Raw genomic sequence first — 60948 nt, forward strand, 5'->3', positions numbered from 1 at the left:
CCCCGCCTTGCCTGCTCCCCCCAAAGCGCCCATGTGTCCTCTGCTGTCAAGAGTCAAAAAAAAACCTCACCTCGCTCACCGGCTCTTGCCGAAGACAGTGTCTCTTGCACCTCCACCCGGAACTGCAGTTCTGGATGGAGGGTGCAAGGGCAGCTGTCTTGGGGGAGAGCTGGCGAGCGAGGCATGCTGCTGGCCCTTTTCCCCGAGCAGCCGCTGTGCGATGCCTGAGAGCAGAGCTCACTCCTGGTCCATCCTCGAAGAGCACCTCCAAGCCGCCAACATCAGCTGCCGCCGCCTCTTCCAGGCAAGCGGCTCTCTGGCTCTCTTTCTCTCTCGGCACCCCAAGCACCAGCCTGGCCAGTGGCCGTCTCAGCGCCCAGTGGTGCTTCCTCCTCCGCCGCCTCTTCGTCCTGCTTCAGCCGCCTTGGCTCTAGAGGATGCCTGGGCTCGCCTCGCAAAGTTTGATCCCCTGTCGTGGTAGGGGTAGCTGCTGCTGCTGAGTGCGCCCTTTTTTTGAGGGGGGCCCTCAGAGGAAGGTTGCCGGACTTCCGTGTGTGTGTGTGTGTGTGTGTGTGTGTATCCATGCGTGCACCTGTGGGGGGCCCAACCTGTTCTGTTTAATTTAGCAGGTACCGATGGGGGCTTTTCTCCTTTGGCAAGGTGATTCAGTTTGGTTTTTTTTTAATTATGTCATGCCCTCCTTTCCCCCACTAGGCAGTCGCTGGCGCTCCCTCCCTTCTCCGCTTCTTCGTCCTGCTGCTGTTGGTGGTGGTAGTGAAGAAGGAGCCAGAGGGGGTCATGGCTGGTGATGAGGGCTCACGTGCCCCTCCTCCTCCTCGGAGCCCCAACCGGGCTAAGGAAACTCTTGGGCAGCTTCCTCGGGCTCTTGCTCCGCTTGGTGGAAAATCTGATGTGGCGCACCCTCACCCAGACTCTGCCTCCAGCGGCCCCCACATAAATTGAGTTTGAGACCCCTGCCGTAAGAAGTTTCGTGAAGCTTAAAAGCTCCAGTGATCTAGCACAGCTTACTCCTCCTGCCATTCCCCAGAGGATAAACACAGAGGAGGGAAATATCTGTTGTAGACGATAAACATATCTCAGGATTTTAAAAAATTCTCGTATGTTTCCAGTTTTCAGATGTTTGTGCCATAATTTACAGCACCATCCATGCACAAGGGGGACAGATCCTTATGGCTGAGGGAAAGCTCACGTTTTGCAGCAGTACTACAAAGTGTTTAGTGGGGAGGAACCTTAAAGGGGGAGATGGCCCCATACATTCCAAAGAGAGGTGAGCGTACTCAGGAAGTACAGAAGGTTGAGTAAATGTCAGGGGAAGGAAAAACGGGATAGATTGCCTGTCTTGTACACGGCAAAATTTAATTGCAGTCTTCCTTGTATCAGTTTAACACTTGCAGCTTCCTCGAAATGAATGCCAGGAAATTTAAGACACACCAAGCTTATTTGCCAAGCTCATGGGCCGTATAATAAAAGGGGTGCACTTAGCATTCCCTCTCTTGTTGGCTGTTCTTTGTAAATCTCCTGCAGGCCATTTTTCTATCTCCACCCTCCATCTCAGAACCCAATAAAGGAGAAAAGCACGCTTCTAAAGTCTGCTGCTGTTTGTTCAGTGTGTGTGAGAGAGCAATCCTTTCCATGATACCTTGGCCTTTTTCCTTACCAACCCGACTTAATCTGAAGGCACCGGCCAAGGAATCTATTTTGCAGCTCCTACCTGGGTGACTTCAGTTCACAAGCATCTCAAGTTCATCTGAGAGCAAGGGTGGCGGTTCTTTGGCTTCCAAGCCCAAGTTATTTAGGGCAGAAAACAGTTCCTTCCCTAGGAACGAGGCAAGGATGGTATTCGTCAGTTTAAAACTTCATACTCCACCCATACTTAGAGATGAGATTAACTCCAAACAGCTGCTGTGTTCTGAACTCTCAAAAGGGACATGAGATCTTTAGTCCGCCTTTCCTAATTCTGTTTCCCTTTTGACTGCCGTTACCAGAAACTGTTGGCATTATTGGTCTGTCAGTATTGACCAATTATATAATTGTTTATAGTGAAGTTTTATGACTGCGGTTGTTCAGTGCCATCGGTTTGAATATACAGTTTTCAAACATTCCATGGTGTTTTCTGTTTCGTTAGCCCTCCCGGGTTCCTTTTGAAAATAAGATATAAATCTTTTCGAAAGATACAAATAAACTTCTGCGATGTTTTGTTGATACCCGATGGCTTTAGAGGTCATAAAAAAATTATAATATAGGATGGAACTGCCCATAAGAACTTGATGCACAGCCTTGAAGATGATGTATCATCAAAAGCTTGTTATTTGTTTGCTTTTGTTTCTGTTGTGTTCTTAATGTTCGATTGAAGGCATCACCTACTCCTGCATGAATATACGTAATGTTGTTTGAGAAGAAGTTGCCGTGTTAGTCGGTGCTATCATAACAGGCCGAAACCAAAAGAAAAATACAAAATAATGAAGACAAAAATCATTGTGGCGTATTAAAGACTAGCTGCTATATTTTAATGTGGGTTTTCATGGACAAGTCTGCTTCGTCAAACATCAGAGTGAGACTACAGGGCAAATATTTATACATGAATTGTTTCCTGGGCACAAGTTGTTGATAGCGTGGCATTTTCAAGACCTCCATTCCTCTCCCAGGAAGCACTGTTTTGTTAAAGAAAAAATGACAGTGATTGGCGGCCAGATTAATCCCAAGCAGGGAACAACGCAGTAATGAGTACAGTGGACCCTCGACTAACAGACGGCTTGACTTACAGACTTTTCGAGTTACAGACTTCTCTGACCGCAAAATTTAGATTCGACTTGCAGCCAGAGAATCAACTTACAGACCAGAAAAAAACCAAAATGGAACAAAAATAGAATAAAAACTGCCAGTTATGGGATTAATCGGTTTTCAATGCATTGTAGGTCAATGGAGATTCGACCTACAGACTTTTCGACTTGCAGCCACCGTTCCAATATGGATTAATTCTGTAAGTAGAGGGTCCACTGTATCTCTAATCACCAATGGGGCTTGTGAGGTGGATGTAGTTAGTTAGGAAGGAAATACAGCTGGGAGATACAGCAAATACAATATAGGATGTAGTAGCACTGTTAACTTCACCACAGAGAATATGAACTAGATCTCTTTTAAGCCAGCTGTGTATATTATTTGTGAAGTTCAGTACTTTGTAGAGAACACGGCTGTGTCTAGGAATGTTTCCAAATAATACTGAGAAAGAGAGATTGCTTTAAAAGCTACAAATTGAAAGGTAGGGTTTGCAGTCCCCCAAATCTGATAGTTTTCTGTACTCCTACGCAGCAGTCGAAACCAGACCAAAATGTGAGGACAAGATACTTTTATTTCAACTGGTAGGATGTAGTAAGCATCCTTGTTCATCAACAGAGAAGTACAATGACAAATGTATAAATATTTTTAGCACTCTGACAGGGTTCCTTCATGTAAATAAAACCAAGGATATTCCATTAAAAAAAATAAGCAAAAGCAGATTAAATACTACGCTTAGAAACGAATTAATTTGTGAGACATAGTTAACCACGAGATACGAAGTTCCTTCACAACAAAGGTCACTGGTAAGATCGGCCTCTAAGGTTTAAGCAGTGCACCTAACAGTAAATATGTGAGGATTCACAATAGCAGAACTTTACATATAGAAGGAAGATGTCCGTATGAATCAACATAGACCCATGCACACATTTAGATTGTTTTAAACAGGAACCTGGCATTTTTATATCATGCAAATGTTATATAAATGTGCCTGATAATAGCCGATGAGCATATCTACATTATGGACCAATATTGACTTCTACTGTTTCTGTTCTAAAGAATCCTGGAAAAGACAGCCTGTAATGAATGCAGAGAGTTCGCTTAGGAGGTGATTGTATGTTCACACACGCTCTCCTGCAAAATTACAGCTCCCACAGTTCAAACACTGATGCAGTAACTGTTAAACCACCAGTATGCATACATTATGCAGCGATAGCCTTAAATTAGAACAAGAAGAAGTGGCTGTAATAAGGCTAAAGTAGGTGCAGGTCTAATGACATTTTTTGAAGAAGAAAAAAAACCTTTTGGGTGATTCATATTGCTTGGCCTTCAGATTCAAAATTATTTCAGAACGACCTCCAGATTAATTTAATGAAAGAATCCATGCCTTTTGCTATATATTTATTTCAATCAAGAACAGAGAAGGGGGTACACTGTACGTGTAAATACGTACACCATGTTCTGCATAATAGACTTTCACGCTGTCTTGTGAAGTTTTGGTGGTTAGTAGAACCTTATTCTGACAATGCTGAAGAAGAGAAAAGGAAACTGATGAAGCCATGTCTAGTATGAACAGAGTAAGTTGATTTAGACCACTTTTGCCGTTGCCTGGATTTCCATGTCTCTCACCCAACTGCAAATGGGAAATGGAGCCACGGCCAGTACAGCTGTTATCAACATTGTGCAGGGCAGATGCACTCCTAGAAAGAGTTTGGCTGGTGGCAATTGGAAGCCCAGCCACATCTGTTGTGGCCGAAGATTGGGAATCACTTATTTATATGGCCTGCAGTTGGGGCACACGGGAATAATTTAGCTGTGCAGAACTTCCTTAGGTCAAATGCACACATGCAGTCTATTCATCGGTCTTGCTGTTTGCATTCCTGGCCCACGTCTCCAGATGTTCTTGGGCTAAAACTCCCAGAAGCTCTCACCACTAGTTGTTCTGGCCAGGACTTCTGGGAGTTGTAGCCCGAGAACATCGGGGGACCAAAGGTTGAGAAGGACTATCTTCAGCTGATAGAATGCTGACAGTCCCTGGTTTGGTTCTCCAACTGAATCTCTAAGACCTGGAAGAGCCCTCATTGTCCAGAATGGAAAGGATGGCATAGAATGGTCTAATACATTGAACTCTGCCTTAGATCACCTATAAAACAGAGTGATAATACTGGGCCACAGATGGTCCATGGATCAGAGTTGTTGTAAAGCCAAGAGCATTTTCCCCTTGATGCTATTTTTAAAACAGCACAGCACAAGGCTCCCAGCAGTTGAAAGTTTTTAATTGGTGCCTATGGTTTCTACTGATCTAATCATAGCAGTCAATGCATAATTCTGTTTCCATTGGGCATGACTGTGAATTTTATGAAGACTGCTTTTTGTGGGCAGGAATCATGCAGGGCAACAGAAAGGGTTTGTTTGTGGTAGAGGGCATTTTGTGTGTGTGTGTTAACTCCGCAAACTGTTTTGTTGTTTGGACACGGTAGCACTGATCATGCAAAACACTTTCATCCGAAGAGCCTCAAAGGATTTCCCCATTTTCAGGAGGGATAACCTTATGTTGCAGAAAATTTTGCTGGCTCCTACTTCCAATGCACCTCAACAATTAGAATTTCCTCTTTTTTTTGGTGAGCCTGTCCCCCTGTCCCACCAAACAGTATTTGCAAATGTTTAAATGGGTCTAACTGGAGTCTCTACCTTAGAGACTCCCTCCCCCTCATCCTGTACTAGGAAGGGACAATGCGCTTGCTTTTATTTTAATGCAAACTGACGTAATTTTGTGTTTTTTGTCCACTGCCATAAACCTATACAGTCACATTTCTTTGAAATTCACAGTGGAATGCAACAATCCAAAGGCGTCAGCAAGTGGGCAGAAAAAATGGATTTGTTAGTAAAAATAATGTTGAAAAGTACATTGTGTTAGGTAATGGCCCTACAAAACCAGTGTCTTAGGCCAAAAAAGGGGCATACAGTATATTCGTTAAATAACCACAAAAATCTGTATGTGTTTCCATGGAAAATAAATTTTTTGAAAAGTCCTCAAAGTTCAGGCTGAGCCAAACTCATGACAGGAAAATGGCAAACCAAAGTAATCCATACAGATAGCTTTGTTGATCCTTAGTCTGCAAATCATCTTTACATTAGAAGCAATATCAAACTGCTACGAAACAAAACTTTATCCCTTCTGGAACATGCAAGCACTGCCTCCATGGCTCTTTGAAGTATCTGGCGAGTTGCTCTTTTCTAAGTCTCTCTACACATTTCTCCATTTATGCTCCTCTGACCATGAGCTGCACACAGGTGTACCAGGTTCTCTGAGATGGGAACCACAATACCACTCTAATCACAACCCCTTTGGGAAATGACAAGATGATCACGCCTGGCTTGTGCTTGAAAGGGAACCCGCCAGGGAATCTCTGGGTAGGGCTAAGGAAAGAATCCTTTCTGGAACCCAGGACAGCCTCTGAGTTACCAATACTGGGGTAGGTGCACGGATGAAAGGCAGCACCCTAAATCCCCTTCTCCGAGCAATGGGAAATAAACACTCAAGAGCACCCGTCTGTTCAAGATAGTGCCCTCTCCATTTGTTGAATTACAAATGCCAACACTCCAGATTAGAGGTGGGCACAAACCGGTTCGTCCCAGTTCGTAAAGACGGTAGCACAGGTGCTACTGTCCCCCTTTCCCCCTTCTTCCTCTGGCTCAATCAGCCATTCACCAGGTCCAGCGTGGTCGCTTCCTGCACCTCCTCAACTGATCGTCCAGTCTTGGCAGCAGCTCAGGCTTCTCTGCCCCGCCCTCTCAGTTGATCTCCCAATCAGAAAAAAGGGGTGGGGCAGAGAGGTCGGTGCTCTTGCTGCTGACTGGGAGAATAGCTAAGGAAATGGGAAAAAAACCAAGCAAGCTGGGCCTTATTGGCTGAGGAGGTGGGGAAGAGTAGCCACAACACCTGGGCTACCACCTAGACGAATCAAGATGAGCTGGGATGAACTGGTTCATGCCCATCTCTATTCCAGAATACTGCCCAGGTCAACAGGAGGCGATGGAAACTGAAATTCAAGATACCTGGAAGATATTATGTCATGAGAGGCTGTTCTCTAGATCCCTGCAGTGCGACTGGCAGAGCACCACAGGAAAGAAAGCTAGCCCCTAAAAGCAGCTTCCTCACAGGTTTTCTTCATAGACACATTTTTGACAACTATTCTGTAATAATTACTATGCTTCAAGAAAATGAGGACTGTACGCCCATCACTTACATCTTGGGGGGGGGGCTACTCTGTACCTGTGTGTGGTATGTGTGTAGATAGATTTCATGACAATTGGAAACAGCAGCTTTATTATACATTTGACCTTTGCAATATGTGTCTACATATATATATACATTTCTCCCATATAATTCATTAGTACCGTTTCTTTGGGTCTTTGTACGAGTCCGGGGGAAAAGCCATTGCACTCAAGGTAGATTGGTCAGCTACATATTTACACAAGTGCTGTACAATTATACTTCATTTAACAGAATACCTTCCATGGCAGCCAGGCTTCTTAGGAATACATTGCCTGCTTTTGAAATCCAACAGAGGGCCTGAAAAAGCCGACTGTCTGAACATCACGAGGAAATCCAGGTCAAAGTACTAGCAGGAGTGTCTTTGTGACATTGTGATATTCGATATGTCCTTCATCTCAAGCTGTTCAGATCAAACTCTTACTGGGTGTAGCGATAGTATCCCCCAGTTACTTTTTGAGCAGTCCAAGCTTCCGCAGGGCCTCCCTCCGAGCTTCTTCTGTTGACCCTCGGCCGGAGAACTGTACCGTTATCCCCTGGGGCCTCAGTCCAGAAGGCCTGGGCAATGAACCCGCTCTCCTCCTCATATCCAGGCTGAAGTCTGGCTGTCGGTGTTCATAAAAGTTCTTGGGGCCACTCTGCTGAGCGGTCTTACCGTCCACAACGTCAGTGCCCTGTTTGAATGTCACCGTTTTGCTCCCACTAGGGAAGGGACTGGATTCTCTTTTCAAAATTTCGTGGATGTTGCGGTAACCATTCGAGACAACCAGCCCGCCTTCTGAGGTCTCATCTTTTGAAGTGGGCCTATTTAGGGGATGGGCTGGTTGGGCTTGGCCAAGGGTCTCTTCCACTAGGCCAAGTCTACTCAAGGCTTCATGCCTTGCCTGTTCAGAGGGAAGATCTCGTAACGACGAGCTCCTGTTATGACTCAACAGTTGGTGCTTCTGAAGTCTCTCTTCCAGCTCGCTTATGAGAAAGGGCGAACCGTTGACATTGGCCAACACACGAGCCTTGCGCTCTTGGATGCTGACCGCGGCCTGAGAGATTGTTTTGCTGAACTCCTTCTCGCCAATATTCGTAATGCTGATGTTGCTCGGAAACCTTTGGGGTTTAGGAGCAGTCAGGGGCGGTACAGATGGCTTGAAGGCAGTCAAACACTCACCGTTGCGCAGTGGTGAAGAAGCAGGCGATCCGCTTCTTCTGTCAGTGGACTTATTTTCCTTTGGCGAACCCAGAGAGAAGGAGCTCCCCTCGGCCTGCTTCTCAGATATTTTCTGAGCGATAACAAGCGGAGTGGGGACAGAGCGGAGCAGTTTGGGATGCTGCACTGGGGATGGAGCAGAAAATGCCTCGTAGATCGGCAACGGTGGGGCTGATGGTTGCACAGACTGAGGGGCGGGAGCATCAGAATGGATGCCTTCATCAGGTGGCTCAATATCTTCCTGTTTGAGTTTATCCAATTTCCAGGCCTCCTCTAGTGGTAGAATTGAGAGAGGGAGAGAGAGAGAGAGAGAGGGAGGGAGGGAGGGAGGGAGGGAGGGAGGAAATCTCAGATTATTAACATTGCTCCCTGGACTGGAGTACTTGCAAATTTTCAAAGGCTTCCTTAAATTTACAAAATGAGTCTAGATTTTTTTTCTCTCTCTCTCTCCTCTAATAGCTGCAACACAACTGACCGTATGACCCCCCCCCCCATGTGAAGGGACTTCACTGATGCAGGTGCCACAACTGATAAGGACTTAACCCAATCAATGATGTGGGGGGGGAGGCCTCCTCTGTATATCTTGCCACTCAGGGAGGTTCAAATTAATGAAGATGCTTCCCATATGGTGCAACCATGCGGGCTTGCCTCAACTGCTCACCTGCATCCAGCTACCCACATCTGGCTGGTCACACTGCCAACCAGATACTGGCCAACACCTGAGCTTTCTGCTTGTGGGGGTTGCCTGCCGCCTGAGAGTTTGTGTAGCTGAAGTCACTTTCATCAGTGCTAGTAATTAATACAGTAGGACCACAGTATCCGCGGGGGGATTGATTCCAAGCCTCCCCCTTGGATACTGAAGACCACTGAAGAATTGAACACTATACATTGCATGGTCTCTTGCTGCCTCTAGCAGACAACTGTGGTAAATATACCCTAGAAATACCTATAAACACATATTTCTGAGGGGTTTTTTATTTAGAATTTTCAGGCAGCAGATAAATGAATCAGCAGATACTGATACCACAGATGTGGGGGTGTCCTACTATATTGATATTGGATCATATATTTCATCACTCCTATAATGTGGTCTGTAGGCATGGTTTTTTTTAAATTCATGGACTGCAGTTCTAGGAGGTGCAAGGAACTACAGGTATGGTAGTCTCTGCAGTTCACAGGTGCTGCATGCTCTCCATGCATGCATGCATGCATGCTTGGTGGTTAGGAATTCCATTATTTCCCCATTTTGTTTATCAAGTCCAGACTGACCTGACTCTGAATATAATAAACCAACATTTACCTGCTGTTCTGCTGGGAGCACTCTCTTGAACGGCGTTCTTTGGTGATGGTTGGACCAAGTCTATGATGTCTTCAGACTCTGAGAGGCTGGACATGTTTTCTTCCATTGACTTCGGAGAATAACAGTGGATGCCACTGTCATAGAGAGCTTGTTCCTCTAGGTCTTCTTCCAAAGAATCAATGGTTTCTTCAAAGAAGAGGAGGACATCTTTCTCCTCATGAGTCAGATATTTCAGTGTCTCATCCTCCTCCTAAGACAGAAGAACAACTCAAAGTAAGGATTTAAAATTATCAAGAAGGACAGACTTTTGGGACACTGGTTGAGTTCAAAGTCTAGTGAACTCTCAAATGCATCGAAATAAACAGACCAATTTCCAGAAGACTTGGTTTCTTCATACAGGAAAGAACTAATTTCATTCTCAAATAAATAAGATTATCTCTGGGCCAGCCCCTTAACAAAGAGACTTGGAGCTAAAAAATCAATATATCTATTTATGTCAACATGTATACTGCCCCATACGGCAAAGCACTCTCTGGGCAGTTGCTTGCATAAGCATACTTACCAGATACAAACAACAGAAATTAATAAATGAAGAAAACTACAGAACCAACTCACGTCCAGATAAACAACAATGCAAAACAATATTGGACATAACTGGTAACTAGTACTAATAAAATTAGCTTTAAACAATTCCATTTTAACTAACATCTTAAAAACAGAGAGGGAAGGCACCTGTCAAGCCTCTGATAGAGATTTATTCCAGAGATGTGGGCCCACAATGGATAAAGCTTGTCAGTTAGGAATTAGATACCATTTGGCCTCTTTACACAATATGCTAACCTTTTCCAAAAAGGGACATGGTGGCGTTGTGGGTTAAACCACAGAAGCCTTTGTGTGCTGCAAGGACGGAAGGCCAGCCGTCGTAAGATCGAATCCACACGATGGAGTGAGCGCACATTGCTTGTCCCAGCTCCTGACAAGCTAGCAGTTCTAAAGCATGTAAAAATGCGAGTAGATAAATAGGTACCACCACGGTGGGAAGGTAACGGCGTTCCGTGTCTAGTCACGCTGGCCACGTGATCACGGAAACTGTCTACGGACAAATGCTGGCTCTATGGCTTGGAAATGGGGATGAGCACCAGCCCCTAGAGTCGGACACGACTGGACTAAATGTCAAGGGGAACCTTTACCTTTAACCATTTCCAACACTCAGGCTGAGTAACATGTCCTATGGAGCCAGACATCACAATTCACCCAGGAGAGGAAGGTCTGTGGTACAGTGAGCATTATACTGGCACTAGGGAGATACATATTCATGTTCCCACAGAGCTATGAAACTCACTGGGTGTGCTTGGACCCGCCATTTTCTGTCAACCTGATTTACTTCACAGAATTGTCATGGCGAGAACTTAATGAGCCATGTTCACTGCCTCAAGATCCCTTGAGAAAGGGTGTTAGATCAGGCATCCTTCAGTCTCGAGAGACTATGGGAATATGCTCTGAACAGAGGTCTTGGAACAGCGTCTGGTGTGGCTGAGAAGGCCAATTCAAGAGTGACCATCCCTTCCACACTGAAGACAAATACAATCTGTCCCCTGTCCAGCTCCCTGATTTGTCTGCTTTCAGGACTGCCTCTTTGCCTCGGCCTGATTTCGACGCTTTATGAGAAAAGGTGTGCTACAAGTGTAAATAATAAATAAACAAGCAGACTTGAAGAAGTCTTTAGAAAGAAAACTCAAAAGGGAGCAGGCCACCAAGCAGAAGCTCAACGAGGCTTAGGAATCCATAGCAGCTACAGAAGGCTTGTTAGTCTTGCAGGCAGGGGAGAGAATGATATTAAGTGGAGGGATTGTAAAAATGAACACTGTATATTGCAACACATATTTAAAGATCCGACTTTTTAAAAAGATCCTAGCCCTCATTATGTCTTCTAAATTCTACACGTCAGATGCAACATTCCTGAATCTGCTTCAACAAAATTCTAGTAATATAAAAGGAGAAATTCTCTATCACCATCAAATTTTATAATTCTTTTACCAGCTCCCCATTCTGCTTAATTCTCATCTTCCTAAGTCACAAAGAGTTAAGCCACTTTTGCTTCTTCCTTGCACCAAAGCGCAGCTTGCTTTTGTAACATCCTATAAACATACAGTATTAGCTTGTTTGCTTAGGGTTTGTGCCAGTTTTCTGTTGCACTCAAGATCGAAGCCAATTCTGAAAGCATTTACAACTGGTGCAGAGTTCCAAGCCAGGGCTGTCATCTACAGAGAGACAATTTATCGCCAACGTTGTTCAACAAAACATAAGAATATAAGGTCTTTGTGTCTAGGGTGAGGCTCTGAGACGTCTCTGTATCAACAGCAACAACACAACTGCACTGTTAAGAAGCTGAAGGAACTTGTGAGGATTTCTGTCTCCCCATGTCTGCGTGCTCTTGACTCCTCTATTCTCACCCATCATGCAACACAAATGAAGGAAGAAGTAGCTTTTGAAGAGATCCAAGCTTGTTTGTTTGCTTGCTTGCTTATCATCTATCTATCTATCTATCTATCTATCTATCTATCTATCTATCTATCTATCTATCTATCTATCTATCTATCTATCTATCTATCTATCTATCTATCTATCTATCTATCTCCTACTTTTCTCCTCAAAAGGACCCAGTTTAGAAAAGTTACTTGGGGACCACAAATTGCAGAACCCCTCCCTTTGAAAATTTGGAATTTGTGGTACAAAAGGCCAACTTTTTGACTGAAGTATCATTGAAAGCTCACTTTATTTAATTTTATTTTTCTTAATGGTCCAATGAAGGTATCACCTGTTCCTACATTTATATTGTTTTGAGGATCGTGCAGCCTGATCCTGATTTTTCCCCCAACTATATAGGAAATGATAGTGAAATTATTTGTGTTACGGAAATTGGGAGATTTCGTAATAATTCCCTCCTGTTCCACGGTTCATGTTGTGAAAGATGTTATCTCTGCAGCCGAAACACCAACCTTGTGCGCATGATAAGAAGTTGTTAGTAAACTTACTGTTTAGAGAAAGAAGTACAGAACATATTTTGGGAAAGTGAACTTAAGGGTTGGAAGAACTTAAGGGGTGGGCTGGAAGAAGCACCGTGTAATGACTGAACATGCCCAGTGGTCATGGAATACAGACAGGGACCGATCACACTGTAAGGCAAATGCCTACTTCCTCCTTTTGCAATGTTATCCCTCCAGGAAGACAGATCTTTCAGTCCTGCAGTGCCTGGCACACCAGATATAAAATGTGCTACTTACCACCTAACTAGTTACAAAACAGAAGCAGGATAATTTACCACATACAAACTGAAGAGAGGTTTGGTTACAGACACAATCTATAGCTCAGTAGTTTGAATATTTGGCTGCAGAATCAGAGGCTATGAGTTCGATTTCCTACTGTGCCTCCTTGATGGGAACTGGATTCAATGATCTGGCTCTACAGTTCTACGATGATGATGAAACTCAGGAAAATATTAGTGCTCAAAATCAAGTTTCAACTGAAACAAGAACCTCTCTCTCAGACATCGTCCTGTCCTGGATGAGTGGAGATGACCAGTCTAGAACCCAAAAGTACAACTTCTGTCTACAGCTTAGAAGTTCCCAATTCAAGGCAACGTCATCTGGATCCAGTACTTTCTGACTCCCGCGATCACCTTGTGAACATCACGACTGATTTTTTTTTTTTTTTTTTGGCTCAACTTTGGAAGATACCCTTCTTCATGGATTGCTGCCTTGTCGTGGCGAAGGGGCTTGAGTAACTCAGAGAAACTATGGGCTATGCCGTGCAGGGACACCCAAGACGGACAGGACATAGTGGAGAGTTCCGACTAAACGCAATCCACCTGGAGTAGGAAATGGCAAGCCACTCCAGTATCTTTGCCAAGAACGCCCCATGATCAGAAACAAAAGGCTAAAAGATATGACGCTGGAAGATGGGCCCCTCAGGTCGGAAGGCGTCCAACATGCTACTGAGGAAGAGCGGAGGACAAGTACAAGTAGCTCCAGAGCTAATGAAGTGGTTGGGCCAAAGCCGAAAGGACGCTCAGCTGTGGACGTGCCTGGAAGTGAAAGGAAAATCCAATGCTGCAAAGAAAAATACTGCATAGGAACCTGGAATGTAAGATCTATGAACATTGGGAAGCTGGAGGTGGTCAAACAGGAGATGGCAAGAATAAACATCGACATCCTGGGCATCAGTGAACTAAAATGGACAGGAATGGGCGAATTCAGCTCAGATGATTATCATATCTACTATTGTGGGCAAGAATCCCGTAGAAGGAATGGAGTAGCCCTCATAGTCAACAAAAGAGTGGGAAAAGCTGTAATGGGATACAATCTCAAAAATGATAGAATGATGTCAATACGAATCCAAGGCAGACCATTCAACATCACAATAATCCAAGTTTATGCACCAACCAGCATTGCTGAGGAGACTGAAATTGAACAATTCTATGAAGATTTACAACACCTTCTAGAACTGACACCAAAGAAAGATGTTCTTCTCATTCTAGGGGACTGGAATGCAAAAGTAGGGAGCCAAGAGATAAAAGGAACAACAGGGAAGTTTGGCCTTGGAGTTCAGAACGAAGCAGGACAAAGGCTAATAGAGTTTTGTCAAGAGAATAAGCTGGTCATCACAAACACTCTTTTCCAACAACACAAGAGGCGACTCTATACATGGAAATCACCAGATGGGCAATATCGAAATCAGATTGATTATATTCTCTGCAGCCAAAGATGGAGAAGCTCTATACAGTCAGCAAAAACAAGACCTGGAGCTGACTGCGGTTCTGATCATCAGCTTCTCATAGCAAAATTCAAGCTTAGACTGAAGAGATTAGGAAAAACCACTGGGCCACTCAGGTATAATCTAAACCAAATCCCTTATGAATACACAGTGGAAGTAAAGAACAGATTTAAGGAACTAGATTTGGTGGACAGAGTGCCTGAAGAACTTTGGATAGAGGCTCGTAACATTGTCCAGGAGGCAGCAACGAAAACCATCCCAAAGAAAAGGAAATGCAAGAAAGCAAAGTGGCTGTCCAACGAGGCCTTAGAAATAGCAGAGAGGAGAAGGGAAGCAAAATGCAAGGGAGATAGGGAAAGTTACAGAAACTTGAATTCAGACTTCCAAAGAATAGCAAGGAGAGACAAGAGGGCCTTCTTAAATGAACAATGCAAAGAAATAGAGGAAGATAACAGAAAAGGAAAGACCAGAGATCTGTTCAGGAAAATTGGACATATTAGAGGAACATTTTGCGCAAAGATGAACATGATAAAAGACAAAAATGGGAGGGACCTAACAGAAGCAGAAGACGTCAAGAAGAGGTGGCAAGAATACACAGAGGAATTATATCAGAAAGATTTGGATATCCCGGACAACCCAGACAATGTAGTTGCTGACCTTGAGCCAGACATCCTGGAGAGCGAAGTCAAGTGGGCCTTAGAAAGCCTGGCTAACAACAAGGCCAGTGGAGGTGATGGCATTCCAGTTGAACTATTTAAAATCTTGAAAGATGATGCTGTTAAGGTGCTACATTCAATATGCCAGCAAGTTTGGAAAACTCAACAGTGGCCAGAGGATTGGAAAAGATCAGTCTACATCCCAATCCCAAAGAAGGGCAGTGCCAAAGAATGCTCCAACTACCGTACAATTGCACTCATTTCGCACGCTAGCAAGGTTATGCTCAAAATCCTACAAGGTAGGCTTCAGCAGTATGTGGACCGAGAACTCCCAGAAGTACAAGCTGGATTCCGAAGAGGCAGAGGAACTCGAGACCAAATTGCTAACTTGCGCTGGATTATTGAGAAAGCCAGAGAGTTCCAGAAAAATATCTACTTCTGCTTCATTGACTATGCGAAAGCCTTTGACTGTGTGGACCACAGCAAACTATGGCAAGTTCTTAAAGAAATGGGAGTGCCTGACCACTTTATCTGTCTCCTGAGAAACCTATATGTGGGACAGGAAGCAACAGTTAGAACTGGTCATGGAACAACTGAGTGGTTCAAAATTGGGAAAGGAGTACGGCAAGGCTGTATATTGTCCCCCGGCTTATTTAACTTATATGCAGAATACATCATGCGGAAGGCTGGACTGGAAGAAACCCAAGCCGGAATTAAGATTGCCGGAAGAAATATCAACAACCTCCGATATGCAGATGATACCACTCTGATGGCAGAAAGTGAGGAGGAATTAAAGAACCTTGTAATGAGAGTGAAAGAGGAGAGTGCAAAAAACGGTCTGAAACTCAACATCAAAAAAACTAAGATCATGGCCACTGGTCCCATCACCTCCTGGGAAATAGAAGGGGAAGATATGGAGGCAGTGTCAAATTTTATCTTCCTGGGCTCCATGATCACTGCAGATGGAGACAGCAGCCCTGAAATTAAAAGGCGCCTTCTTCTTGGGAGGAAAGCGATGACAAATCTTGACAGCATCTTGAAAAGCAGAGACATCACCTTGCCAACAAAAGTCCGAATAGTCAAAGCTATGGTTTTTCCTGTCGTGATGTATGGAAGTGAGAGCTGGACCATAAAGAAAGCAGACCGCCGAAGAATTGATGCCTTTGAATTGTGGTGCTGGAGGAGGCTCTTGAGAATCCCCTGGACTGCAAGGAGAACAAACCTATCAGTTCTAAAGGAAATCAACCCTGAATGCTCACTTGAAGGACAGATCCTGAAGCTGAGGCTCCAGTACTTTGGCCATCTCATGAGAAGAAAAGAGTCCTTGGAAAAAACCTTGATGTTAGGAAGGTGTGATGGCAAGAGGAGAAGGGGACGACCGAGGATGAGATGGCTGGACAGTGTCTGCGAAGCAACCAACATGAACCTGACACAACTCCGGGAGGCAGTAGAAGACAGGAGGGCCTGGCGTGCTCTGGTCCATGGGGTCACGAAGAGTCGGACACGACTAAACGACTAAACACACACACATTGGAAGATACCCCTTGAAAGGCTGGTCCAGGATACAAACCACATGGCCCTTTGACACCAGCTCAGCAGTACTGCACACGAAATAAAACATCCATCCTCTGACTGTGAATGGACTAAAATAGGCTTTCCTGGGTGGTTAAACTAAATTTTATTCCCAGCTCTCTGACAGAGGCCTGCCAGGTGATAGTATTGTCTTTCTCCTGCCCCCTGATTTTTCTCCCCCCCCCGTCTTTCTCCTGCCCCCCGGTCTTTCTCCTGTCCCCCCGGTCTTTCTCTTGCCCCCTGGTTTTTCTTCTGCCCCCTGTTCTTTCTTCTGCCCCCCTGGTCTTTCTCCTGTCCCCCCAGCCTTTCTCCTGTCCCCCCCCGGTCTTTATCCTGCCCCCCCCCGGTCAAACCCACAGCTTCAAATGAATTTCCACCCAACCAGCCACAAGCTCTTTGTATGCTGCTCACGGATGCTTCCCCAGCATGTACTACAACAACCATGCCAATAAACTTTTGAAACTGCTTGAGGAAGATGGGATATGTTACCATCAAAAGCTGGCAATCTAGTTGATCTTTCTAGTGGTCTAATAAAGGGACTGCCTGCTTCTGCATATATATTGTTTTGTTTGGAGACCGCATGGTCTATTTTTGATTGCTTGATCACAGTCATGACGGATAGAGGACACTGAATCCATGGACTAAACCCCATGTTAAGGTAAAGGTAAAGGTAAAGACCAACCCCATGTTGGTCTACCCTAAAACAGAGCCGTGACAATCAATGGGAGTTCAGTTAGCCATGCCTCCTTTTATTTTTCAACGCGTCTAATTCCAGGTAGGGCTATAACTGGGTTTAGCCCCATCTTTTTCCACTACAAGCCACACATATTCTCCATCATGCTACCGACTTTGTAGCCCATCTGAATGCAAAGAGAGATACTCTCCTTATTGTACTTTTCAGTTTCCATTTCTGTAAGCCTGGTGGCGTTGAGATGCCACCGTGCAAGTCTTGTAAACAGCCGCTCCGGTTTTAATTTTTAGAGCCCTCACTTTAGGGATTGCTTCTTGACCTTCACCACCTCCTTCTTTACCTTTCAAGGATGACATCATTTCCAGTGGGGCTAGTTTTCTTCCTAAAAAAATCCCCTCAAAATCTGAACGGTTCTTCCTGCTGCACCCGTAAACCTCAATTTGCATTCTTGCAGGGGTTTCAGAGCCTTGCGCCTCAACCATTAATGGCTTCTGTCGTGATTCCCCCAAAATGAGATCGCTGGAACAGTTCTCCTGAGACCCTCTTTGGTGTGTCGGATTGGTTGCCAACCACCAGGGATAAATGGTTGATATCTCCTCAGCGACTGCTAACAACCGGGGATGCTTTCTTAAAGGGCAATCTACCAACACAGTGAAGTCTAAAAATAAATATCCTTCCTTATAAATGCACTAGGGGAAAAAAGATAGTTGTTCTCAACAAAAATCAGAGCCTAGCTGGAGGAGCGTTAGGGGTGATGGAGGATTTCAAACAATTATTTTTGGAAGTTGTGCAGCCTTCCTTAAGGGCCTCCTTGATTGTAATATATTATATATATTAATTTAAAAACAGAAGAGTCAGCCTTTGTGGCCTTGGCAAACCTGGTAAATTATTCCTGAGTACTTGTGTGTTCTGTGCTGTCAAGTCAGAACTCACTTATAATGACCTTCCTAGGGTTTTTTTCAAGGTAAGTGAGATATTTACGGAGTGTTTTCTCCCCCATTTCCACTCTCCCCTTGAGTTTCCATGGCTGCGTGGGGATTTGAACCCTGATCTCCAAAATCCTAGTCTATCACTTTATTCACTACACCACCCTAGTACTTACAACCTAGGAAACCTTGGTGGTGGAACTGATTGAATAGCACATGATTAATAACAAATACTAACAGCAATTACAGTGGACCCTCGACTTACAGATGGCTCGACTTACTGACTTTTCGAGTTACAGACTTCTCTGGCTGCAAAATTTAGATTCGACTTGCAGCCAGAGAATCGACTTACAGACCAGAAAAAAAAACAAAATGGAATAAAAATAGAATAAAAACCACTGGTTATGGGATTAATCCGTTTTCAGTGCATTGTAGGTCAATGGAGATTCGACTTACAGACTTTTCGACTTGCAGCCACCATTCCAATACGGATTAATTCCTTAAGTAGAGGGTCCACTGTATCCTCATCCTCATTCACACATCCAGCTAATAAAATTAAACCTTAACAGCTTTAAGATTCTGCTTCTTGTTATGTGCCATCAGCTCCTTCCTGAGCCCCCTGGGGTCTCTGAAGTATGTATGATATTCACCTAATGGTACCCTTATCTCCCTCAGTGATTAAACCCAGGTCTCCTGAATCCTAGTGTGACACTTTATCTCCTACACCACACTGGGTCTCAAGATTGCACTCCAGGATTCAAATGTATGGCCTTCTTACTCAGCAACATTAAATGTAGGCTTAAAACGTGTTAAGTGGAAAGAGACAATGTTTTCATGACAGGTCTATGCAGTGACAGATAAACCTGGTAGGAATCCTGCAGTCTCGAGAGTCTATGGTAACGTGCTCTGTATGGAGGACTTGGAACAGCGTCTAGTGTGGCTGAGAAGGCCAATTCGAGAGTGGCAATCCCTTCCACACTGAAGACAAATACAATCTGTCCCCTGTCCAGCTCCCTGATTTGGCTGGTTTCGGGACTGCCTCTTGGCCTCGGCCTGCTGGACAAGGGTCTCTTCAAATTGGGAGAGGCCACGCTGCACCGCCTGCCTCCAATGACAGATACAACATCTCTACTAAAGGTACCATCAGGGATGGGGGATCAATAGCTGTCCAGATGGCACAGCCATTAAACAGAGTTATTGCGAGGTGTAGACTGTCATCACTGACAGGACTAGAGGTTCCTCACCATTGTTGCTGGTTGCCGCTTCCAACCGACAGCAACTCTCTTAAGATACTGCTCTCCAAATGATCTTGTCTTCAACAGCCCTGCTCAGGTCTTGCAAACTCAAGGCCTCATTGTTAAAAGAATACTATTATTTTGGGAGAAGGGCAGCTTTTCCCACACCCCACAGGCAGTACACATCAAGAGCAATTTGCCACTGGACACCTTAATGCTGAGTGAAAGAATTTACGCTAGTACATATGTTAATTGTTTCAGCTTGCCAAGTGAGATGTACAATTATATTGTTTCCACCTACTTGATTACCTCAACACACACATACACAGGCTGATATATAAAGCCATCACGGCTTACCAAGAAACACAATCTGGAAGTGACGAGTAGTTAATTATAGGATTACAAAACCAGAAGAACCACCTTTCCACACTTCAGCCACAGCCAGGGTTGTATCATATATATATCACCTGTTTCAGACAAATGGTTCAGAAGTAGCCACTTTTGTGCCTGGCACAACTACAGTAAATTGGGACAGCTGGGACTTTTACTTCTATGTTTAAAAGCAATTTTAAAGAAAGTAAGAAAACCAGGAACATAAGGAAACACTTGCCCTGAATAAACACAGAAATGAGATGGAAGATCAGCTCTAGAGATAGGCACAAACTACCCGTTTGGCGGTCTATGCCAATTCGTTTTTCATCCGAACAGGTGTTTGCCGCTTTGCAGCCTTGCCGTCTCAGGCAGGCACCCACTCAAGAGGCAGTGCACAGAGGAGGCAGGGTAGAGTAGCGTGCTGGAGGAGGCAGGGCTGGGAAGTGCCAAACACCTGCTTCGCTTAAAAAAAAACACAACAGCACGAACTGCCAGGCTGGCGGTTCATGCCCATCTCTATTCAGCCCTTAAATTTTAAGGGAGACATGCAACATTTGTCTACTGCTCTTCCTGCGTTTACGTTTAGTAGAATATCTAAAGTAGGCTCATACCAGTCACCTGCTCACTGAGAAGCCATATTCCAGCTTTCCACATCTGAGGAACCCAATTTGCATCAATGCAAATTAGGCAGCTTTGTTTGCATAATATGTAAATTTTCATATTATGCATGTTAATGGGGATTTCTTAATATTGAACAGATAAAGTGCACTACTTAGTACACTGTTTTCTACCAATATGGTGCCATTTATTTAGTAATTACTGAACTAAACATCTTCAGGAAAGCTTTCCCTCAGTGCCTGCCTGCCTGAGTTGTTGTGGTTTAGTCGTTAGGTCGTGTCCGACTCTTCGTGACACCATGGACCAGAGCACGCCAGGCCCCCCTGTCTTCCACTGCCACCCGGAGTTGGGTCAAATTCACGCTGGTCGCTTCGGTGACACTGTCCAACCATCTCGTCCTCTGTCGTCCCCTTCTCCTCTTGCCTTCACTCTTTCCCAACATCAGGGTCTTTTCCAGGGAGTCTTCTCTTCTCATGAGATGGCCAAAGTATTGGAGCTTCAGCTTCAGGATCTGTCCTTTCAGAGCTTCTTCTACTGACAACCAAATACCTTGTTATCTTGGTTGGTGTTGAACAACTAACTGGCTGATCAGATATGGCAGGATTTTTTTTCAATGCCTTGGTGCTGCCCCTTTCTAAAACTGTGTTTTAAAAATGTTTTGTGACTTAGCAGTGTTTTAATATTATCATGATTTAATTGTGTTTTGTTTAAATGACTTCCTGCATATTTTATTTGAACCTACCTGTTTTAGTCATATTTGTTTTAATCCTGCCAAAAAGCTACCTTGATCCCAATTCTTGAGGAAGGGCAGGATATAATAATAATCAACCTGTGCTGTTGAGTCCATTCTGACTTAGGACAACCCTTTTTAGTGATTTCCAGGTAGAGAATACTCAGAAGTGCATTACCATTCTCTTCCTCCAGGGGTGCCCTGGGACTATGTAGCTAGCCCAAGGCCACTCAGGCTGGCTTTACTCCCAACCTTTGGCTCTGCAGCCAGAGACCTGAACCACTGAGCTATCCGGCCAGCTCCTGGCAGGATATATTTAAAATAAATAAATAAAGCAACAAGCAACAGCAGCAGGGTAGCCAGCAAGGAGGGAGGTGGAAACTGAAGGCACAAGACACATACTGTACCTGACAATTTAGTTATGAACGAAGTGGGCCCCAGGACAGAAGAATGCGACAACTCTGCTGGTTTTTTTGCCCACCTTATGTTGTACCTCCAGCTCAGAACTTTACTCATCTCGGCTCTTCAATTCTCGCAAGGGAGTTATGTATATGTGTGTGCCTCATGTAAATGAATGTGGTCATTTGAGAAACACCAAATGCTTACAGTAATTAGGGATTACACACCTCCTTATAAAGGAGGGCGGAAACAGGAGCAGACCTGTTTGCATAGCCCAAAGCAACGGCCTCATCATCCTTGCAATTTCGGATAAGGTATCTTTGGAATGGCTACCTTAGCCAGCAAATAAACACACAGTCAAAAGGCAGTCTCGGATATTCCTCCACCCACTGTTGTGTGATGAAGGCGGACAGCACCACGTTTCTGGAGAAATCTGTCTGCCAAACTCACAAAATGTGATTAACTCCCTCATCCCATTCTGATGCCGAAATGAACCCACAAAGATGGACTTCATGGGCACCCAGACGGCCTTTTTTCCTTCACCGATGCAGGAGGGCACTTCCCGGTATTCTGCCTCCCGCACAGTCCCCGCTTCGCTTTACCCAAATTCCATATTATTCATTAAATTTTGTTTCATTTTATTATTTGTACCCGGCTTTCCCCCTCCCCCGAAGACCCAAGCCTGCTTATCGTATCAAAACACTCAATTTATAAGGCTAGATATTACAAGACATCATTGTATAAAAAGAACAAAACAATGTCGTATTAAAACTAGGATATAAAAAGAGTACATTTATATGACCAGAGCATAGACAGAGTTCTGACTCCAGTCCTCTGAAGATGCCGGCCACAGAGACTGGCGAAACATTAGGAAGAACAACCTTCAGAACACGGCCAAAGAGCCTGAAAAAAAACCCCACAACAACCATTAGATCCCGGCCGTGAAAGCCTTTGAGAATACAGTGTATTTACTGTATTTACTGTATTTATTTATTTGATTGATTGATTGATTGATTGATTGATTGATTGATTGATTGATTGATTGATTGATTGATTGATTGATTGATTGATTGATTGATTTGTATACTGCCCATCTGGCAACCCAGGCCCCTCTGGACGGTTCACATGGCCCAGTAAAACAGACAGTATAATAACAAAACCGTGTAAAATGATTTTATAACATACTAATAAAAAAGAAAAGGTATAACAATCCTGTTCAAAAGAAAAGAAACCCGCACAGGCAGGCAGGCAGTCATGAACAGAAAATTTGCCTGAAGATAAAAGGCCTTTGTCTGCTTGCAGAGAGACAGCTAAGAGGGGTCCAGACTGGTCTCCAGTGGGAGGAAGTTCCAAAGTCTGGGAGCAGCCACAGAGAAGGCCCTGTCTTGCATTCTCACCAAACTGACCTGTGAGGGTGGTGAGACCAAGAGAAAAGATTATCCTGAATATCCTAAGATCTGGGTAGGCTCATAAAAGGAGGCACCAGTCTTTTAGTTAGTTTGGACCCAGATTGTTTACGGCGTTTATAGGTCAAAACTAGGATTTCGAAGTGAGCTCAGAAGCAGGCCAACAGCCATTGGAGCTGTTGTAACAAAGCAGTTACGTATGTTCCCTGTCACCAGCACCAATAAACGGTCTTGCTGCAACATTTTGGACCTGCTGAAGTTTCTGAACACTTTCCAAAGGCCGCCCCTCGAATAGCGCATTACACAGTAATCCAGCCATGATTTAACTAAGGCATGTGTCACTGTGGCTCGATCGGACCTTTCCAGGAATGGGCACAGCTGACACACTAATTTTAACTTTCCAATGTACTTCTGGCCAGGAACACATCCAAGGTGCAAAACTGTGTTCAGGGGGAGTGTAACCGCACCCAACACAGGCTGAATCCCTAATTCCCCATTCTGCAGGAGCCCCTCTTCATTTTAATAAACCTCATCCGTTACTGACATCAGATACAGGCTTAGAACTAAAACGGCTTCCTCGAAATTAGATGGGAAGGAGAGACAAAGTTGGATCACGTTTGCATATTGATGATACGGAACCCCAAAACTCTGGACAACCCCTCCTAGCAGTTTCATGCACATATTAAACTGCATATTTGAAGACATCACAAGCCATGTCTAGTAGTTGTCATCAATGGGGGGGGGAGCAGATTTTAAATTGGATTTTTAGTTTCACTTGGATTTTTTTCAATTTTTTATTATGCCAATAGGCAAACACATGAGAAGTGGGTCTTTTGCAAAGCTAATGGCTTTTAATTGCCCGTTAAAAAAAGTCACTCGCAAACACTTTACATTATAAAAGAGGTAACTTGCAACAGTATACCATTCCTCAGGAAATCCATTTCTCTCCCATTGCTAGAGGGAGAGCAGGGCAGATGGGGTCATAGTCCTTTCTAGTAGAAAGTCCCCAGAATTGGACCCCATGAGCCCTGCTTTCACTACCTCATTGGTTGTTTCACAACATTCCCTCCTTATCGAAAGCCAAGAACTTCCAAAGCCAAAAGGTATGGAGGGTGGTTTGTCTGCCATCCCCCACAAAAAGAACTGTGAGAAGCGACAAGAGGACAGGAAGAATGGGATGGTCTTAAGGTCGCTTATCAGCACAATGGTGGTGCTGGAGGAGACTCTTGAGAGTCCCCTGGACTTCAAGGAGAACAAACCTATCCGTTCTGAAGGAAATCAACCCTGAGTGCTCACTGGAAGGGCAGATCCTGAAGCTGAGGCTCCAATACTTTGGCCATCACATGAGAAGAGAAGACTCCCTGGAAAAGACCCTGATGTTGGGAAAGAGTGAAGGCAGGAAGAGAAGGGGACAACAGAGGATGAGATGGTTGGACAGTGTCACCGAAGCAACCACCTGAATTTGACCCAACTCTGGGAGGCAGTGGAAGACAGGAGGGCCTGGCGTGCTCTGGTCTATGGGGTCACAAAAAGTCGGACATGATTTAACAACTAAACAACAACAACAATCAGCACAACCAGATGCCACAAAGATTCTATATCCCTCTCTAGGCATTCCAAAAGGCTGAAATTGAAAATAGGAGCTGGGAAAATTGAAGATATGAGCCACGCCCTGGGCTTCCCTGCTCCGCCTCCTCCTTCTCTGAGTGTCGACACCTGTGGGAGGAGGTGGGGTGGGAAATCAGAGGCGATCATGCAACCCCTGTGGGCCTTATCTGCCGAACCACGCTGAAGGGCTGAACCCTGGTTCATGCCCATTTCTAGCCCTACCTCTTGCCTACCACTGTATTCACGTGAAGGACAGTCTGAAGAGGAGACTTGTGAAATGTGATTTCACCCACCCCCCAGAATTTCCCCAGCTGCAGGGAGAGATTCCGCACATAGCAGAAGCTTTCCTCTTAGTCTCTCCCTGCTTCCACATCAACCCCTTTTGGAACCCCTGAATAGGCCCTTTCAATCTGTCCAAAGACCGCCAGGACCATCAACGATCATACCCAGCAGCTCTACAACAGAAATAAAGTTTCAAACGCTCGCATTTCCAAGTACTCACCAAAGTCGAACCTCTTCGCCTCAGGCGACTCTTTCCATTTTCCAAGCGATGTTTTTTCTCAAAGCTACCAAACTCAACGGCAGAAGGCATTTCGCACACCATTCCCGAAAAGTCCGACATCATGTTTCTCGGCATCCCAGCCTTCCACAGAAAGCTCGGACGTCTTCCAGAAGGGGAGGGTGTGCTCTTGGTTCACTGCCAAGCGTGCATGTAGATAGCTCACATGGAAAACCACTTTGCCATTTCTGTACAAGATGGGAAGGAGGAAAGGGAAAGATAGACACAGAGTCTTCAGCAACAAAAACAGAACGCCCGATGTTTACAGTTCTGAAAGGACATTATGAACAATTTCAAGCAGTTACTCTGTGACTCGACGTCTGAGGGATCATAGTTCCACTTTGTATCCTCTTTAGTGACAGACATGCAGCAAACCTAATCACCATTGATTTTTTTTAAAAAAAGACTGCATTGCAAAATATAAACTTAGCGTTAAAATATATATATCGAAAAGGCACCCTATTTTTAAACAGTAAACCAAGTCAGACTGTGCAAAATGATTTTTGCATTTCAAGGTCTGATGATTGAATTCAAAGTTGCATTACGAATGCTTCAATAAAGCACTTCCTCCTCATCTGTGCTTCACAGCCGCAAACAATGTCTAGCTGTAGTTACTTGTTGTTCTGTGATGTCACATCAATTCTGACTTACAGAAACTCTTTTCAGGGTTTTCTGATAGAGAGTACAGTAGCCCCCCATCCGCAGGATCGGTATCCACTTACTCATTTTTCTGCTGCCTGAAAAGACTAAATTTAAAAAATCCCAGAAATAAGTACAGTATTTAGTATCTCCAGGGTGTATTTGTCAGAACTGGCCATTAGAGAGAGATAGAGACCAAGTAATATACAGTGGTGCCTCTTTTTGAGCAATATTGTGCTTCCCAAAATGATTATTCCTATGGCATTCGCTGGACAATCTTTAGGTCCTTGCCTTGCAGGACAGTTTTTTCCCCAACCCTGTTTCACAAGACAGTACCCCCCCCAATTAGAACATTTTATTTATTTATTTATTTATTTATTTATTTATTTATTTATTTATTTATTTATTTATTTATTTATTTATTTATTTATATCCCACCTAACTGATCAGGGACCACTCTAGGCGGCTACATAAGACCTACATTTTCATCCCAAAAAAGTAGGGGCAAAAGTGTATGCTACTGGCTTTCCAGGGTCTGCCTCTTGGAAAACCTGCAGCATACACTTTTGCTGTAGGTCTTAGTAATTAGTGTGTTCCCATTGTAGGGAAAACATCTTGCAAAGCATTGCCAATGGGCTATAGTTGTAAATGATAAAGAATGGAGAAAATAGCCAGAAACCAAAGGATAAAGAAATTGTAAAAAAGACAAGGAAATCATAAATGTAACCTGCTTATTAACACAAATTATGCAGTTGAGTTCCCCACATTTGGGGAAATCACAAGGATCAGCAGCACACCCAAAAAGCAATGGATGAGCCTCCCTCTGGAAAAACCACTTTTATGACATGGTATTTCCTATGCAAAGTGTAAGTTGGAATGGCCCTTGCACCTCATACCCCCTTCTGTCCCCTAACCCCCCAAGTCACGGTGACCCCCTGGCTGCACCTCCCACTCAGTACAGGGCTGCACAGCCCCAGTCTTGCCAGGGGCCAAGAGAGCTCCTCAGTGTTTTGGGGTCCCCTGAGGGCCCCCTATCAGGGGCTAAGTGTTCTTCCCACAATCCTCTAGTGCACAGGTATTAGCATATGCTAATCGTCATCGTTTAGTCGTGTCTGACTCTTTGTGACCCCATGAACCAGAGCACGCCAGGCCCTCCTTGTCTTCCACTGCCTCCCGTAGTTGGGTCAAATCCATGTTGGTCGCTTCGCAGACACTGTCCAACCATCTCATCCTCTTGTCGTCCCCTTCTCCTCTTGCCGTCACACTTTCCTAACATCAAGGTCTTTTCCAAGGAGTCTTCTCTTCTCAAGCATATGCTAATACCTTATGCTAATTGTGGGCGGAATTAGCTAGGTGTTCCTCCCACAATCCTCTAGTGCACAGGTATTAGCATATGCTAATACCTGTGCATTAGAGGATTGTGGGAGGAACACTTAGCCCCTGATGGGGGCCCTGTAGGGCACCCCAAAACACTGAGGAGCTCTCTTGGCCTCTGGCAGGACTGGGGCTGTGCAGCCCTGTACTGAGTGGGAGGTGCAGCCAGGGGGTCACCATGACTTGGGGGTTCAGGGGACAGAAGGGGGTAGGAGGTGCAAGGGCTATTCCAACTCATACCTTGCATAGGAAATACCAGCTCATAAAAGTGGGTTTCCCAGAGGGAGGTTCATCCATTGCTCTTTGGGTGTGCAGCTGATCCTTGTGATTTCCCTAAATGTGGGAAACTCAATTGCATAATTTGTGTTAATGGGGATTGCACTTGTGATTAACTCTGGTTTTTCTAAATTCCTTTTCATCTCTTTCTCCTCATCAGGACCTATTTCAAAGCAGCAAGTCTTGGTGATGTTTTATATTCCATTCTTTCTCTTTTTTCTTTTTAGAGGAGCCTCTTTGTGCAGTGGTTAAATTGCTGTACTGCAGCCAAAACTGTGCTCACGACCTGGGGTTCAAATCCCAGGTAGCCGGCTCAAGGTTGACTCAGCCTTCTATCCTTCAGAGGTCGGTAAAATGAGTACCCAGCTCGCTGGGGGGGGGGCAATGTGTAGCCTGTATAATTAAATTGTAAACCGCCCGGAGAGTGCTTGTAGCGCTATGGGGCGGTATATAAGCAGCACGCTTTGCTTTGCTTTTTTCTGTGGCAAAGGATCAGGGTAAATGGAGTTACCATTGTCAGGAACCAGGGGGCTGCTTTGACTCCTTTTATCTTCTTTCTTTGTTGCTAGAGAGAGAAAGAGGGGTAAGGCCATCTGAGACCCCTTGAAGTTCCAAAGGCAGTGCAGGTGAGGGGATTGCTTTTCCCCAAGATGGTATAGGGAATTGTGTCTTGCAAGACGATGTCTTCTATGGATAATTTTCGAAAGACAGTGATTTTTTTCCCAAATGGAACACATTAAATAGATTTCAATGCATTCCAATGGGGAACTTGTTGTAAGCCGCCTAGAGTGGTCTTAATCGACTAGATACGCGGGATATAAATAGAATGAATGAATAAATGAATGAATGAATGAATGAATGAATGAATGAATAAATAAATAAATAAATAAATAAATAAACTTGGTTTCACAAGACGATGTTTTCGCAAGACAGCGATTTCCATGGAATGAATTAAAATCGTCTTGCGAGGCACCACTGTATAGCATTCTGTTCTTCTGTGTTTTTCAACACATGCGGTTGGCTTGGAACCAATCCGCAGCGGATATCATGGTCCACTGTACTCAGAAGTGGTTTTTGTTAGCGTAAACTTTGACAGTTTTTCCCTTCCCTTCTTCAGGGGAACACCCTGGGACTGTGCAGCTTGCCCAAGGACACCCAGGCTGGCTTTATTCATAGGAGGCACAGTGGGGGAATCAAACTCCCAACCTGTGTCTCCACAGGTTGATACTTAAACAACTAAGCTGTCCAACCAATCTAGTTAGAAATAGGCAGAACGTTATTTAAGAAAAACAATCAACTACTGAAGCGGATCAAAGCAGCACTACTGGATCGGACTGGTTAGCCCTATTTGCCTAATCTGTTTCCACAATGGGCTACCAGTTGCTCATGGAAAGCCCACAAACCGAAAATGAGGGCAACACCACTTTGTGGCTCGTGCCCTTCAACAACTAGTATTCACATCCATACGGCCTCTGATATGGGCAGAACAAACTTTCATCCTGGCTAAAACCCGCTTGTTCTCCCTTGATCCGATGGCCTCTTAAAGTCATTCAAGTTGGCAGCCGTCGCTACACCTGGTGGTAGGAAATTCCACAGTTTACTAATGTTTATTACAGCTAAAGCTGTTTCAGAAACATACAACACAGTACAAAAAATGCCACGCACGGTATACCATACCTTAAAATAAAAATAACTGGCCAATGAGTTTCTCTATATTACAACTGAGCTCCAGAAACTGCATAAAATCTGGCCCCTGGATCAGTCATTTGATCATCACGAACAGAAAAGAGAAAAAGAAAGATAAAATTCCTCTGATCTTCCCTGTTTTTAAAAGAACGGGTTTAATTAAAAACGAGGGAAATATCATAATGGAAGGAGCTGTAGAGCATGCTCAACAGCTTCTGTTTTTCCACATGCACAAGGGCATAATTTATTCCCATCTCTTTCTGATATGGAACCCCAAATTATCCCCTCTCGAAAACCACAGGAGGTAGAAAAGTAAATTGCTGGGGTTTTTACAATCTCGCATGCTGGCTGTAATCTGTTGACTGGGAGGGACTTTTTTAGGCCAGGGTGACTGTCAGTCTATCCAGCACTAACTAATTGTTCCTTCCCACCACTGAAGTCAAAGAGAGCCCTGCCTCTCTGCTCCGTGTTCCTTTCCCTCTCTTCGTTGGAAACAGTGGTTATTTGTTTGCTGTTGATCTATTCATAACTGTAAGTAATGAAACATGTTTTAATTCTTTCTCCTACAAATGTCTCAGAGTGAGTTACGGAGACCTTAAGTGCCCCTTCATGAGAAAGGGGTGGACTACAGTATTTCGGGAACTTGAAGCTATTCTCTTCTGTGAGTTTCTGCACGTCTGCCGCCCAGCTAGAGGAATATGACCGTTCCTGATTTACGGCAGTGCAGTTACAGCCCCCTGGTTGCTCCATTTATTCTTACAAACATTGTGCAGGGAAATCTCACAAGTGCAAAGAAACCCATGATGATATGTTTCCTCCCATGGGATGCCGAAGAGATCGCCTAGGGAACCAGCTCTGGTCTGTATTAAAGAGCGTCCCTCGAAGACAGAACAGCAGGCTGGCGGAAAGCTCTCCTCTTGACCTTCAACCACATTCAAAATTAACGTTATTCACAACGGGGCTCAAGCAGTGGGTAGCCACACAGTTATTATGGAGGGATTAGAGTCTTCTGAATACAGAGCCAGAAAGGGGCTGATTCTGTTTATGAGGGAAAGGGGAAAATCTAGGCCATGTCATCTCATGCTAAGCAAACAGTCTCTCTCTCTCTCTCTCTCTCTCTCTCTCTCTCTCTCTCTCTCTCTCTCTCTCTCTGTGTGTGTGTGTGTGTGTGTGTGTGTGAGAGAGAGAGAGAGAGAGAGAGAGAGATGGGAAGCCACATTTCTAAAAACAGAATGGAAACCCCTCTCTAATACAGTACAGCCTCTCCTCCAATCTACGACCCACCTCCCTGATATGTTAAGAGTCTAAAATTTAGACTGCACATTACAACTCCCATCCTGTCCAGCCAGAAGGGCCAATCATAACCACTGATGGAAGATGAAGTTGGGAACACCTGAAGGACAGGTGGAAGGGAGGCGGGTCTAGTGCTTGGGCAGAGGTACGCAAAACACCTGCCCCCAGATGTTGTCCGACTGCAACGCCCAGCATGCTTCACCACGGGCTATGCTGGCTAGGGGCTGATGGGAGTCCTGGAGGACCCACCTCTGCGATAGAACTTATTGGTACAAACAATTTAGGCACATGGCAATTTTAAAGAATGTATCACATGCATAAATGTCTCCCGTGGAGAGTAACCAGTCACACGATACGTTTCAGAAGGCTATCTTCTCCTTCCAACTTATGTAAAGGAGTCAGTCACAGCAGCTTACAAACTATGAACCACATCCTTAAGATCACATTTGCAATACTGTAGCTTTGAAACTGGCTGTAAGAACACTGTTGATAAATAAAGTTTAAAAACACCAGGTTTTGATGATTCTTTAAAAATAATCATCTTCACTTCATGGTGGTACATAACTGAGGTGGGAGGGGATGTAACCTCATGAAGCAGTGAATTCCACCGACAGAAGACAGTGACCAATCCCCTTCTACCCACTATGTAAACACAAAGCTACACCAACATTATTCCCATTTCACAGGCAGGGAACTGGGAATAAATACAGAACTTTACTCGATGAAGCTATTCTAGGCACGAGAACGTTAAACTAGGGCACAAGTCCATGTTACACTGAGATCACAGCTGAAAGCAGAACAGTGTTGGAGAGACATTGTTCAGAAACGAATAGTCTGAAGCAGTGGACTTCTCTACTAAGTTCCCATTAACATATAGCAGTTGGTCTCTCAGATGCCACAACATTTTTTTTATCTTTCCTTTGGTTTTACCTGATATTCTAAAGCCATTCAGACAGACATTCTTTTGTGTGAAATTCAAAGAAATCTCATGCTTAAGTCCGAAAGATGAATCATAGAACTAAGTTAATCTGAAAATTGTGTGAAGTGCACTCAGATGCTTTCAGCAGTAAAGAATTTTCTCTTCTAGTAGCAGGTGTTCTATAATGTCTGTTTCTATCCCCATGAAATCTCCTGCAGCACATAGCAGTGGAATTTATTTATTATTTTTTTTATTTATTTATTTGATTTATACCCGCCCATCTGGTCTAAAAGACCACTCTAGGCGGCTTCCAATATAGTAAAAACAGCGAAATAATACAAAAAAACACAAACAATTACATAAATTACAACAAGGTATACAAGGTATACAATGGGCAGCTTATTAACGAAAGGTGATTTGGTGATGCCGTTCATCCCACTGAATGGGCACTAGTGTAAGTAAATGATAGCCAGGATTCTGGTCATTAAAAAGCAAATGAACAAACTAATTAACTAACTGCCATGAAACGCATGCTAACAGGATGGTGGTGAACAGCAAGTGCATGCAAGACAAATAGGCTGGGCAGGGGCTTTCTGAAAGTGCCCCTTCCACCCCTCCCCTCAAACCTGGAAAAATCTGGGAACGGAGAACAGCACCCATGCACACGCACCCACGGTATCAACTGCCTTTCTCAGCGCCTGTTCGTCTTCCCAAAGGCAGCTGGAAGAATGCCAGTTTGGATGAGAGCCACGGCTTGCAGAAGAAATGGTTTAACCTGTTTCTCCTCTGCCCACAAATTCCACAGGGCAACCTGCGCACCCTATCAACAGCTGCAGCGATGCATACACCCGGGTGGGCAGGACCCAGGGATGCTGAGTTGTCTCTGCCTTTTCAGCTGACAGCCGAGAGTTGAACTTAAGCCACTTTTAGTTTGTCCTTCAACTCCCTAAACCGGTGCCTGTAGGGTTTGAAGTCTATTAATAAACATGTTAAAAGCCACCTGTGTATTCTTCCCATCAGCACGGAGGAAAAGGTGGGATGGCAAAGCTGTATTTACCTTAAAACCATGGTTTGGATCCTTATAAAGTCATATTTCCATCAAAATAAGTGGAGCTCGATTTAATCACAAGTGACCCACATCCCATTGATTTCCACGGAACTGTCTCTAAAGATCAAACTAGATGTAAAAAGGGAATACAGTGGTGCCTCGCTTAACGATTTTAATTGGTTCCAAAAAAATCATCACTATGGAAAACATCGCTAAGCGAAACACGGTTCCCCAATTGAAATGCATTGAAACCCATTCAATGCATCTCAATGGGGGAAAAATTCAACAACAAATTAAAAAAGAATCAGAACAAAGTCAAATTTGGTTAACAAACGGTTTATTAAGTGCACTTTATGATTTCAAACATTTTACACAGTAAACTTTAACTTTATAACATTTAAAAAACAGCAAACATGAGGCTGTTTAAATCATCGTTAAGCGAAACAGGGGACCCAAAAACCTAATCCTTATGCAAAGCATGGTCCCGAAATCGCTAAGCGAAAATCACCCATAGGAAACATCGTTAAACGGAGCGCAAACATGCTCAGAAAAAGTCATTGCTGAGCAAATTCATCGTTAAATGAAGCGCTCGTTACGCATATCTTCTGTTGATCGGTGAGATCCCCCTCAAAGAGACACTCTGGCTTCAGGAATCAGGCTTGCAAAGTAAAGCCCATGCTGACCTTTCCAAGAACAACTTTAAAAAAACCACACGACCCCCAAACACCCACCCACCCACACACTGAATGCAAAATATGTTGGTCAGAAAAATCATGTGCTATGACAAATGCCTTTTATTACAGAGGAAGTGCCTCTTGTAAAAACATGTGAACTGTGCCCTATAGTCTGATCCACACTCTGGCTGCAAATCTATGCCCGGTATGGCCCACGTCCATTATGATTCTTAAATATTTATCTATTTAATAGGGTTAGTGAAAGCTTTTGAAGGAAATCAACCCTGAGCGCTCACTGGAAGGACAGATCCTGAAGCTGAGGTTCCAAGTCTGTGGCCATCTCATGAGAAGAGAAGACTCCTTGGAAAAGACCCTGATGTTGGGAAAGTGTGAAAGCAAGAGAAGAAGGGGACGACAGAGGACGGGATGGTTGGACAGGGTCACCAAAAAGACCGACATGAATTTGACCCAACTCTGGGAGCAAGTGGAAGATAGGAGGGCCTGGCGTACTTTGGTCCGTGGGGTCACGAAGAGTTGGACACGACTTAACGACGAAACAACAAGTGAAAGCTTCAAAGCAGTTCACATTGCAATATTTTCAAATCTGAACAAATTATGCTCCTAAGGGGTTTGTAATCTAAAGTCATGAGAGTTTTGAGTGGAAAAAATGAAGATGTGGGTTTTCTTTAAAAAATGAAATTCTAGTCTTGCAAAGACGCGTTTGGTTTATTTTGTTTTTTGTTTTTAATAAAGGGAAATGTCTTTAATTACTATTGTTGCCTTCCAGGAAGCTAAGATTAGGAACTTTGCTAAATCAGCCAATTATTCTCTTCTAGCACATTTTACAGTGATCCAGCAATGATACTGAATTTTGAAGAAAGAAAAAATCAGAAGGTGGCCGACTCAGCAGTGCAGCTAATGAAATTCCTTTAAAACAAACAAAAACCAAAGATAACATTTAAACCCCTTTTGCATTTAAAAGCTACCTTTAAGCGCTAGGATTAGGATCACTGCGAGAGCGATTCTTCGAAAATGGAAGGCATTCAATCCGACCAAACATCTCCAGTTTATGAATGTGGGATACTGTGCTTCTGTATCCAAATTTCCAAACACCAGGAAATGCTCCAACGTTGTTTTGCAATATAATGCCCACACTGCCAGCAGGAAAAAGCATACTAAACTTTATATAGCAGAGGCCAGTCTGAATGTTCTGTAAGTACATTTAAAAGCAAGTTTTAGCTCTACCTACTGCAGGAGCCTAAAAAATGAATGTTGCCGCTTCACAGGCAACATTCTTAGTTCCAACTTCGCATCTTTACATCTCTTCAATTCAAAGTGCGGGTTCTTCTAACCCAGTGGTTCTTAACCTTTGTTACTCGGATGCTTTTGAACTACAACTCCCAGAAACCCCAGTCAGGACAGCTGGTGGTGAAGGCTACTGGGAGTTGCAGTCCAAAACTCCCGAGTAACCCAAGGTTAAGAACCAGTGTTCTAACCTATACAGACCAAAACCATTTGGGGCCATAAGCTACCTCAAGGACCATGTCTCCTTTTATAATAACAATAGTAATCATCATCATCATCTTAGAACTTCAGAACTGGAAGGGATCCTACGGGTCATTGAGTCCAGCCCCTGTTAAGGAGGCCCAGTGGGGGAATCAAACTCCCAATCTCTGGTGCCTAAATCACTGAGCTATCCAGCAGTTCAACATTTATGAGCCTGCCCCGGTGTTAAGATAGTCAGGAGAAGCCTTTCTCTCTCTCTCGGTCCTGCCACCTTCTTGGGTGTGTTTGGTGGGGACACAGAAGAGGGTCTTCTAAGTCAGTAGTCCCCAACCTTGGGCCTCCAGATGTTCTTGTACTACAACTCCCAGAAGCCCTCACCACCACCTCTGCTGGCCAGGATTTCTGGGAGTTGAAGTCCAAGAACATCTGGAGGCCCAGGGTTGAGGACCACTATTCTAAGTCACTGCTCAGAGACTTTGGAACTCCTTCCCACAGGAGACCAGGGTGGCTCGATCTTTGACGTCCTTCCGCAAGGAAGGAAGGATTTTCCTCTTCAGGCAAACTTTCCTTCAGTGACTGGCTGCTTGAGTGTAGTTTTTTAAATGGATGATTTTATACCTTACTGCTTTGAATGAGCTTTTGGTGTTGCTTTTGTTTATCATTTTTTTAGTATTCGTGGTATTTGTTTGATCTTTTTTAGTATTCGTAAACTAACTGATCTTAGTTTTAACTATTGTCTTTTAATGATGTAAGTCGCCTTGGGTCTTTTTCAATGCGAAAGGTGGGGTAAAAATATTTTAAATACATACATGACAAATAAATCTCAAAGATCAGTCCCATGGGTCAATTCTTCCTCTCCCTCTGTTTGTATCCTTCTTTACTACTGTCACAGAAAACCAGTGTAGCCATCAACTGTTGAAGAAGTCTGAAGGCTGACTGAAGAGTCTGTCCAATAACGTGAATGCGTAGGGTGGGTGGGTGTGTAATCTGGATTTACCCATTTCTCCATTCCAACAGTCTCAACAAACACACACTCATTCCTTCTGGGTACGAGCAGAAGAAATTTCCTCTTTTCAAACAGAACAAAGAATATATAGGTCTGCCAATGCTTTCCAGCACATCGTTGTTTTTCTCTGTGGTGAGGACCTGAGATGCAGAATTGCAGGCTCATGCGGTTGCAAACAAGCAGAGGAAATGCGATATTTTTTCACTGGGAGAGTTAATGTATTGCTCTGATCCAACAGTCCTGAACTTGATGGAGCAGTCTTTTCTACCCAGTTTCCCTTAAAATATGACCTACTATGATTTTGCAGGATGCTCGTAATATAAACTCTACCCCAAATATAAGCCCCAGTTAAGTGAAACCCTGCCCTCCACCCTTGTGCAGCAACCAGAAGAAGATGACATGACAGTATTTGAATACATGTTGCACAAGAAAAAATATAAAACATCCCCTGATGCCTGATGCATTTTTGGAACAAAAATTAATTTAAGACCCTGTCTTATTTTTGGGGAAACACAGTAGGTACTATATAGGATTAGTATAAAGTCCAACACTGACATGGGATTTTATAGATTGATAATGTTGTCACTTTGAATTGTGGTGCTGGAAGAGACTCTTGAGAGTCCCCTGGACTGCAAGAACAAACCTATCCATTTTGAAGGAAATCAACCCTGAGTGCTCTCTGGAAGGGCAGATCCTGAAGCTGAGGATTCAATACTTTGGCCATCACATGAGAAGAGAAGACTCCCTGGAAAAGACCCTGATGTTGGGAAAGTGTGAAGGCAAGAGGAGAAGGGGACAACAGAGGATGAGATGGCTGGACAGTGTCATCGAAGTGACCAACATGACTTTGACCAAACTCTGGGAGGCCGTGGAAGACAGGAGGGCCTGGTGTGCTCTGGTCCATGGGGTCAGGAAGAGTCAGACGACTAAACAACAACAACAAGGTTGTCACACATCTCCCTTGTACTAGAATTCTCTAGCAGAGAATCCTGATTATCTCATGAAACTATAAATCCCATAGAATGGAGCCATGGCAAATGAAGGAGGCATCAAACGGCTGTACAGTAGCCCTATCATGTGGCTCCAAGCCCTATTCAGGCATTACTGCCCAGTGGCAAGAGTCTGTTCAGAGGGGAGTCACATCCTCCATGATCACATCACTGGGTATATAGAGGAATGGTTCCTGCTTGCGCATAGGCTCCACACATGAGGAAGAACCCCGGAAAAATTGGATGATTGCTCATGTGTAAAGCTGACACTTGAGCAGCACTAGTTTCTTCCTCAAAACCTGCGCTGAAATCGTAAAGAAAATTACTGTATTTTTTGCACCATAAGACTCACTTTTTCCCCACAAAACAGGGGGGTGGAAAGTCTGTGCATCTTATGGAGCGAAGAAAACAGATTATATTTTCCTGTTTTCTTCTCCTAAAAAATCGGTGCGTCTTATGGAAAGGTGCGTCTTATGGAGTGAAAAATACGGTAATGGCACTAGGCTAAAAAATGCTGCCTGAATAGGGCTATACTCTTTAACCAATATGTCAAAATTTTAAATGGCCTATGCAATAATTCATAGAGCAGGCCTGGTGCACCTCTATGGCTCTAATCCCCCAATGAGCAGCCCCCTAACCCTATAGATCCAGCTCCAAATTCACAGTAAGTTATGCAAACATATGGGGGTGAAGAACAGTGTACAAATTAGTTGTTTCTGCATGATTCTTAGCACTGACACATCAAACCATCAAGTGAAGCCCTGAATATGAAATGGGCCGTCAGAGGTCTGAAGTCACCCATAAAACCTATTTTACGAGGCAAAAGGGGAGCTTGTTTTACGAGGCAAAATAACAACAATGTTCCTTACGGTCCTCGGGCATTTCTATAAAAGGAGATAAACAGAACAATAACTCACTGAAGAGGTATTTCCTACTGAAGGATTTATTTGTAATTTGTTTATTTTAGAAAAAGATTCTAGACCATTGTTCAAATAAAATGGATTCCAGAGGAGCCTCCAGGTGCTGAAAAAAGAAAGAAAGAAAATACACAGGAACACACACACACACACAGGCTCATAAAGACTGGATCCTTGTGACCATTCGGGTGATTTCACAGATCCTGCCTTTTCCCCCCCTGTTCTGGAAGCAGGGCAGTGAGTCAATGCGAGGGGGGGCAGATTCAGCATACTTGTCAAAGTTGTCCACCTCACACATTCACATACCCCAACAAGCCAGTGTGTGCTGAAACTCTCACAAGATTTGCAGAAAAGCTGGAGCCAACCCATGACAGTCAGTGTGCTTTCCGGCTGCCATACGATTCCCAAGCACTGCTTTGGAAAATGCTAACTTTGGGGGGGGGGGGGGGGAGGAAAGGCAGCTTCTCCTTCCGAAAACAAATACTGTAAGTCACAGTTCAGAGAGAGGACTTTTGAACAGTCCTGGCAGCTGTTGCACATTATGCGAGGGGAGAGGGAGGGAGGCCCTCCACTCCTGTTCCACCTTAAAAAAATGAATGTGCGTGGTGATTAGAAGGCAGATTGCCTTAAACTATTTGCAAAATAAATAAATAAGTAAGTAAATTAATTAATTAATTAATTAATTTTTAAAAAGGAGAGTGAAAGCACCCAGGTGTGTACACAGATTCAAAAATCTTTTTCTCAAGGTGCAGGTCTGTGGTGCAGAAACTGAAAAATGCCTTTTTTAAAAAGGAATAATTTAAGACCTCTCTGATCTTTCTAACCCTAACGGGCTGTGATGGCCAAGGTGCATCAAAGGAAGAATTCAAAGGAAGTATCTGTCGTTGACCCTGCTTGAATGGCAAAACAGAGAGAAGCCTTCTTGTCTCGTTTCTCGACTAGATATGCAGTACAATAAGACTGCGGTATCTGTGGGGGATCGGTTCCAAGCCGCCACCCCCTGCAGATGTAAAAAAAGTATAGCATCTAGTGGCCAATTCTGATGAATACACCCTGGAGGATACGTAAAAATACATATTTCTGGGGGTTTTACATAGCATTTTTCAGGCAGCGGATAAGTGAATCAGTGGATGCTGATCCAGTGGATAGGAGGCTCCTACTGTAATGGTATAAAGAAGCCCAAGGACATAGTCAATAGCTATGATGAGGAACCTCATAGAAGACTTGGTTGAACTACATCCCAGGCAAGAATATAATATTGCACTCCCCTTATGCATTTAGTAGGAGCTATTTGTAAATATATAAATAATGAAAAATAAGAATAATAACACAATATATCTGGCCAGGATTTCTGGGAGTTGTGGTCCAATAACATCTGAGGAACCCAAGGTTGGGAATCAATCAAAGTTCCATTGATTCATTTCAATAGGACTTACAGAGGGGGTTGACTCACCGAACCCCCAGTGGTTCGTTAACTTACTAGGTTAAGCAACAACCCTTCACCCAAAGCTTGGAATCTCTGCTGCATGGCTCATTTTGAAGAAACAAACCCATTTCCTAAAGCCACGGGGTGCTTAGGATAGTAGAGTTTACCTCCCTTTAACTGCCTGTGCTCTTACTACTGAGCTATAAAGGGGCTTACAGCTGGCTGCACTTCCTAGATATCTGGCTAAGGAGCCAGAGATTGGCAGGTTCGATTCCCCCTTGCACTTCCTGCGAGCAGAGCCAGCCTGTGTAGTCTTGGGCAAGCTATCAAAATATTTATACCTCACTTTTCCACAGTGGATTACAGTATTAAAGAAAAAATATATTGCTGTATTTAAAATAAATAAATAAATAAACACAAACTATTAAAACTAATAGATAAAAATAGTTTAAAACTGTTCTAACATGCATTAAAAAGGAAAGCTAAACAAATAACAGTTCCTCTTTAAAGAATCCTCCTCTTACACAGCAGTTACCAAGAAAAAGCTTGCCTGAAGAGCAAGGTCTTCACCTGCTTGAGAAAGGACAGCAAAGATGGGGCCAGCCTGGCCTCCAGTGGAAGGGAGTTCCAAAGGCTGGGAGCAGCCACAGAGAAGGCCCTCTCCTGTGTCACCACCAAATGCACCAGTGAAGGTTACAAGACCAACGGAAAAGCTTCCCCTGGTGATCTCAACACCTGGGCAGGCTCACAGAGGGAGATGTGGTCCTTGGGCCCAAGCTGTTTAGGGCTTTATAGGTTAGAACCAGCACTGTGAATTGTGCCCAGAAATGGATCAGTAGCCAGGGAAGCAGTGGGAGTGGAATATGGAGTGGGGAGAGGAATATGATCCCTGTGACCCACCCGTTAGCTGCGGCATTGTGGACCCATTGCCATTTCCAAGAAAGCATGCTACACTAACCCAAACAGGATCCTATTAAGACATGTATCACGTTGGACAGATCAGACATCTCAGGATTAGCCTTATCTCAGCTTCTGCTGCTGTTGCTTTCAAGAGTGGTATGGTGGCCTACAGTTAGAATGCTAGACTTGGAAGACCTGGGTTCAAATTCTCATTCAGTCAAAAAGCCCACTGGACGATGTTGTGCCAGTCACGACTTCTCAGCCTGATTTATCTGACAGTGCTAGTAGGGAAAGAGTAGGAAAACAGAGTTCGCTGAAGGGTAGGTATAAGTAAAGGTAAAGGTTCCCCTTGACAATTTTTTTGTCCAGTCGTGTTCGACTCTAGGGGGCGGTGCTCATCCCGTTTCCAAGCCATACAGCCAGCATTTTGTCCGAAGACAATCTTCCGTGGTCACATGGCCAGTGCGACTTAGACACGGAACGTTGTTACCTTCCCACCGAGGTGGTCCCTATTTATCTACTTGCATTTGCATGCTTTCAAACCGCTCGGTTGGCGGGAGCTGGGACAAGCAACAGGCACTCACTCCGTTGCGTGGATTCGATCTTACGACTGCTGGTCTTCTGACCTTGCAGCACAGGCTTCTGCAGTTTAGCCCGCAGCGCCACCACGTTCGCTGGAGGGAAAGCATGATATAAATGTAATGTAGAAATAAAATGAAAATAACGATCTGTCCCTGGCTATCCTGATCTGTGGAAATAAGACTGACACAGTCCTATCTTCCTAATGACGAGACCAGCTTATATTGGTCTGAAAGCATGCAGCTGTCTTGTTGGTTTTGGATTGATTATTTAAAAAAAAAACACAGTCACAGCTCACTATCCCTTGATTAGCATCTGCATGATAGTCACAGGATGTTAATTATAGGTGAACTTCAAACTCATTCAAGGCCTCAGGTTCCAGAGAGCTTTGCCAGCACAGCCTTCTGCAGCTGGACCTGAACGGGTTGATTCTCCCTGAGTTGTTTGGAGGAAATATTCTGTGACAAATAATAACCAGGAAATCTTACACCTCACTGGTTCATCATGCTTATTAGGCACACACTGATGACCCCCCCAGCCCATTAATATCTCCCGGAACACATACACAATTCTGCCGTCGTCCCTCCCAATTTCAAGGCTTAGCACCCTCGCTTTTGCATTAAGGAAAGCTTTTATTTTATTTTAAATCATGTATGTGAGGATGATATATACATATAATAATGGGTAACAGGGAGACTTTCCTGGAAGAATATGCAGCTTTCTTTGAGATGCAATGGATTACGTATGTATCTTTGTACGGATTGTGTGCTGTCCAGTCAGTTCCGACTTACGACGACCTTTTCAGGGTTGTCAAGAGAGAGAGAGAGAACACTCAAAAGTGGTTCACCATTCGCTTCTCCTGCAGCGTGTGTGTGTGCCTGGGGACTATGATTACCCTTCTCAGGATTTTCCAGCTATAGAGTACCTTCGGCTGGTCCAAAACGCTCGAGGCACACTGCCGGCTGCTGCTGGTTACAGGGAGCATGCAGTATACAGCTCTCTTACGACAACAGCTTCAATGGTTTCCTGTCTCTTTTCAAGCACAGTTCAAAAGTGCTGATTTTGACATACAAAGCCCTATATAGTTTGGTCCCAGGCTATCTGAAGGACCATACCCCCCGTTATCAGTGGTCTTGGCTTTTAAGATCTTCTGGGGAGGCCCACCACTTTCATGGCCCTCTTTGGTGAAGATATGAGAAGGGCCTTTTCAGTGGCTGCTGCCAGGCTTTGGTAGGTGCTAGCCTGTGAAGTCTTGGGCTTCTTGGGCTCCATGATCACTGCAGATGGTGACAGCAGCCACTAAATTAAAAGATGCCTACTTCTTGGGAGGAAAGCGGTGACAAACCTTGACAGCATCTTCAAAAGCAGAGACATCACAAAGGTCCACATAGTCAAAGCTATGGTTTTTCCAGTAGCGATGTATGGAAGTGAGAGCTGGACCATAAAGAAGGCTGACCGATGAAGAATTGATGCTTTTGAATTGTGGTGCTGGAGGAGACTCTTGAGAGTCCCTTGGACTGAAAAGAGAAAAAAACCTATCAATTTGGAAGGAAATCAACCCTGAGTGCTAACTAGAAGGACAGATCCCGAAGCTGAGGCTCCAATACTTTGCCCATCTCATGAGAAGAGAAGACTCCCTGGAAAATATCCTGATGTTGGGAAAGTGTGAGGGCAAGAGGAGAAGGGGACGACAGAGGATGAGATTGTTGGACAGGGTCATCAAAGCGACCAACATGAATTTGACCCAACTCAGGGAGGCAGAAGACAGGAGGGCCTAGCATGCTCTGGTCCATGGGGTCACGAAGCGCTGGACGCGACTAAACGACTAAACAACAAACAACAAGCCTGTGCAGAAGCCAGGTTGACCTCCCTGCCATCAGACAAACACCTTCCTTTTCAGGTAGATTTTTAAACAAAAAGGAGTCAGGGGTCAAAAGGAATTCTATATTTATTGAATCGAGAGATTTTAAACTGTTTTTTTAATAGTGGTTTTAGTATTGATAGATATTTAATTGTTTTTCAGTATAGTTTCTCATGGTTGTTTACCATTCCCGTCTTCTGCATGTGTCCTGGGACTGGGCAGCTTGCCCAAGGCCACACAGGCTGGTTCTACTCACGGGAGGCACTGTAGGGAATCCAACACCCAACCTCTGACAGCTAGATACCTAACTTACCGAGCTAGTCAGCTAGGTCATCACTGGATTACAGCTCCCAAAATCCCCAGCCAGTATGACGTGAAGGCACCAGACTGGAGAAGGTTGTTTGGATAAGAAAAAGTAGGAGTGGTATTTTGCCTGCAGCACACGGGTTCAACCTTTTACGGCAAATGCCTGTTGCTGTGTTAGAGGTTCACGAATTCACAGCCTGAATTGCAGCTACTTTCTAAGGCAGAAGGTTCAAGAGGTCTGGTGGAGGGAGCTATCCAACACGCAAGGCAGAAGTAATTTCTGGAAATCACAAAATATGGCAAAGGCTGGTAGCTCTGAGATATCTGTGTGTGCATTTTTAAAAAAGGACACGAGGAATACCAAACTGCTCAACCATGGCTATGGCATCCCCTGCTCTCATTCCACTCAGAAATTCTCTACACTTCGAGCACCCTGAACCAGCCACGCTACCGAAAATATGCAGCATCTCCTTTACAGGGCCAGGTACAGATAAAATGGGATGAAAAGAGTTTTCGCGGCAGGAGAGTGAAATAAGGTGTAATTTGGAAAGGGAAGATGCTCCAGTAGAGAACACAGGGCGGTTAATCCTCCCAATGGCTTGGATTACAAGTCCCATCACACCTTCCAGGGAGGTGGGAATGATGAGAGTCACATGGTGGGTGTCAGAGTGGAGAAAGGCAGCCTAAAACATCCATAATCTTGTCAACAGAGAGAGGTGAAGAATAAAGATAGATCTGGGCAATCTGTTAATGTGTTGGTGTTGAAGGAGAAGCACAAAGGATGAAGAATCCTGGAGAAACGTAAGATAGCAAGGAAGAAGAAAAGCATAGACTAGGTCAACAAATCTATAGGACAACGACCCATCAGATGGCTCCTTACAGCTGTCCAGTCCTAGTCTAGCTAGCATTCTGAGGCCTGGAAAGAGCTTTAAATGACTCATTCAAGCCAGCAAGCCATGTCCAAGGAGTAGCTTTCCCCATCAGAAGCGTGCCTTCAGGTCAAGCTACACAACGTAGAGAATGTATCATTAGAAGCCAAAGGCATTTGGGTGCCTCAGCCCTGTAATACTCTCCAACCTTCAAGACAGAACCACCAGGTATGGAAACAAAGTCCATGTTTACCTCACAAGGACCAATCACAAAACAGAGCAAGCTAATGGGCAAACTACAGGAGATGAGAAACAAAACACCTGGTGCTATAAAAAAGGCGTACCCATGTGCATTAAAGCTGGACATCAAATCTCCCACATCTGAGTGGTGAATTGCACATGTGACTGCTCCTACTTACCTCAAAGTATGAAGTTTCATCTTAGCACTTCTTCTGCTCAGTGTCATATTCACCCTGACGTTCCCTAGAGGCTGTTATCATCAGTTACTGTGTATACTCGAGTATAAGCCTAGTTTTTATCACATTTTTTGCTGAAAAAGCACCCCCCTCGGCTTATATTCGAGTCAGTGTCAAAATTACATGTTCTCCCCTGCAGTACTGGTGTTCTCAAGACTCCCCTGCTCATCTACGGGCACCTGCAGCCTCTGTGGGTGGTCCGATGACCTGGGTTAAGTACACTGCATTTCCGCTTCCAGGACACTCCCATCCTCCTCCTTCTGCATATTCTATGTACCCACCTTCCTCCTCCCACCTTCCTTCTCCGTCTCCCTCCATCTTGTTACACAGCAGTAAAACAGTAGATAAGCGCAGCATCCGGTATGAGTCCTCCCTCCACAGGCAGTGAAGTGTGCCTCGCAGCTCAGAAGGGCAGTATCTTCAAAAACCTACTGATGCCTCAATTAATGTAATTATATTGGTATCTATTTTTATTTTTTAAAATTTACCAGTAGCTGCTGCGTTTTCCACCCTCGGCTTATACTTGAGTCAATAAATTTTCCCTGTTTTTGTGGTAAAATTGGGTGCCTCAGCTTATATTCAGGTCAGCTTATACTCGAGTATATACGGTAATTAAGATAGGCTTTGTGAGATGAGACTGTCTTGGGTATGAGGAAGATGGCCCCACACATACTCCTGGTTCCTTTTCCATTTACAACAAGGTAAATAGACCCAGCCTACATTCCCCCTTTAGACATTCCAGTGCGAGCTATTCTGCACCAAACAAATCTTTTGCTTAATTTTTTATGGCATCTGCAATTTATTTCTCATCCCCATCCCAGTCCTGCCTGAGGAAACTATGAGGTCTTCCTGACTTTTTCCCTTGGGCTTTCTCTGTCATCAAAACATTTCAGCTTGGTTTTCTCAAGGTCTCCATTTAAATTTATTCTCAACAGGGCACATACCGAGGAAGGTTAGCCTGTGTTCCCTTTTGAAGTCAAGTGGAAATTTTTTGTAAGCCGGCCAAAACTGCGTGTCCCACCCTAAACTGGAGTGCTCTTGAAGGCACGCAAAACTTGAGAAATTCAACACAGCATTATCTCCCCAACACCCTGCACCTTTTCAGAATGCGGTTCACTGTTCACTTACCTAGTTTAACCTTTACAGAGGGAAAACCGTGCCAACTACTTTTTATAGAATTTAGAAGGCCAGCCTTCTAGGAAGTCACTCGTGTTAATACAGCTTAACAGTACCAAGAAGCGGATGGAAACCTACATGACCTGGTGTTAAATCGCGTCAAATACCTTGCTTTTTTCCTTCTTTTTAGATGGGTGAAACAAATATTTTAGTCCAGCCATTGCTAGATTCCCTTGACTGGCAGCAATTATGAATCTTGTGTCAACAAACACACAGCTGAATTCACCTATTTAACACCAGCAAAAAAACCCTTTTGACTGAAGAATAAACCCTGCCTTTCTCTATTTGTGTCACAGAGTTGAGAATTATGGATGGATACGAAGTATAGGTAAAAATAAGAACAAATTAAAATGCTAAAATAATTTGATGAGTTTTAACTAGAGATGGGCATGAACTGCTGGTTCGGTGGTTTGTTTCCCAGCTGATTTGCGGTTCGGTGCCCTGCCCCCTTCAGCGGGTGTCCCCCTTGGAGACAGCACCGAGAAGAAGGCTACTTCAATAGCCTTGTCTTGGTCATTTGCTAGATCTGCTTTTGTACATGGGGTCCTTGCATGCATGGAAGTGCTGCATGGATTGAATTTCTCCACAGTCACTGAAAATCTGTCCTGTAACCCAGTAGCCTCATTTTATTTGATTTAGTCTTTAGTCTTCCTACTGCTTTTCTTCGAAGTCTACACTATTAAGTGGCTTCCAGAGGGTCCAGGCTAGAGTCTTTTCCTGGTGAGAGACACTCTTCAATGTTCATCCATCCGACAAGGTGTCTTCTTTTTGTTCTCTGCAGGTTTAGCCTAGCCTCTTCTGGTTTAATATTTAAGAGTGTAAGATGGGTGCAGAAAATTTTACCCTTCCATTTTAGCTGCTCCCTAGGGAATTGGCACTGGAGGACGGGGTGGCGCTGGAGGTTAAACCGCAGAAGCCTCTGTGCTGCAAGGTTGGAAGACCAGCCGTCGTAAGATCGAACCCACGCGATGGAGGGAGCTCCCTTCACTTGTTTTTTTTTTCCAGCTCCTGCCCACCTAGCCGTTCGAAAGCATGTAAAATGTGAGCAGATAAATAGGTACCACCTTGGTGGGAAGGTCACGGCATTCTGTGTCTAGTCGCGCTGGCCACATGTCCACAAAAAAACTGTCTCGGGACAAATCCTGGCTCTACAGCTTGGAAACAGGGATGACCACCGTGCCCTAAAGTCGGACATGACTGGACTAAATATCAAGGGGAACCTTTACCTAGGGAATTGGTGTCCATGCAGTGGATGTAGTGCTATATTGTCTTTTTTTCCCCATTCTTTTCTAGCACCTCTCAATGTTTTTGGACTACATCTCCCAGCACCCCCAGCCAGAACACAATGGCATGTCTCACATCTTAAAAACCACTTTACAATAACACTGCATTTAGAACACGGGGAGCTATTTTGCTGCAAAGACCTGCTTAACCAAAGCAAGGCCTCCAGTTTAAATTTGCCCATGTAACATGTTCTGTCTTCAACAGAATCCTGAAGACCATCATATTGATATAAACACGGGTGTGCATGGCTCTGTGTTTCAAAATCAAAGATCTGGGTCTCCTGTTCCACTCACGAAGGTAGCAGAGGGTAAATCGTGGATGCCCTGCCTTCTGATCAAAAAAAAAAAAATGGTCTGTAATGAACACCATCAAGTATATTATCATAAACACTCAGGCACACTAAGAGAGCAGGAGGTTCATGAATAATTTGAGTCCCCAGATATAAAACCCATCAAAAGTTGTGAGTATATATTTAAAAAAAAATTGTTTCAGGTAGTGCTTGAACGACATCGAGTCAAGAGGCTATGGCCAAGAAATAGCCCGATTTAATAATCTTAAAACTGCAGAGCTGGAAGGGACCCTATGGATCATCAAGTCCAACCCCTGCCCAGAAGGCCCAGCGGGGAATCAAACTCCCAACCTCTGGCTCTGCAGCCAGATGCCTAAACCACTGAGCTATCCAGCATTTGTCTGCAAATTGCTACATTGTTTTTGATACAAACAAGGAAAAGAGGTGGCCTTCCCTATTAATGGCATCCAGTCCATTATTCTATCCCGCTCAACGTAAGCATTCAGTCCCTGTCAGACCATCCTCAAGGAAATGGAGCTCTCTACATTAAAATTAAAAAAGTTGTCCACTCTGTCCCAGGAAAACTATTCCACAACGTGGGTGCCACCACCCAGAAGACCCTGTATGTGGTTAAGTACTAGGCATCTGGATTTGGCTGTGGGATCATCAAGACTGAGGCCTCCATTGTCAAGCTTTCCTGAATGCATTTAAAGTAGTCAAGGGTGTGAATTATAGGTAAAGGTTCCCCTTGACATTTAATCTAGTCATGTCCGATTCTATGGGGTGGTGCTCATCCCCGTTTCCAAACCGTAGAGCCAGCGTTTGTCCGAAGGCAGTTTCCGTGGTCACATGGCCAGCGTGACTACACACAGAACACCATTACCTTCCCACCGAGGTGGTCCCTATTTATCGACTCGCATTTTTACATGCTTTCGAACTGCTAGGTTGGCAGGACTGGGACAAGCGAGGGGAGCTCACTCCGTCATGTGGATTCGATCTTACGACGGCTGGTCTTCCGACCCTGCAGCACAGAGGCTTCTATGGTTTAATCCGCAGTGCCACCACTTCCCAGTTGTGGATTATAGACAAGTGCTAAAGCAAGTTGTAGTTCTATTAGCCACATTAGGCTCAGATATGGGACTGTGTTTAAATCAAGGCTTAGCCCTTGTGAAAGTTTTTTTTAATTTTTTCCCCCCTAGCAATGGCATTGAGTAGAGGACAGCAGCTACTTGTGCAGTGGACTGGACTCTGAAACACAGCAAGAGGGCAAGCCGGCTGGAGCGATTCATGCAAAATATTCAGCCCAAAATGACCCACAGCGCTTTGAATAAGCCCTATGGAACCTACCTCAGCTGGAACTACAAGGAACTGAGATATTTCTCAATTGGCAGATCTAACCCTTCATATATGAGTAATAATTATGAGCAGTCAAGTTGATTCCAACTTATAGGGACCCTTCCCAAGGTTTTCAAGCTATAGAGTACCTTCGGCTGGTCCAAAACGCTCGAGGCACACTGCCAGCTGTTGCTGGTTACAGGGAGCATATACAGCTCTCTTACGACAACAGCTTCACTGGTTTCCTGTCTCTTTTCAAGCACAGTTCAGAGTGTTGATTTTGATCTACAAAGCCCTATACAGGTTGGTCCCAGGCTATCCGAAGGACCATACCCCCTGTTTTCAGTGGTCTTGGCTTTTAAGATCTTCTGGGGAGGCCCTTCTCTCCGTTCCACCACTTTCACTGCCCTCTTTGGTGAAGATATGAGGAGGGCCTTCGACAACAACAACAACAAACGAAGATCATGGCCACTGGTCCCATCACCTCCTGGCAAATAGAAGGGGAAGATATGGAGGCAGTGACAGATTTTACTTTCTTGGGCTCCATGATCACTGCAGATGGTGACAGCAGCCACGAAATTAAAAGACGCCTGCTTCTTGGGAGGAAAGCGATGACAAACCCAGACAGCACGGACACGACTAAACGACTAAACAACAACAACCCTACAAAGCCAGGTTGGCCTCCTCCTTCTTGTCCTTCTGCCCTCAGACAAAGGCCTTCTTTTTCAGGCAGGTTTTTAAGCAAAAAGGAGTCAGGGGACCCAAGGAATTCTGTATTTATTGAACTGAGAGATTTTTAACTGTTTTTTGATAGTGGTTTTAATACTGATAGATGTTTAATTGTTTTTCAGTGTAGTTTCTCATGGTTGTTTACCATTCCCATCTTCTGCGCGTGCATCTTGGGACTGTGCAGCTGGCCCAAGGCCACCCAGGCTGGTTCTACTCACAGAAAGCCCCATGGGGAATCAAAGTCCAGACTAGCACAGGTCGCCGAATGGCTACCTCTTGCCCGTTTAGATCTGACGCTGAACTGAGAGACAAGGCTGCCAAGAATTTCTCCTGCCACCTCTCCCCTCTTGCTCTTTAATTACATTTCCCTGCCTGCCCGTTTATGATACTTCACAGTCCTGCTTGTTGCAGACAGCTAAAAAAGAAAAGAAAAGAAAAGTGGTGAGGTTTGGGAGTCAGAGAGGTGAGAGAAGAGATCCATGTGCACTTCACCCCTGAATTTGGTGAACTTTTTTTAAATGCACAACAAGGCTGAGGGCTGCAACCTAACAACCTAGCAAGCAAGCCATTCACAGGTGTGTCCCTCCTGTAAGCAACACACACCTGTACTCCAAGTTAGCCAAACAAATTGATTTAACCTTCTTAGACGGTTGTCGTTAATACCCTGTTCGCTAAACACAGCTTTGTCTATATTTAAAACAAGAAATGGTCAAAACAACCTAACACTAAACAGGCTTTGAAAAGTAAAAGAAGAAAAGGCAGGCGTCCAGAGAGTACTTTTTAGTGATGCAGATAGCGCGGTTTTGATAGTAAGCTTTTATGCTACACATGAATCCCCATCAGGAAGTAAGGCTGGAGAAACCCGAGGTCAGCAAGCCTGTTTTTGAAGTAGCAATTTGGGATCTCAACCATGTTGCGATCCTGTTGACAACCTTTGGAAGTACATGCATCTGACGAAATGGGCTACAGTCCATGAATACTTGTGCCAAAGAAAACATTCATTTTTAAGGTGTTATAAAAATTATCAGGGGTTTGGGAAGTCTGCTTAGAAGACTCTCTCTCTCTCTCTCTCTCTCTCTCTCTCTCTCTCTCTCTCTCTCTCACACACACACACACACACACACACACACACACACACAAATTCCCTCTAAATTCAAGGGGAATATATGTATATATACCCACTTCTCCCAAAATGATGAGTAGAATTCTGTTATGAAGGAGATACAGAGTTTCAAATGTCAGAGTTGTTTTATAACACAAATGTGGAAATGAATGGAGTTTGGGGGGAGGCAGAGAGAACAGCGAGCTGAAGAGAACGCACCCCCTTCTCAGCTAGTTTTTGCTTTAAAATCCTCTCCCAACTCTGCCGCTTTTAGCCTGTTTTGTTTCAGTCGAATTTCAGGCCGTGAGGAGAAGTGACCACTTTTTGCAGGGGAAAACTAGCACAGTTGAGAACGATAAAACTGCCTCTATGCCCGCTGGATCGCTGGCCAGATGGCTCAGTGGTTGAGGCATCTGGCTGTGGAGCCAGAGGTCGGGAGTGGGATCCCCCCCCCCGTGCCTACTGGGAGAAGAGCCAGCCTGGGTAGCCTTGGGCAAGCTTCACATTGTATGCTACCAGATGATATTATATTAATAATGTACCATTAATAAGACATAGCTGACTGGATAGCTCAGTAGTTTAGCTAAGTGGATGTGGAGGCAGAGGTTGGGAGTTCAATACCCCACTTTGTCTGCTATGAGTAGAGCCGGCCTGTGTAGCTCTGAGCAAGCTGCACAATCCCAGAGCACCCCTAGAGGAAGAGGATGGTAATGCACTTCCGGGTATTCTCTACCTCAGTGTTTCCCAACCTGGGGGTCGCAAAAAAATTTTGGAGGGGGGTCACAGGTCACCGTATGTGTTGGAGCCCTTGTTTAATGATTTCTTGACCTTTCAGAGTGGGATATTAAATATATTTTACCCCACTGACAAGACAAATACAAATACTAAATACAAATACTAAAAAGGATCAAATAAATACCACACAAAAAAGCATAGGCAACATCAACAGCAAATGAAAAGTGGTAAAGCATAACAATCCTTTTCAAAACCCCACATGGGCAGCCATTCCCTGAGGAAAAGCTTGCCTGAAGAGCAAGGTCTTGGCCTGCTTGTGGAAAGACAGCAAAGATGGGGCCAGCCTTGCCTCCAGTGGGAGGGAGTTCCAAAGTCTGGGGGCAGCCACAGAGAAGGCCCTCCCCTGGGTCCCCACCAAACGCACTTGTGAAGGTGGTGAGAGAGAGAAAGGCCTCTCCTGACGATCTTAACACTTGAGCAATCTCATAAAAGGGAATGCGGTTCTTGAGATGGCTTAGGCCCAAGCCACAGAATCACCATCATCATTTGTCATCAAATTAATTCTGACTTATGGCGACTCAAACATACCCATCTATCATGCAGACAATTTGTTTGTGTGCTGACGCCCAAACCTTGGTGCCTGGTCAGAGTAGGTAAGCGCTTTCTCCGTTGCAAGAAAGGTGACGCAAGGCAAACGGATGATCAACGAGGCCGCGCGACGAGTACACACACTGGGGTCATTATTACATAGCTGCCACCCACTCCCACTTTGCAAAGAAGATTTAACCAGGGGGTAGAGTTTCAAGGCTGCTGGTTGAGCCGCCAAAGAAATCAATAGGACACAATGAAAGAATTGTTTTTAAAAGAGCCAAGCACCAAGGTGAAAACATCCCTCCCGCCCCCAAAAAACACAATTTCCCTTGTCTGATGAAGCAGCACCTCCCTCCTCAGCAAGGAGTGGGGTGGAAGGGAGATGGAGCTGGAGCAGAGGAACACCAAGTAGAAATTCCCAGTTCAACAACATCCTCTTTCTCTCCGCAACCAATGACAACGGTCTGTGCATCTTCAATTCCAGTCCCCAAACCTGAATCGGGGGAACATACAAAGAGCTGCACTGGATTAGGCCACAGACCGACCCAGTCTATGCACACTGCTGCTGCTACTCGGCCAACCGGATGCTGATGGGAAGCTCACAGCAGGAAACAAATAAAGCAGCATCCTCTATAGCAGTGGTCCCCAACCTTTTCTGAACCATGGACTAGTTGGGGGGTGGGGTCTGCATGTGGGGGGGCACCCCACTGTGCTTGTGGGTGGGCGGGGCACACTCACGGGTGGGCAGGCCGTTCATTCGTGGGGGGAGTGCATGTGGAGGGGGAGATCTGTCTCCGTGGCGGGTGCTGCCATGGCCATGGACCAGCACTGGGCCACGGACCAGGGGTTGGGGACCCCTGCTCTATAGGATGCTTCACTCTAAGCAGGTAAAGGGTGTGACCCTGATTTGTCCCAGGTTGATGCAAACTTTTCTATACCTCACCTTGGCCTTTAAATCACTGTCACCATTTACACAGAAGTGCTAAACCCTCCTGTCAATGGGTTTTCCAATCGCACGCCTGTCACATAACCCCTCTTCTCACATACCCTTCTCTGCTATTATCGCCACCCTCTTATCCATCCCTTTGTCCTGCATTCAAATTCCTCCCTTCTTAAAAAAAAATTTTAGCCAGTGAAATAGGACTTAATTGATATGATGTAGTATGGATTTGAATTAGTGCTGTATCAGTTTAGCGGTATAGTGAGACTGGAAAGTCTGCCAAAACACACACATATAAACACACAAACACCAGAACCCACAAACCCTGCTAGCCAAAAAAAAAAAAAAAAAAAAACCTTTGAAAAAACCACATACTCATGTGAAAAGATTTGGTATACTCTTGATTAGCTTGAACACTGTGCAGTCAAAGGAAAGGTGAGCAATGCGGCGGGAACCGCAGGACATACACCTTTCTAGTCACTCAGGACCTTGAAATCTGACATTTGATATCAGGCATCTATAGAGAGAGAGGAGAGGAAAATTGAAACTGGAAGGGCTAGGTTCCTGGTGAGATTTCTAACTTCAAAATTCAACAATAAGTCCCATCCCAAGTAATCCAGACAACAGACTCAATAAAAACTGCATTTATAACTTCCATAAATACAACAGGTCTTCCAATAAATGTCTGTGGATACCACAGGGTTGTGTATGAGCAGCCACTGCCGTTCAAGAACCACACATACCCCCAAACACCTCTGGGCGCGTGGAATTAACAAAACGATACTGTACTTTGGATCTTGGTGGAAAACAGGTTTCATCCTGTAAATGAGGATTGTGTAAAAGAGAAAGGTAACCTAATCTTCAGATTACTCAGAAACGCATGCCATCGTGTCAAATCCACTGGGGTTTACTCTCAAGAAAGCCTTAACCCAACTGCAGCCCATCAAACCCAGCCAACACAACTCACATTGAGCTAAATTTCATTGCTCTCAGGCTTATTTTCTTAGTCGGTAAAGCTGACGGTGCATTTCCCCCTACATACAGATCGAATTTACTTTGGTCAACAGCTCTGAAACAGCCGCATCCCAAGGGCTGTCCTCAAGCTCCTTAAGCCTGCCTGTTTGAACGGAATTCGTCTAAAAGGGGATCCAGGCGACACCCCAAAGCGCTGGGGCCACGTCTGAAAAAGAAAAGGAAACCAGAGAGCGCTTCAGATGACAAAAAGATTTATTGTCGCACACACCACTAAAGTCCAGGGATTTTGCCAGCAGAATACAGTATACGTAGTTAAAAGTCAGAGTCAGGAAACATGGTTTTTCTGAAAACACCTAGAAACAACCCCACCACCACTACCTAGATAAGCTGGGGATTCAGAAAGATGTGGTCCCATAAAGTAGCTCTTCCTGGCTCTGGTGTAAATACACCCATGTCTGCACTGACAGCCGTGGAGAAAAGTACATTGCTAGTGGGATCGCCGTCGGCATCCAGCGCTGTACAAAACAAAGCAAATTTATGAGCTGGATGCCCAGTTTTACATCCTACAAAAGACCGGACAGGAGGAGAGGCAGGAAACTAGGCAGAGAACTGAAAATCGGGAGAGGGGAAGCAATACAGGGAGTGAGGAGCCGGAGAAAAAAAGGTCTGCGAAATCATTGTCAAAGTGCTCAACTTCCACCACAACGAGCTGGTGACAAGAGATCACACAAACCTTCGCAGCCTGCAAGTCTCGGGACGGATCCCGTCCAGGCGGGGAGCGATCCCAAAGCGTAAAGTTGGGGAAAAAACATAGTCTGGACTCCATCTGAACAGAAAACCCACGTTTTATGTTATCGGAACAGAAAACCCTTAGACTGACTCTCTCTCTCTCTCTGGCTAGGACGGGCGCCGGAGATCCGCGTTAAGAGTTCTCACGATCCCCGCAGGACCCCGACCGGGTCCGGCGGACGCGCCACAGGGATCGCGCCTCCCAAGGGAAAGCCCGACCGGGACGCCTCGGAAAATCAAGGGGAAAATCCAAAACCTAAATCAAAACGGGCGTCCCTTCTCCCTCCGCCCAGACCCGACGTCCGCGCCCGAGGGCCGCGATCCCTTGACATACCAGCCGATCCGCGCCGCGATCCTTCAACAGACGAGCCGACCCTCCCGGCTGGCTTCCTCCCCGGAGTCCAGGCGGGCCGGGGACGGTGCTGGGCGCCGGGCGTCGGCGAGAGGCTGCGGGGAAAGGAGCCACTCACCTGCCGCGGGCGCGCAAGCCGACGGCGGGCGGAGAAGCGCGCTGTGCGCGGAGCGCAAACCCGGCGGCGCCCCGGCTAGAAGGGAACGGGCAGGTGCGAAGGGAGAGCGGCGCGGCGGCCGTCCGGCGATCCAGGAAGGCAGCTCCGGCGGAGGCGGCGAGGGTGCGGGTGGCTGATGGAGAGGCACACTCCGCCCCTCCGGGCCTGACATCACGCCGGCGGCCCGCGGGTCCCTCCCTCCCTTCACCGCCGGGCGCTTCAAGGCGCAGCCGAGCCCAGCCGCCGGTTCGAATCCTGCTCCCGGCAGGGATGCGCACCTGGACTTTCCCCGGGAAGGGGGTGGGGGGAAGCTCAGTAAGTTGCGTTTTAATCGTTGCAGAGTTTCGGGTCCAATTCTATTCTGGCTCCACAGTAGAAATGCAGAGCTCTACAAGGAGACTAGCTAGGAGTTCCCCAGAGTCCACCCCTTTCTTCTTAAAAAGTGTCAATAGCTCAATCTGAGACATTTGTAGGAAAACGAATAAGAAACATTTCCACTTATATATATATAAATGTGTGTGTGTGTGTGTGTGTGTATATATATATACACCCTATAGATAGATAGATAGATAGATAGATAGATAGATAGATAGATAGATAGATAGATAGATAGATAGATAGATAGATAGATAGATAGATAGATAGATAGATAGATAGATAGAGGTCAGGGACTTGGTGGCGCTGCGGGCTAAACTGCAGAAGCATGTGCTGCAGGGTCAGAAGACCAAGCAGTCGTAAGATCGAATCCACACAACGGAGTGAGCTCCCGTCCGCTTGTCCCAGCTCCTGCCAACCTAGCTGTTCAAAAGCATGCAAATGCAAGTAAATAAATAGGGACCACTCAGTGGGAAGGTAACAGCGTTCGGTGTCTAAGTTGCACTGGCCATGTGACCACGGAAGATTGTCTTCGGACAAAACGCTGGGTCTATGGCTTGGAAACGGGGATGAGCACCGCCCCCTAGAGTCGAACACGACTGAACAAAAATTGTCAAGGGGAACCTTTACCTTATATAGATATAGATATATATTAAAGAGTTGTGTATGCACGGCTTTCTTTAGTGCACACATGCTTAGCAACTAACCGAACGGATCAACAGCAAACAAACAACTGCCTCCGGCAGCCCAAGGAGGAAGAAAGAAAAACCCAGCAAAGAGGCAGGGTTCTCTATGAAGTCGTAAAGGCTGGAAGGATCAATTGGTTAGTGCTGGACAAATACTGTATACAATCCCTTCAGGCCAGAAAAATCCCTCCCAGTTGTACGAAGAACAGAGGGCCTCTGAGATGGCAAATGAAACAACCAAAATTAAGGGGGAAATTAAAGTGAAAAGAGAAAAGGTAGAAGAGAGAGGGGGGCAAAATATCGAGGCACTTAAAAACGAATGGATTTATTTTAAATAAATAAATTTAAGAGTGGTCGCATAGACCAGATGGGTGGGATACAAATCAAATCAAATCAAATCAAGCAAGCAAGCAAGCAAGCAAGCAAGCAAGCAAGCAAGCAAGCAAGCAAGCAAGCAAGCAATTTGTTTCGCCTGATGCTTGTTTGCGCTACCTGATTTTTCCCAATAGCCAGATGATGCAAAGTTTAATCCAATGCAACACAGGCCTTTTCCCTTCCCTTCTGTGCTGGGATTTGATGGGGAGGGTGTCTCCATTCAGTTTGGAAGTATTTATAGGAAGAAAAGCAAAACAGACAGAGCTTTGTTGTTTAAGTTGCTGTTTTTACCTTTTGTGAAATTTCTGGGTAGCACAGGACTGCAGCTCAGGGAAAAACAAAACTAAAAACAACCAAATGCACAGCTACAAGGTGGGGAATACTTGGCTCAGTGATACTCTGAGTAAGAAGGATCTTGGAATAGCTGTAGATCACGAGCTGAATAGGAGCCCACAGGGTGATGTGGCTACAAAAAAGGCCAATACCATTTTAGGATAAACAGAAGTATAATCTCTAAATCCCACAAGGAACTAGTGTTAGAAGGCAGCCCCGTCAATTTATCATGTAAGACTAATACTAATAGCCACTCTTAGTAAGAAAGTGCACATTTTACTCATTTATTTATTACGTTTTTAGTTAACAGTTCTAAAAAAAAAGCACTCGAGGCAGCTAACAACATGTCTAAAGGGAAATTAAGCAATAAAAGCACCACAGCAGTCACAGAAATGAAACACAATGTCTAAATGTTGTGTTTCCAACTAGTTCTGACCCAGGCACTGTACGGCATAATCTGTGTGGATCTCTACTTGTGTGCATAAGTATGAACACTGGGCACATGTCCCCATATGTAACAGCGAAGAGGGGCCAAAGCCACTCATGGGCACAAAATGTACTAGCAACCACCTGAACCTCCACGAGGAACTCCTATCACTTGATCTTGATGTTTGCCTCTCAGTTCTAGCAAGATGAATCATTGTGATGCCACTCTGGGCAAATGTCAGGGTCATGTGCAGCTTCTGTAAATGCATTACAGGAATGCGGGGCCATGATGATGTACTTACTGGAGATAATATTCCAGAGAGAGTTTTGTTTGCTTAACCCCTAGCAGAAAAAAAAGCCATACATGAAACCAAAACTAATGTTCACATTCCTGTCTTCTCCTTCTCGTTATCTCATGAGCTAATAATCCATGACTATATTCTTCCAAAGCCTGCTGACTTTGATACTCAAACAGCCAAAGATGATGGAAAATCACACCGTCTGCTGATCAGTGGGAACATCTGCCCTACCATGCAGACATGTCCAATTTGGTCTCATCTAGCTGTGTTGGGAGAGCCCAAACCTATTCATGTTCCCATGGAACTCAGCACAGAAGCACGGCATGGAACGAGTGTAATCCTGCTTTGGCAATTTCTTCTTACACTTTTCCTAAGAGTCGTTTCAAGTCATTCCGGCTTTGTGCCAGTAGGATGGTGTCAACTGCGTATCTTCAATTATTAATGTTTCTTCCACAAATTGTCACTGGGTGGGCAGATATTTCGGACCACTGATGTACCGCATAATTATCTTCTATTCAACAGAGGAAAGGTCCCCTCAATATAGTATTTATATAGAAGTCATGTAACACAAAAAAGGGTGCTGCAGGATAAACCGCTGAAGCCTCTGTCCTGCAAGGTCAGAAGACCTGCAGGTCATAAGATCGAATCCACGCGACGGAGTGAGCCCCCGTCGCTTGTCCCAGCTCTCGCCAACCTAGCAGTTCAAAAGCATGCAAAATTCAAAAATATGAGTAGATAAATAGGTACCGCCTCGGTGGAAAGGTAAACGGTGTTCCATGTTAATCATGCTGGCCACGTGACCAGAGAGGATTCTCTGCAGACAAACGCTAGCTCTATGGGTTGGAAACGGAAATGAGCACCGCCACCTAGAGTAGGACACGACTGGACAAATTGTCAAGGGGAACCTTTACATGTAACACAGCCTTGGTGGGGAGGTCATGGTGTTCCGTGCCTAGTTGTGCTGGCCACATGACCACGGAAACTGTCTTCAGACAAACGCTGGCTCTACGGCTTGGAAACGGGGATGAGCACTGTGCCCTAGAGTTGGACACGACTGGACTAAATGTCAAATGGAACCTTTACCTTTACCATGTAACACAAGTTCTCTTGAGCAGTTAACAATTCCAGAATTCCACAGGTGAAAATATATGTATGTGGCAACATGACTTTGATACACATGCAGCCTATGGAATTCTGGGAGTTGGGGTCCAAAAAGGTAGGCATTTCTCCCCTTTGGTAGAGGGCGGGGTAGAGACAAGTATGATGACACACATGAAATGGAGGAAATGCATTCCCAGGTTGAGACTGATTCACATATTGGGTGTGCATCACTTTATTGAGCAACTCTTTGGGCCCACTGACATAGCAATACTTTTATCAAAATGTCATAGCATGTGAGAATTAACATCATCGATTCACCACCAGCGTAATGTCTGTGTCAATTCAAGGGAAAGTTTTTTTCACCTCCAAAGGTTGGTGTTTTTTGCTCCAAGGATAAAAATCACATCCTTAAACATTAGCAACTTTAAAAGGTGTTTGAATGCATTACACTCCGCAGCAAAATTAGCAATGTTCAGCTAAAACAGGTTTTTGGTGCTTTTTGGGCCCGCCTCCTTTGGTAGGCGCTCACTCAGAGGCAGCACCCAGAGGAGGCGGGGCAGGAAAGGCAGGGCACTGCCTTGGAGTAGGCACCTGCTCGAGGAGGCGGGGCTATGAAGGTGGGTCTATGTTGAATAACTCCTGGGTTTACATTAGGTTTAACAATCGATTCAAAAATATTTGTTTGCACAACATACATCTGAGCATACTTTTTTTTGGGGGGGGGGAATATTTTTTGTTGTTGTCTGGGGTTTGAGGTATTTTAAACAGCCTCGAGGGGGTTCTCTTTTAACTCGATTGTGAATGTGATTTATTTTGAATCATTTAGGCATGTGAGTTTGTATGTGTCAGAGTAAATTTTGTCTATGGGGTTTGGCAAGTAATGGATGCCAGGATCACAGGGTTTGGGCTGCAGGGAAATCTTGCCGTCTGATCTGCTACATATATTTTCTATCTGTCATGTTGAAATAGCGCTATTCCAAGAAATAAAATAATCATAAATCAAATATTAAAAATAATACTGGTGCCGGCAAGCAGTTGTGAGAAGGTGCCTGTATGAGAGTGGGCAGGCACAGGTTCCGTTGTGCCCTTCCACTGGCTTTTCAGGAGGGGGGGGATTTCAAAAGAATCTAGATCCTTTTCCTAGAGCTGCTGCTTGGACCACACGGAACGCACCTGAGCCTGTTTGATTTTGGAAACTAAGCAGGGCCAGGCTGGATTAATATTTGGAGCAGAGGCCACCAAGGTATAGAATTCCAGGTATGGCCAGGAAAGGCTCCAACCTGAAACCCTGAGGTTAGACCATCACCTTATTAGTAACATATTAATCTAATTACCCAAACCAGACATTTGTGCCTTGACACAGAGTTCACCTCCTTTCAGTCTATCGCACCAAACAGACATGGATTGCCCCACCCACTAGGATTGCTTTCAATCCCTTTTTAAAGTTTGCAGCCGTATCCACACATCTGATGGCAACAGCTTCCATATGCTTGCACTGTTCAAATAAAATAGTCCATCTGTGTTACTCATGGATGTCCTGTTGCAAAGTTTTAAAGTTTTTGGTCAGATTCCTTTAGCTGTGCAGCAGAAATGCAGGGGTTCACAGAGCAGAAAGACTTCAAGTTCTCCTGATTAGTGCACCCATCCCCCCCCCCAATTAACTGGCACTTATAGTCTCAGTAACTCACTCTGAAACATTAGTAGGAGAAAGAAAAAAAGGCTTCATTACTTTCAGTTAAACAGATCATACAGCAAACTGACAAACATGATTGCTTTCGACAACAGACTTCAAAAGACTCTGGGGGGGGGAACCATTGAGCAGAGAGGCAGGGCACATTTTGAATTTAAAGGCAGGAGGGAACAACTGATTAGTGCTGGCTTGACTGGCATTCACCCCGGCCCAGAAAGTTCCCTTCCAGACAAACTTACTGAAGGCAGCATGTGAGGTTGCAAAAGCTCCATAATGCACTAGCCTGGATATTTTGGCAGAACTTGGAATAATTCTTTTATAGGCTACAACTGCCCGTGTTCATGCAGGCGAGGAGATCCTGCTCACTGCAATCAGAGAGAGAGCAACCTTTCCAACCGCATTAATTTTTATATTTTTTGTGTAGGAATGTTGAAATAGCGCTATTCCAGTATGAAAGAAAGAAAATAATTATAAACCAAATATTAAAAATAACACTGTTACCTGCAAATGGTTGTGAGAAGGCACCAGTATGAGGGTGGGCAGGCACAGGTTCTATTGTGCCCTTCCACTGGTTTTCGCGGGGTGGGGGGAGTTCAAAAGAATCTAGATGCTTTTCCTACAGTAAATAACAAGAGCAACAACCTAGTGCCTATTCCTGACACCCCTTCCTCAGTCTTATAAAGAGAGAGAGAGAAATGTTTGCTCCCTCCCTCCTTATAGACTTTGCTGTTTTATGAATCTCAGTCACATGTGGACAAAAAAAAATATAAAGGTATGTACTATGACGTACATTGTTCAGAAGCTGCTTCCACACCCAGGAAATACTTTCTTGGCGGCTGAACTTCAGTGCAACGCATCTGCACTTCTGGTGGTGGAGGAGCCACGATATACAGTACAGTGTTTTGCTTTTTTGGAAAAAGTCCACCTGCTCATAATCACATGCAAAAAAAATCCCATAATGAGGGGTTGAGTAAGCACCAGCTAGTGCCCCATGCCTCTTGGCAGTCTGTGGGACAGGAAAAAGGCACATACCACACATACTTTTAAAAACCAGCCTGACCGGTCGTTCTGAAAGCCGTGTGAGGATTTTTTTTTAAAAAAAGAAGTATTATTCATTGTATTATTTGGGTGTACAAGAACAGGGCAGCCTTTAGGGGAACTGCACGGCGAGGTTTCTGACACCCAGCCAATGACACCTTTTACACACAACTGATTTCCTTGAACAACATCCATCCCCTCTGGAAACAGTAAGGAAGATTGCAAAGAATATCTAAGGGGATGTGTGGGAATTAAACAAAAGAAAACACAGCATGGAAGAGCAAGTTATACAGCTTTCTGTAAATCCTT

General features: G+C 44.7%; 1 protein-coding gene and 2 non-coding genes across 4 annotated transcripts; 1 reads left to right on the forward strand and 2 right to left on the reverse strand.

The window, feature by feature from the left end:
* Positions 1-3352: 3352 nt before the first annotated feature.
* Positions 3353-54566, reverse strand: PROSER2 (proline and serine rich 2). 2 transcript variants are annotated; one of them, XM_078376455.1, is made up of 4 exons: positions 54278-54566; positions 25062-25306; positions 9574-9823; positions 3353-8546 (listed from the first exon to the last, which is right to left on the reverse strand). In XM_078376455.1, the coding sequence occupies exons 2-4, from the start codon at positions 25194-25196 to the stop codon at positions 7522-7524; spliced, it is 1410 nt and encodes a 469-aa protein (XP_078232581.1). In that variant the 5' UTR covers positions 25197-25306; positions 54278-54566; the 3' UTR covers positions 3353-7521. The 2 variants fall into 2 exon arrangements, with proteins under 2 accessions (XP_078232581.1, XP_020656734.3); XM_020801075.3 differs by having other exon boundaries at positions 54142-54565.
* Positions 26464-26631, reverse strand: LOC144583369 (U1 spliceosomal RNA). The gene has a single exon (XR_013537113.1). It is a non-coding gene; the product is annotated as a U1 spliceosomal RNA (small nuclear RNA).
* Positions 27364-27528, forward strand: LOC144583366 (U1 spliceosomal RNA). Its single transcript, XR_013537112.1, has one exon. It is a non-coding gene; the product is annotated as a U1 spliceosomal RNA (small nuclear RNA).
* Positions 54567-60948: the final 6382 nt, after the last annotated feature.

This window comes from Pogona vitticeps, chromosome 5 (assembly GCF_051106095.1).
Source record: "Pogona vitticeps strain Pit_001003342236 chromosome 5, PviZW2.1, whole genome shotgun sequence".
NCBI classification, from domain to species: Eukaryota; Metazoa; Chordata; class Lepidosauria; order Squamata; family Agamidae; genus Pogona; species Pogona vitticeps.

What these genes read in the sequence shown, in the direction of transcription:
- PROSER2 (XM_078376455.1), bottom strand. Translation starts at nt 25,196, where the DNA reads ATGCCGAGAAACATGATGTCGGACTTTTCGGGAATGGTGTGCGAAATG. An exon ending in GGCGAAGAGGTTCGACTTTG is followed by an intron (nt 9,824 to 25,061) that starts GTGAGTACTTGG and finishes CTTCTGTCTTAG; the next exon opens with GAGGAGGATGAGACACTGAA. An exon ending in TGCTCCCAGCAGAACAGCAG is followed by an intron (nt 8,547 to 9,573) that starts GTAAATGTTGGT and finishes TTCTACCACTAG; the next exon opens with AGGAGGCCTGGAAATTGGAT.